The sequence below is a fragment of the Pollicipes pollicipes genome, unplaced genomic scaffold, assembly GCF_011947565.3.
Source record: "Pollicipes pollicipes isolate AB1234 unplaced genomic scaffold, Ppol_2.1 Scaffold_6138;HRSCAF=7277_pilon_pilon_pilon, whole genome shotgun sequence".
NCBI classification, from domain to species: Eukaryota; Metazoa; Arthropoda; class Thecostraca; order Pollicipedomorpha; family Pollicipedidae; genus Pollicipes; species Pollicipes pollicipes.
This window is the reverse complement of record NW_023596818.1, coordinates 36,941,705-37,004,074: the sequence shown is the minus strand read 5'-3', so window position 1 is coordinate 37,004,074 and position 62,370 is coordinate 36,941,705. Positions and strand designations below refer to the sequence as shown.

At 54.0% G+C, this 62,370-nt stretch overlaps 5 protein-coding genes and 1 long non-coding RNA gene across 6 annotated transcripts; 3 read left to right on the top strand and 3 right to left on the bottom strand.

The window, feature by feature from the left end:
• The first annotated feature begins 2,135 nt into the window (after positions 1–2,135).
• Positions 2,136–5,559, top strand: LOC119106005 (cyanocobalamin reductase / alkylcobalamin dealkylase-like). Its single transcript, XM_037229600.1, is given in 5 exon segments — positions 2,136–2,160; positions 3,357–3,996; positions 3,999–4,248; positions 4,250–4,273; positions 4,655–5,559. Coding segments are annotated over 4 exon segments (951 nt in total). The 5' UTR covers positions 2,136–2,160; positions 3,357–3,566; the 3' UTR covers positions 4,902–5,559.
• A 1,026-nt stretch (positions 5,560–6,585) lies between these two features.
• On the top strand, positions 6,586–7,915 carry LOC119105640 (tRNA-specific adenosine deaminase 1-like; the record flags this gene model as incomplete). The annotated part of the gene is made up of 1 exon (XM_037229099.1): positions 6,586–7,915. A coding segment is annotated over one exon (1,185 nt), but the record flags the coding sequence as incomplete, so codon positions are not given.
• Positions 7,916–12,452: 4,537 nt separating this feature from the next.
• On the bottom strand, positions 12,453–16,443 carry LOC119105639 (uncharacterized). Its single transcript, XM_037229098.1, has 7 exons — positions 16,321–16,443; positions 15,427–15,528; positions 14,527–14,633; positions 13,936–14,053; positions 13,519–13,588; positions 12,829–12,926; positions 12,453–12,509 (listed from the first exon to the last, which is right to left on the bottom strand). The coding sequence occupies exons 1-7, from the start codon at positions 16,441–16,443 to the stop codon at positions 12,453–12,455; spliced, it is 675 nt and encodes a 224-aa protein (XP_037084993.1).
• Positions 16,444–17,577: 1,134 nt separating this feature from the next.
• LOC119105713 (uncharacterized) lies at positions 17,578–19,139 on the bottom strand. Its single transcript, XR_005095061.1, has 3 exons — positions 19,088–19,139; positions 18,297–18,431; positions 17,578–17,625 (listed from the first exon to the last, which is right to left on the bottom strand). It is a non-coding gene; the product is annotated as an uncharacterized LOC119105713 (long non-coding RNA).
• A 145-nt stretch (positions 19,140–19,284) lies between these two features.
• LOC119105638 (protein fantom) lies at positions 19,285–27,620 on the bottom strand. Its single transcript, XM_037229097.1, has 12 exons — positions 27,453–27,620; positions 26,311–26,486; positions 25,688–25,823; positions 25,011–25,158; positions 24,424–24,542; positions 23,895–24,078; positions 23,329–23,416; positions 22,447–22,608; positions 20,708–20,832; positions 20,201–20,308; positions 19,720–19,796; positions 19,285–19,309 (listed from the first exon to the last, which is right to left on the bottom strand). Exons 2-12 carry the CDS (start codon positions 26,393–26,395, stop codon positions 19,285–19,287), a joined length of 1,257 nt encoding a protein of 418 aa, XP_037084992.1. The 5' UTR covers positions 26,396–26,486; positions 27,453–27,620.
• Positions 27,621–27,923: 303 nt separating this feature from the next.
• Positions 27,924–32,430, top strand: LOC119106381 (myosin regulatory light chain sqh). The gene is made up of 4 exons (XM_037230014.1): positions 27,924–28,026; positions 30,059–30,256; positions 31,042–31,271; positions 31,969–32,430. Exons 2-4 carry the CDS (start codon positions 30,067–30,069, stop codon positions 32,071–32,073), a joined length of 525 nt encoding a protein of 174 aa, XP_037085909.1. The 5' UTR covers positions 27,924–28,026; positions 30,059–30,066; the 3' UTR covers positions 32,074–32,430.
• Positions 32,431–62,370: the final 29,940 nt, after the last annotated feature.

The following is a 62,370-nucleotide window of genomic DNA, read 5'->3' as shown; positions in this document are numbered from 1 at the left end:
CCACAGGGTTGGACCCTGAATCCTAGATCTAACTAGATCTGACTAGATCCGATAGTAATCTGGTGGCGAATCCGTCACGCGTCACGGTCGGTAAGCCTCCACCACAGGGTTGGACCCTGAATCCTAGATCTAACTAGATCTGACTAGATCCGATAGTAATCTGGTGGCGAATCCGTCACGCGTCACGGTCGGTAAGCCTCCACCACAGGGTTGGACCCTGAATCCTAGATCTAACTAGATCTGACTAGATCCGATAGTAATCTGGTGGCGAATCCGTCACGCGTCACGGTCGGTAAGCCTCCGCCACAGGGTTGGACCCTGAATCCTAGATCTAACTAGATCTGACTAGATCCGATAGTAATCTGGTGGCGAATCCGTCACGCGTCACGGTCGGTAAGCCTCCACCACAGGGTTGGACCCTGAATCCTAGATCTAACTAGATCTGACTAGATCCGATAGTAATCTGGTGGCGAATCCGTCACGCGTCACGGTCGGTAAGCCTCCACCACAGGGTTGGACCCTGAATCCTAGATCTAACTAGATCTGACTAGATCCGATAGTAATCTGGTGGCGAATCCGTCACGCGTCACGGTCGGTAAGCCTCCGCCACAGGGTTGGACCCTGAATCCTAGATCTAACTAGATCTGACTAGATCCGATAGTAATCTGGTGGCGAATCTGTCACGCGTCACGATCGGTAAGCCTCCGGTACAGGGTTGTAGTTATGCGAAGGGGCTGGGAGGGGGGTAGCGGGGAAAGCCTATCACTGAATGCACTAAAAGCAGGCTTCTCTCTGAATTTGACTCACTTTCCTCTCCACAGTATGAAGTTTGAGTGCCCCAACTGACAAGGAAACTGGCCCTGCTCTTATACGTTATCTTGCTCTGTCTCGGTGGAATACGCTGCTAAGCATCATTACCATTTTGTTTGCCGTCGCCCGTCAAAACTACGTTTCGGTAATCGACGTAGGGTCGATGCTATTCGGCTTTGCACCTTGTTGGACGTGCACGGCTTCGGAATTAAAGAGCCAGTTGGTTAATGTGCGCAACAATCGAAGGCTTCCAAAGAAACCCCCGGCTGGAAGCCACAAGACGGGGTGCAGGCTGCAACGCAGCACTCGCGTTAGGCATGCTCCACATGGCTCATGTTGTTTCTTGGTCATTGTCGTATGATTACCACTATCGGTTTATTCGGCTGGTGTCGATCGGCAGGTTTTCGTATCTGTTCCATGGAATATTCATGTCGGAGTTGAAGTTGCGTTCCAAAGAACTTTTAAACAGCTCTTTGGAACGTAAAAGGCTAATAACTTGGTCACGTTTTTGGTTTTTACATTTGCCCGGGTTTGCTTTCATTTTCCAATATGACATGACAAAATGACGCAACTTGCTGCAGTCCGTAGAGTAGAACTTGAACCATGGAATGGTGACAAATGCTCAGAAATTGAAAAAAACTTGACCAGTATCAGCAAGACAAAATAATCACATACTCAAAAACGTGCAGCATGCGCGAAAGCAGAAGATGTCCAAATGAATACGGTACGACCACGGCACTTTAAACGTGTAGCTTTCCCAGTCAACTGCACTCAACTGAACATTGCATCGCAATTTCAATTTTCTTCGTCCCTTTTTCCTGGCAAACAATGGGTAGAAATGCACTATGCGATTAGCATGCTATTGAGCTCCCAGCCCTGGCGGACAAACCTACTGTTTGGGAGCCATATGAAACATTGGGGGCCAGTAGTTCACCCAAAAGAAAACAAATCAACATCTGTGAAATAGCCTAGAAGAGTCCACGAGCCTGCAGGTCCTAGACCCCCCCCCCCCCCATATACTTTCGGGAGGCAGTCTCCTGGCGATGTCTCTTTCACACAAACTCCAAATCATCATCAGTAGCTTTAGCTGCACCGGTCATAAATTATGCTCGTAACAAGAAAATCCCAAAGGTGACATAAACTTCAGCATATTTTACTGCCATCGGCGTGATCAACGTTGATTACAAACTGCTGCAAAAGGTGAACTTCAAGGAATTTTGACAGTAGTTCAATGTTGTATATTGCACGGATCCCAAAACGACGCAGCAGCGACATAAGAAGCGAGGGGACATTTGCAGGAGGGAGCAAGGGCTCCTCCTGTATCAGCGTATCAGGCGCGTGGTCGGGCAGGTATGCGGTTATCCGGAGGTGTGTTTGAGTGCTCAGATCGCTGTTGTGAACAAATGAAACGTGTTTTAATACAACCCAAACATGGTAGTTACATTGACTTGTGAAACTTGTCAAAAGCAAGTGGTGAGCCAGTCGGGCCGCACGGTTGCGTCTTCGGCCGCGCGTTCCGTCTCCCCTAGCTTCTGGTCGTCCAGTTTGTTCCTGCTCCCCACATGCGTTAAATATACTCTACCAATAAGCATCAGAGCCATTGCAGCTGTGCAAAATGGCTTCAATCAGAGTCTGATTTTAGACATTTTCTGATTGTTCATCTCCGATTCACAGATGAATAAACACCATGCATGTACACTGTTTGCTGCTAGTATATACATATATGCATACCATACAGGGTGCCAGTAGCATACCAGGCTCACTGCCAGTTTAGGGAACCAGAAGTACTGAGTCTGATTCAACCACATGATGCCTTCCGTCATTGGAAGGGTGGGAGGTATACATCAGCATGAAGTCTGAGCTTTTGAATATGTCATGACTCAATGTCATCATCATGGCTTGCAGGATATGATATTACACCATGGTTTACATGGTTCACATATGTGAACACATTCTGAATGCTTAAAATTATTTAGGCAGTGCTTATGCACTCTCTGCTTTTCATGCCCCTAGATTAGTGTATTGGACATGTGTGTTTTGCATGTAAATGAATATGTATTTAATATGAATATATATTTTTCATTTGTATGAATAAGTATACTGAAGCATTTATGTATCGTAGGTTATCTGCTGTGCACACTGCAAAAATACATGTTGTGCTGACCTGCTGTTCTGCAGAAAAGTGGCCATAACAGCACCAGTTTCAGTGCATGTATACTTTGAATCCAGCACTCAATGCTTGTGCAGTCACAACCAGCTTCAGTGCTTAGAGGGTTGATGTTTCAAGGAATTGTGATATTACCAAAGTAATATCAGGCAACTACATTCCATAGTGAGTTTTCACACTACAGAGACATGGAATTTCAGCACAGTTGGTCCTGGCTTGAGTGTAGGACACACAAGCACAAGGTTCAGCATACTGATGCTGGATGTGTGTCTGTCTGGTGCTTTTGATAGGCTTTTTCTGGTTGTACTGTTGTGGAACAGTCCTCAAATTCCAAAGAAAAATGAGCACTGGCCATAATCTGTATGTGATTGTTTTGCAGAATTTGTAAGCACATTGAGTGAAGTGCTGTGAACCAGCATGCTACAATCTTGTGATTCTTACAGCTAAGATTTGCACCCCAGCCTGCATCTAGTCAAAACACTTCTGTCATTAGTGAAAAATCCACTGCCAGCTGCTTTTTTGCAACAAAGTGATGTCCTTGAACTTGGAGCCATCCCCGAAGACCGAGCGCGCGAGAAATGAGACGAAGATGGCTTGTACGGATGATCAGTTTGTGCCGAACCACACACATACTTCGGCAACACGTTCTGAAGAAGAAGGTCGGCATACAGCTCCTTTGCCTCCGAGTAGCGTACCCGACTCGTGCGAAGCTGCCCAGCTGCCTGAAGCAGGTCCTGCTGCTTACACCCCCGCCACCGCGGACGGAACCCAGCTGACAGCAGCGCTGCGAGTGCTGCTGGAGCCTCTGGGCTTCGAGTGCCACCCGCTGCTGGTGGGCTGGTACAACGTACAGGTGTCAGCGCGCTTCTGGCTGCCGCAGCCGCCAGACACGCTGGCCGTGGTCGTTATGAGTGCACCGGCCATGTTCGAGCGCTGCTTCGTACCACACCTGCGGCGCGCCGGCCGGCAGCCCGGCGCGCGCCGCGACCCGCTCGACTCGTGCATGCGCGCCGTGCTGCGGCGGCGGCGCGGCGCGTGCATGCGGCGGCGCGCGTGCTGCACGACTTCGACATGGCGCCAGGCCGGCGGCCGCGCGTGCTGGTGCAGACGGCTGGCCACGTAAGTGGTGCCGTGCACTTGTACCGGCGCGCTGAGCTCGCCGACGACCCGTGGCCGGCCGAGACCAGCGTCTGCGGGTGCTGCTTGCACCCTCGTTATGGCGGCTGGTTCGCGCTGCGCGCGCTGGTGGTGATGGAGGGAGTGGAGGCGCCAGCACATGCCCCGCAAGACGCCGCCGTAAGTCCACTTCTGCGGGGCGGTTCGATGCGCTAAATCCGCGCCGTTTTTTCGCGCGTTTTGTTCGGCCGCGCTGGTTCTGCTGGACATGACTGGTGGCGTCTTCGGAAGCTACCAGATCATGTCGCCTCCTGACGCGCTGCCTAATCGCTTGTGACCACCTAGCATGCTTGCTGTCGTGCCAGGCCGACTGCGTGCCGACCTCGGGTCAGCGCCGTCAAGACGCTGGCTGCAGAGCTGTCTGTCCAGAAGGGAGATCCTGTACTGGCGGGCCTCCCTCATGTCCCGGCGTGACTGGAGACGCCTCTGCTGCGGGCAGGTCCCGGCCATCCGCGCCTCTTCCTTCAGGGAGATCCTGACCGTCCATGGCTCCTCCTTCAGGGAGATCCTGACGACGGACGCGCAGAAGCGCGAACTGCTCGAGCTCTTCAACTGGCATTGGCGCGACTGGCGCTACCGCGACGTGGGCGGCGCGGCGCGCGAGCGCTACTCGCCGCTGCAGCGCGAGTACTTCGGCACGCCGCCGGGACAGCGCGATGCTCTGGTGGAGCGCCTGCTGACCGATCCCCGCCCGCCGGCGGACGATGGCGGCGGGGACGCGGCGCTACTGGACCTGCTGGACGCCTAGCCGGCGGCGCTGAGCGGTCTGTCGTCCCGCTCGGATGCCCCGGCGGCGGACGGGCGCGGCGCTGTGTTCGCTGCTCCGTGGTTATGGGACCGTGCCCGCCATCGGTGGGCGGTATGTGTGCTGTGGCGGGCGAGGGCCGTCGGTTAGGCTGTCTGTGGCTCGCCAGCGGATGAGCTGGCGTCGTCTAGTCTGGGTGACGAGGTAGCTGACGGCCTGTTGACGGCGTGCTGTCGCGTTGCCATGGTGATAAGGCGTGTGTGCAGCTGCGTGTCGCCGATATATGAAGAACGGAATGTTCGTAAAGTGACGCGGGTAATAAGTGCAATAGTTTGGTAAGTCAGTCTCCTGTTCTTGTGTGGGAGCGATGCAGGTGTCCGATGTTTTTTTATAAAGCGTGTTTTCGTACAGGCTTATATTTTCAGCCCTGAACTCTACTCATATTTGCGCGCAGCGGGTGGTTCTGAGCCTTTTCAGTTCTTTGCGCTGATGTCTTTGGTGGGTCTTCAGCAGTGTACGATATGCAAAATGGTTCAGCAAAGTACTTACTCCCCAATAGCGCCCTATGCAATACTTCAACTGGTCATTTGCGGCTTTCCGTCTGCTATTTGGATGCCAAATGACCAGCGTTCGGCGTCCTCTGAGGGCTTGATCATCATCATCGTTTTGGGCTGCCTGTTTGGCAAGCCGCGTGTTTTGTGCTCTTACGTCGTGGGTGCCAGCATCAGTGACGTAGTCCTGTCTCCGTAGATTGCAGGTCGTGTGATAGTGATAGTCGCCTGTGATGATATTGAACCGAGGTGGTGGAAGCTGCACCGTACTGCGTGCTATCCACCATGCTCACGCCCGCACAGGCACTTCGTGCTGTGGCTGTGGTCCACGGAATGGAATACAAGACCCAGATACTCTACTTGTTTCCGTTTGGTTTTCGTCATGGACACTAGCAGACTGTTTAAGCATGGACGCGGCCGACGAAGGCACGCGCGCCCTCGTCCGCGCCGCCACCAGCGTAGGTAGAGGAGGCAGGTGGCGCTAGTAGCGGCTCAGTGTGCGACTGTTCCCGTTTTCAGAGCCGTCGCGGGGGTGCCGCCACGTTTGCTGCTGCGGCTGTTGGAGGCGGCACCTGCCCACTGAGCCGACGTCTGGCGACCGTCGGAGTCCGAGCCGGGTGCCAGAAGTCGCAGCAGGACGAGGAACGGCAGCGCCCAGCCGCCGGGCACGCCTGGACTGGACGCGAGGCGGGGCTTCGACCAGTGACGTCATGTCTCGGCCGGCCGTATCGCCCTGTGACGTCACGTCAGACCCGGCCTCGCCTCGCGACGTCACACTCGACCGGGCTCCGGGAGTCGGTGGCATGACACCCGATCCAGCCTCATCGTCCAGTGACGTCACACTCGACCCGGCCTCATCGTCCAGTGACGTTACACTCGACCCGGCCTCATCGTCCGGTGACGTCAGACTCGATCCAGCCGCATCTTCTTGTGACGTTGCACTCGACCCGGCCTCGTCTGCCGGTGACGTCACGGGGTCCGACCCGGCGCCGTTCGTGGCGCCAGAAAGCTTCGCCGACGCGCTGGCGGCCGCGTGTTACGCGCAGCTGGCGCGGCTGGGGCGGCGCGGCCGGCCGGCGCCGCGCCACTGGACGCCGCTGGCCGGCGTGGCGCTCTCCGAGCCGCCGCACCGCGCCTGCCGCGTGGTGGCGCTGGGCACCGGCAGCAAGTGCCTGGGTGGCGGCCAGCGCTGCGCCGCCGGTCGCACCGTCTCCGACTCTCACGCCGAAGCTGTGGCGCGCCGCGCCTTCCAGCGCTTCCTGTTGGCCGAGCTGCGTCGCCTGTACGCCGGCGAGGAGTGCTGCCTGCGCCGCGTCGTCGCCGGCGGCGGCGCCGAGCTACGGGCCGGTGTGCGCGTACACTTCTTCGCCAGCCACACGCCTTGCGGCGACTGCTCCATCTTCCCTCGTGCGCCAGACGCCGATGCCGGACCGCCAGCGAAGCGGGCCCGCGTGGACGGCGACGCGCCAGACGCCCACCGGAAGGGCGCGGAGCCGGCCGACGGTGACGCGCCTGACATCTACCGGACGGGCGCGAAGCCGGTGGCCGGCGAGCGGGCCGACCCGCGCAAGCCTGGCGCCGGCTACCACGTGACGGGCGTGCTGCGCACCAAGCCGGGCCGCGGCGAGCCGACGCTCTCGATGTCGTGCAGTGACAAGCTGGCCAAGTGGCTGCTGGTGGGCGTGCAGGGCGCGCTGCTCAGCTGCCTGCTGCCGTGGCCGGTGCCGCTCAGCTCGGTGGTGATCGGCCGGTGTCCGTACAGCGCGGCGGCCATGCGCCGCGCGCTGGTGGAGCGGACGGCGCTGCGACTGGCGCCGCTGATCGCGCAGAGCCGGCTCGAGTTTGAGTTCGGCAAGGCGGCCGTGATGCATCGCGCTGGCGAGGAAAGCACTGATCGCCCCCGGCGGGAGGGGGAGGACGCGAACCGGGGCGTGGAGGAGGAGGGCAGCGCTTCCAGGGTTGTACCATCGCCCTGCAGCGTGGCCTGGAGCCTGGGCTGTTCGCGCGAGCTCGAGGTGTTTGCGGATGGCGTACGGCAGGGCGTCACGAAGAAGGCCCGCGGGACGGCGGCGGCGCGTGTCGCCATCTGTCGACGCGACATGATGCAGGAGTTTGTTCAACTGTTGAAAGATGTCGGTCCCGAACAGCTGCCGACCGAGATGCGCCTGTCAGTTGATGGAGTGGAACGCTTGTCTTACAAGCAGATGAAGGGTCTGGCCAAGTGTTACGGAGAGCGATGGCGACGGGTGAAGGAGGATATCTTCCCAAACTGGGTGGAGAAGCCTGTGCATTTAACGGACTTTACCTTGGCTGACAGCTAACGTGAACATAGAATACAAAGATCGATAGAGTGCAGTCTCCGCCACCCGCTGTTCTTTCCTCCTTCTTGCTTCACCCTGAATCCTCGCGACATCCCATTCGTCCGGGAAAGGCCACACGCACCTCCCGTTAGTATGCCCACGTGTCGCGTGGTGAAGTCCCATCGGAACGGCAAGCACGAACCCCAAATGGGGGTCCCCGTGCGGGGTTATTTTCGGCGAGTGGACGTAGTTGACGTAGTTGAATAGACGTAGGTGCGTGTAGTTTTGCCACGCTGTTATCTTTTTACTCTTGTCCATCCCATAGCCCGAAACTGCATGACTACCGAAAGGAGCCTCATCCAAAGAGCCAATCAGCATCTGTTGACGCCTCAAATGCACGATCCAAACCATGCTGTTTAGTTGCGTTAGGTCACAACCGGCATAAAATCGCTTAATTTTTGGGAAGCAATATTTTTGCTCGAAAGTAACCTGTGTTTGGCGGAGGTTTGATGCACACTGAACTCGCGGGATTTGGGAGAAGCGGACACCGGCACAGTTTTCACTTTCAATTGCACAGCACTTGGCGGCAGCAACGTATGCCCCGTTCCGCCGTGACAGTCCTGGAACGCAGACGCATGCACCACCAAGCGCCAGTTTCACATCTGCCGGCCTCCCCACGGACACGGACGCACGAGTAACCACCCCAAAACGGCGTTACAACCGTGCGTTGGTCAGCGCCCGGAAACGCAATGAGGGTGCTCGCCATCCGTCTGCCGATCACCCTGACAGCTCCTCTGTGGCTGCAGCTGCCAGTGCTGTCCTTCACTGGCCACCCTGGCAGCTCCCCTGTGGCCGCAGCTGCCAGTGCCGTACTTCACTGTCCACCCCGGCAGCTCCTCTGTGCCTGCAGTTGCCAGTGCTGTCCTTCACTGGCCACCCTGGCAGCTCCTCTGTGGCTGCAGCTGCCAGCGCTGTCCTTCACTGGCCACCCTGGCAGGTCCTCTGCGTCTGGAGGGCCGGTCCCGCCCCGCGCGCCACATCGCGTGCGGCACACCGGCCGATCAGCCGGCGGGCAGTCGGCTGTTCCCGTCGCGTGCGATCGGGCGCCGTCGGGCTGGTCCGAGGCGCCGGCGGGCCCGGTCCCCCGCTGCAGCCCCGTCCTCCAGCACTTAAGGTTGCACAGACAGAGCCCCGCCGAGAGTTCACGTACCGGGCCGACCATTTGGGCGCGATGGCCTATGCCAGGTGCGAGAACTGCCCGAACAGAAGACACAGTCACCTCTCCTAGACCTGGCCTTCTTTGGTTCTATGGCTAGCAGCCCCAACGCGCGTGGAATATGCGTCGAAGAAAGGCATGATGACGGCATTCGTGAGATCAGAGTCCTCTCGCCTTCTGCCACACGAGACGCTCGAATACATCCCGTCGGACGGACGTTTATTCAGCGAGAGGACCACGTGACGGCGAGGCTGTGACGCAGGCGGGGGAGACGCCTGCTGACGCCGTCCCCCTGCCCCGGGCGCCTGGGGCGTCCCGGTACTTCCCACCCGGCCGGGCGCCAGCAGCGCACGCCAACAGCCGGCGAGCGCGCCGTCTCTGCAGGCGCCAGCGGGGCCACCGGCCGCGGCCCGAGCGCCAGTCCGCTCTCGCGACGGTACAAAAGTACAAACGAGGAGAGGACCACGCCACGGCGGCCGGCGTTTGTACTACAGGCTCGCCCGCATCCCAACAGGTGGCAGGGCCACGGCGGCCGCCGCCGCGACGAGCTTTAAACGACTAGCGACGGTAAGTAGAGATGTGCATACGGAGGCGCGCTTTTCACACACTTCTATGGCATGATCGAAATCGGTAAGCATTGCACGTATGTTTGTTCCGCGAATACTCTGAGCGCGCTCCAGCCTCGACCGCGCGTGTCGCCCGAACCGCCGGCACAACAGGCAGATGTTGAACACATCCTCTCAGCGCTGAACACGCTCAGTCACAGCGTATGGACGGCTTGCAAAATACCGCAGCCATAAGGCAGTGGTTGCAGGTGCTGCTGGCAGGCGTCTGAGATCCCCGAGCGGAGCGTGCGGCACCCCACGAGCCTCGCTAACTCCCCACTACGTGCAATCCAGCTGCCCTGACTGTGGGCTATTCCCGTCGGAGAACGTCTCTGGCTAGGTTTCAGCTGGACGGACCATGACTAGGATGACTAGAATGACTAGAATGCAATCGAGTGAGAACAGTAGCAATCTGAAGAGTCTGACCCCCGGGCGGCTCACTCACTATCACCAAATGCGCTCCATCATGGCGTCACATTCGCTCCGCTGTCCCTCCCAACCAGCACAGATCGGCAGCGCTTCCGTCTTTGGCGGCGAGCCTGCGCGCTCCTTCGCGTGACGTCATCGCCCACCCCCGCCGCATCACTGTTGACCGCAGGCAGGCACTGACAGCAGCCTGACCACGGCGCCTGGACCTGCTGCCGGCAGGCTGGCGCTGGCGCCCGCCTACTCCGCCTGGCCGGCGGCGGCTCGCAGCGCCTGCAGCGCCTGCACACTGACGGTCACGTGACCGGCCGGCTCCCCGGCCAGCGAGCTGAGCGGCAGCCGACTCTCCTTCAGGTCACGGCCCGAGGTCAGCAGCTCGGGCAGGCTCAGGTGGGCGTGCCTGCCGGCCATGGGTCAGGTCAGGTCACGGCCCGAGGTCAGCAGCTCGGGCAGGCTCAGGTGGGCGTGCCTGCCGGCCATGGGTCAGGTCAGGCACGGCCCGAGGTCAGCAGCTCGGGCAGGCTCAGGTGGGCGTATCTGCCGGCCATGGGTCAGGTCAGGCACGGCCCGAGGTCAGCAGCTCGGGCAGGCTCAGGTGGGCGTGCCTGCCGGCCATGGGTCAGGTCAGGTCACGGCCCAAGGTCAGCAGCTCGGGCAGGCTCAGGCGGGCGTGCCTGCCGGCCATGGGTCAGGTCAGGTCACGGCCCAAGGTCAGCAGCTCGGGTAGGCTCAGGTGGGCGTACCTCCCGGTCACAAGTCCGGTCGGGTCACGACCCCCGTCAGCGGGTCAGGTCGGCTGAGATGGGCGTACCTGTGGTCACGGGCCTCAGGGCCAGACCAGGCCAGGCACGGCAGGCTTGTCACCCATGTTACACATCACGCAGCTCAGGCAGCGGCACACGAACGTATACACACGATGGCACACCCGGCCACAGATGATGATGATGATTGGAGTTTTACGGCTGACCACACATGAAACCCGGCCTCCGCCGGACCTTGACGAACGCTCAGGTCACCACGGCCTTTCCCAGCAGCAGCACCGCCGGCGACGCCTGCCGGCTCGGGCCGACCCAGGCGACGCCGGGCGCCTCGGCAGCGCCGGTGGCCAGCCTCACCCGACGTCGGTACACTCGGCGGACTCGTCGGCCGAGTCGGGCGGCTCGGCCACCACGGTGAAGGTGACGAGGCCGCCGTGGTCGGCGCCACGCCGCAGCTGGCGTGCCAGCAGACGGCGCCGCTCCCGGTGCTCCAGACCGCCCACCGTGATTACTGCCGGTGAGCGCCGCCGCCCGTCACACCCGGCCCGCCGGTGACGGCCAGCGGGCCGCGCGCCGGCAGCGTGCGTCATTGGATACAGTCCGTCGGACAAGCACCACGCTGCCGACCGCGCCGACCGCGGGCCGTTTACCGGCACGTCCGGCCGGTGTCCTCTCACCACACGAGGCAACACGAGTGAGGCAGCGCCCGGTGACAGTCACGACGGGCGTGGCGCGAGCAAGCAGTCCTAGAGACCGGCACCAAGGCCACCTGCGCCGGCGCCGCACGCAGCCGGCCGGCCGGCTCACCCTTCCGGAAGTTGAAGTGCAGCGGCTGGCTGGGCTCCCCGAGCGGCAGCGAGACCGGCGTCTCCAGCTGCTCGGCCGGCACGTCCAGGAAGCGGTACTCGACGAAGAGGCGCGGCCGCTCGCCAGCCTTCGGCTCCGGCAGCTCGGCGTCCGGTCGCAGCGTCACCGAGTGCACCGTGATGGTGACCGTGTCGGCGGCCGCCGGCTGCCGACAGGGACGGCGACGGTCAGCGGACAGCCCGAGGCACGGAGGCGAGGCCGCGACGAGCCGGCCACACACTGACGGCACCAACGCGCGCCGCTCCTGTCGTCAGTACGCTTCCCATCAATGCCTCTCGAGTTGCTCCCCGCCGCATACTCACCCTCCCCTTTCCGCACCTCCGCTGCTTTGGATGCCTCAGTCGTTAAGCGCATGTTCCTCAAGTGCGTCCCGCCCGTTTTCTCTTGCTCACCGCCCCTGTCCGACCATCCCTGACGAGCCGCTGGCCAGGCCGCTGCTCACCTGTGCGGCGTGCGTCCGGTGCAGCACCACGCCGTCGCTGTCGGTGCCAGTGCCGGTGCTGGGCGAGCTCTGCGCCGACAGCCGGCGGTGAACGTCAGCCGCGATTCGCAGAGGGCGCGGCTCGGCCGCCGCCGCCGGCGCCGCCCGCTCAGACCCGGCGTCCGTGCCGCCGTCCGACAGGCCGTCGGAGCCGGCGCCGCCGCCCCAGGCCGGCGCGCTGTGCACCTCGGCCGGCAGGGGCGGCGAGCGGCCGGCGGTCAGCGGCGAACGGCACGCCGGCGCCGCCGCCTCGTCTGACGTCGAGCCGGGCCCCTCCTCGCTGAGCGAGGAGCCGCCCACTGCGGCGCGCACCGGCTGAGTGTCAGCACGCGGGGGCGAGACAGGGTAGCCTAGGCACGGCACGGCACCACCGGCAGAGGGAGTGACACGCCAGCGAACGGTCTGCACTGGAAATACGGGGGTCTACAACGTACGTGTACATCACTGATACTATCTGGATATTTGGCCACTGCTTCTGCGAGCCCATACATCGCGCATTCCCAGCCCAGTGCACCTCGGCGTTGGGAGGCCCAAACCAAGCTCAGCCAAAAACGCCAAAGGCAGCCGCACCTCCGTCTTGCACCGCTTGGTCCTTCCCTCCGCTGTCTCACTCCACCGCCCCAGCCACTCACCCTGCACCTGATAGCCTTTGACCGGCGGCGGCGGCCGGTCGCCACCCGACATGACCGTCTTCTCGGGGCCCGCCGCCGCCTCCTGCTCCTCCACGCTGCTGGCGTCGCTGGCTGACGACTCCGTGTACGTGGCGTAGCCGGAGTGGCGCGGTGGCGGCGGCGGCGCCGTCTCGCCGCTTCGCTCCTGCTTGGCTGTCGGCCGCGGCCCGGAACGCACCCGCGCCGGCTCCACCACCCGCGCCCGCGGCGCCGGCTTCACGCCCTCGCCGTCCCGGCGCGGCAGCGGCGCGGCGGCGGGGCTCCGCCCCGGCGCCGCCCGGCGGGACGGCTCGGGCACGGCCCTCGGTCCGCTGTCCCCCCGCCGTCGCGCCGGCCGGCCCGTGGGCGTGACGGCAGCGGCGGGGGAGGAGGGCACGGCGTCGCCGCGGCCGCCGCGGGCCGGCGGCTGGCTGCGCGCGGCGGGCCGTGGTGGCGCGCGGCCCACGTCTGCCTCGCTGCGTACCCGGCCAGCCGGCAGACGGCGCGCCGGCCGCCGCTGTGGGGTGCGCTCCTGACTCAGTCGGCTCCGAGTCGGAGACGGCGCCCGGCGGCGACGTGTCGGCCGACGGGCGGCGACCCGAGCTGCTCGTGCCGGTGCCGCCGCCGGCGGCAGCAGCAGCGGCAGCGGCGGCGGCGGCGGTGGTGGGAGCGGAGGCGGGGGGCGCGCGCGCCGCCAGCCGCCGCCGCACCGGTGTGGAGACGGCGGCCGGGCCTCGGCCGGCCTTAGCCGCCGGCGCCGGCTCACAGATATCCGGGGAGCCGGCCACGATCGTCTGATCACCGGCGCCGTCCCCGCCGCGGCCGGCGTCACCGTCCTGCCGAACAGCCAGGTCGGCTCAGCTGGCAGTGAATAAGCACATCAAATGCAATAAGTTTGTACGCTTTTGCTGTGTTTGGCTTAAACTATGGGCCCTTTATTGATAAATAACGTCTCCAGGTGTCAGTTATGACACAAGCTTGCTATATTTGCAACTATTTGGAACAACTCCATAAAAATGCACAACGGTCCGTTCGTTGCAGCAAGGTCTGCCCTATTCACAGATCCAATCGTATCCCTCCTCTCCCCCAGGCAGGCTGTGATAACCAAGCCCGCCCTCTCCCGGGAGCCCACCGCCGCCGCCGCAGAGCTCCGGGCCCCTCCGAGCCGCGCCGGTGAGCGTACCATGCGACGAGCGTCGTCAGCCGGCGGCGCCCGCTGCAGGAACTCCTGGAGCGGACCGTCGGCGCGGAACCAGTACACCAGCGTGCCCAGGCCGGCCAGCTCGGCCGTGCCGTGCAGCCTGCGGCCGGGGCGAGGGCGGGGGGAGGTCACGCGGGACTCCGCCGCCGCCGGCAGCTCGAGACCGCGGCGGCACCGCGTCCCTCACCGACCACGCGCGCGGATACAGACAAGCTGAACCAGTGTGCGGCCGGCAGACAGCGCCCAAAGATCCTGTGACCACCCCTACTGCTTAACGTCACTGCGTGTGTGCCCGACAGGCCTCTTTGGACACGTTCACCAAGCAGAGCAGCTGCTATCCTGGATGATGTTAATTCTCCGCGGCTTGGTGACGATCAGACGCGAACGGTGCTCATGACAAGCTTTGAGAGGCACTTTACATTGCGAGAACGCTGCTGATACCTACATTTGAGCATTCACCAGTCACACACAAAGACGCGTCATAAGTAAGGCAAAGCGCGTGTGGTATGTTACATAGGGCAACAATACATATCCCGGGGCAGCTGGGGGGCGGAAGGCGTGAGCGCCACCCACCTGTTGCTGGGGTACTGGAGGATCTCTCGGCAGCTGAGGGCGGCCGTGCCCAGCTGGCGGCAGTCGGCCTCGCCTTCCGTGCGGTGCACCTCCAGCGTCACGTGCTCCTGCAGCACGGCACAGTCTCAGCGGCCGCCGGCTGGCGACCGGCCGGTGGCGCGCACACCGCCGCTGACACGGGCGCCTCGGCCAGACAGGGCGCCCCGTCTGGAAACGGGCATCTCGGCCGGACACGGGCGCATCGGCCATACACAGGCGTGCCGGCCGGACACGGGCGCCTCGGCTAGACAGGGCGCCCCGTCTGGAAAGGGGCGCCTCGGCCGGACACGGGCGCCTCGACCAGACACGGGGTGTCCCGGCCGCACACGGGCCCCTCGGCCGGACACGAGCGCCTCGACCGGACACGGGGGTGTCCCGGCCGGTCACCGGCGCCTCGGCCGGACACGGGCACCTCGGCCGGACACGGGCGTCCCAGCCGGACATGGGTGTCCCGGTCGGACATGCACGCCGTGACCAGCATCTCGACACGCTGCCGCACCGCCACAAACCCAGACAGGCTGACAAACGGAGGCGGCGCTGCGCTGAATGCGCCGCCCGGCGCCGTCAGCCATCGCCACTGTCCAGTGCCGCCACACCATGTCGCTCTACAGATCAATTCGTGGGAGAGGGGCGGGGGCCCCGCGAGCGGGCGGTCCAGCTGAGAGAACTATGAATCCGCCCGGAGCTACAGCGCGCAGAAAAGAACGCGGCACATGGGGCTGCCTGGCTGGATCCGGTGCGGGGTTCCCGGACGGCATACAGGGGCGTTGACCGCCCAGCCTGGCAGCCACCACCAGGACCGCTGCCGCCGCCGGACGGGGACGGGGAAGGGGAGGGGGCGGCTGCACTCGGCACACTCACGTTGGCCAGATACTGGATCAGGGCACGGTCCACGAACAGCTTGTATAGCGAAGAACAGTCGAAGTTCAGGTCTCCTCTCATCACAGGTGTGTAATGAATGTCCTGCGAATATACAACTTACTTTCAACAGTGCATCACGTTTATCTAAGTTGTAAACATGTGTATATTCATAGTTTGATGCTACATCACCTAAACCATTCAATACACCACCACATTAACCACTTTAATACTTGATTACTGGACACTTAATATCAAATCACGTTAATAGGCAACGCTGGTCGGCTCTAACACACCACCCTGATGTGTACAGACGAACGGTATCGCCTGAATTTTGAATGTAAAAACTGACTTAACGACACACGGATCTCCGCAATCCCTCCATGTGCAAAGGGAGGGTCACAAGGCCCGATGGAACTGCGTCACAGCACGGAATCTCAAGGCACGTAGTGCTTAACGCGACTCCCTCCAACCAACGCCATCGAACCCCCGGCGAACATTGAACCCCACTTTGCCACGTCTACATACACCGATCCAACAGGTGGCCTTTTGAACGAGTGCACTTACTTCAAAGCCACTTCCGACGCAAGATCTAGACACAACCACCTATAGGTATAACCAATAGACGTAACCATCTAGGCCGTGGGCGTAGGACCCCCAACCCCATCCCCAGAATCCTCCTGCCATGCCGGCATCCCAGCCTGAGATCCATACCACAAGCCCCCGGGAACAACGCGCGCCACCCGATGCCAACCCTCCCTCAAGCCCCAAGCCAGTCGCCCAGCTGTGCGTCCAGCACATCTGCAGCTGCAGGCCCCCTCCCTCCCACACCCCATGGATCTCGTCGCTGAGCGCCCCCCCCCCCATCCCCCTCTCAGCCCTCTATATTGCGCGCACCTGGTTGTAGAACATCCAGGTGAGGAAGACGCCAGCTTCTCCGAGCTGACGGCGCGCCTCAGCCGTCAGCGTCAGCAGCTGTACGTGCAGCTCGAACAGGCAGCAGCCCGGCTCCAGCTGCATGGAGGCGTCGAGCGCGGCCGGCCGCGGCGCGCCGCCGCCCGGCGTCCGGTACGCCACCTCCCGCAGCTGCCAGCACAGGAGGCGCCGGTCGGATGGTGGTCGGGAGAGGCTCGGGCGGTGGTCTGGAGAGGCTCGGGCGGTGGTCGGGGGAGGCTCGGGCGGTGGTCGGGAGTGGCTCGGGCGGTGGTCGGGAGAGGCTCGGGCGGTTGTCGGGAGAGGCTCGGGCGGTGGTCGGGAGAGGCTCGGGCGGTGGTCTGGAGAGGCTCGGGCGGTGGTCGGGGGAGGCTCGGGCTGTGGTCGGGAGAGGCTCGGGCGGTGGTCGGGAGAGGCTCGGGCGGTGGTCGGGAAAGGCTCGGGCGGTGGTCGGGGGGGGGGGGGGGGGGCTCGGGCGGTGGTCGGGAGAGGCTCGGGCGGTGGTCGGGAGAGGCTCGGCGGCGGTCGGCGTGGCTCGGGAGGGCGGCAGACGCGCACCCCAGACACGGATCATGGACCATGACAATGGCGACCATCAAGGTGGCGGCTACCCCCCTCCCCCTCCCCCAGCGTTGCCCCCGGGGAGGGCAACGCTGGGCTGGACAAAGCCCACCCGCCAACACGGCGTCTTTGTGTAGAACAGCAGCCGAACAGATTCCAAGACTTACGGTTTACTGGTGGCACTCCCATCGCTGACCCCCGTCCCCTCATAGCACTTCACATCGTGCGCATCTGGTGGTTTCACAGCCACCTCAGATGTCTCTTTTGCGCATGCTGATGTCAGATGTCACATGTCTGCTTTGCGAATGCTAATACCGTAGCTCAATACAATATGGCAAACAGATGACTCACCGAGCGCCTTAAATTATCGCCATCCTCTGAGCCTACGAAAAATTGCTTATTACTTCTGAGCCATGAAACTTTACATCGTAATGCTCCATGCTGCTTGCCACACACCAGCCTATAGACCCTCAAACCCGCCCACCCTCCCCTCAAACAATGACGCATCTCCGAACTCCGTGCAGTCCCCCACCGTCCCTGCCCCGTCCTCGACGTCCGACCACGGCGGCCGGGAGCGTGCGGTGGCCGTACCTTGTTCTCGAGCTGCAGGAGACGGCCGGTGCGTGCCTCCAGCGCCGCTCGCAGCTCGGCCTCGGTTTTGTCGCGCGCCCGGCCCAGCTCGGTCAGCCGGCGCGACAGCAGAGACACCTGCCGGACGGCGGGGGAAGGTCGGCGGAGCCGGACCGGGCCGGAGCACCGCCGGTGACCGGCGACACAGCACGGACGCACAGGGGCAGCGCCTGCATGACGGCTTCATACGGAGACACGTCTACATCAGCCTTGCGTCCGTCCAAATAAATGCCGCAAAAATACGAATAGAACACAGTATTGGCAATCCGTCAGCATGGTTCGTGCATCACTCGTGCAGGCGTACAGGTCGCAACCTGATATTTAGTTTCACAAAGCAGATTTTGCATAAGTTGTTCAGTTCATTAGCGAGGAACATGATTCACATAGATAAAACAGTAGTAATCTCCAGGTCTCTGTCTTCAGGTCGACGGCACTCACCAGGCGCACTTACTGATGTAACGCTACTTAACGACTGCGTTGTAACGTTACTGTGGTCCGTCTCGCTCGATTAGAACCGCGCAGAAGGGCAAACTTTCAAATGAATGGAGTATTTACAGAAAAGCGAACAGGACCCTTGGGTAACTGATCCACAAGATCCAGGAGCGGCATAAAGACCGAGGTCAACTATGCACCGCACGTCGTCACCGCGCAAAACTCTGCCCGGCGTCTGACCTGCTGCTGCTCGACTGTGCTGGCCTGCTTCCGAATCGACCTGCTGCTGGGCGGTGTTGACCTGTTTCTACACTGACCTCCTGCTGCTGGGCGGTGTTGACCTGTTTCTGCACGTCCAGCAGGGTGCGTGTCTTCTCCAGCTCCTGGACCGTCTCCACGTACTGGCAGTGGAGTGCCGCCAGCTGTTTGGCCACCGACTCGCCGGTGTCGATCTACGGTCAGAGCGGCCCGGCACGGGTCACAGGTCGACCGATGCTGACCGCCCTCTGCCCCCTCTCCCCTCCCCTCCCCTCTCACACAACCAGCCGAACCGACCGTCCTCATCCTCCACATGCCTCCCAAGCACCAGCAGTTTTTACCACTCCTCGAAAGCCACGCGTCGCTCCCAGGCCCCACACTTCACACGGCACACAGCACCGCCACCTGACCCGCGATCCTGCGCCCTCGCTGGCTCGGTGCGCGTCGCCCCCAGGCCCCACACTTCACACGGCACACAACACCGCCACCTGACCCGCGATCCTGCGCCCTCGCTGGCTCGGTGCGCGTCGCTCCCAGGCCCCACACTTCACACGACACACAACACCGCCGCCTGACCTGCGGTCTCGCGCCCTCGCTGGCTCGGTGCGCACCGCTCCCAGACCCCGCGCTTCACACGACACACAACACCGCCGCCTGACCCGCGGTCTCGCGCCCTCGCTGGCCCGGTGCGCGTCGCTCCCAGACCCCGCGCTTCACACGACACACAACAGCGCCACCTGACCCGCGGTCTCGCGCCCTCGCTGGCCCGGTGCGCGTCGCAGCCCAGGCCGCAACGCTCAGCCCGGCGTCTGCTGCTGCAGGGGACAGAAGCCGTCGGCCGGCCACTGACCTTGCTCAGCAGCTCGGAGGTGGGCGTGTCGGGCGGGCGGCGCGGCGTCGGCGGGCCGCCCTCGGCCGGCGCGGCCGGCTCCGGCAGCGGCGAGGTGCAGACCGCCTGCGGGCACACGGGCCGGTCACCGCCGGCGCTCGCTCGCCGCCGGCCAGCGCCCGTCCACGGCCTACAGCCGGCGGCGCGCCGGACAACACTCACAGCCGACACGGAAACAGCCGTCTTGAGCCGGAGACATGAAGCAGTGGTAAGCTTGTGACCAACGAACATCAGCGGCCAGCGCCTATGAAAAGTATCACACAATGAGCACTGAAGTCTTCGACTATGAAACGCCTTTGTCACCTTATTCGTCCTAATGTTCACCCTATCAAGATCATCGTCTAATCACCCTCCGTACACAGAGTACCCTCGGCTGCACACGCGACCGCTCGCCGCCGGACCGAGACGGGAGCCCGGTGGCGGCGGCAGCGCCACCCGCCCTGACCTTCTCCTGAGTGCGAGGCTTGGGGCGAGGCCGCTCCACCACCACAGCCGGCGGCGGCGGCGGCGGCGGCGCCACCAGCGCCACCTGCCGCAGCGCCAGCTGGCTCTGCAGGTCACGAGCTTCGGCCTGCAGCCGCCAGGATCGCTGCTGCTCGGCCGTCAGCTGGTCGGCCAGCTGGCGGCCGCGAGCCTGCTCGCCGCGCAGGCTGGACTCGACGCTGGCCAGCTGACGACGGAGGGCGCAGCGGTCAGGTCAGGTCAAGTCAGGTCAGGCCAGATCAGATCAGGTCAGGCCAGATCAGGTCGATGGCCGGCCGCTGCACCAGGGCTGATGGACGAACCGACGGGATAAACGGAGGGAGAAAAGCATGGGGACAGTGACCCATGAGGAGGACTAACAGACGCATACTGGCTGCGGGGTTGATGGCAGGATTCAGTGGAGCAATAGACACTCACCTAGCAACGGCCTGCTTTTGCTTGATGGGAAACAGAAGCTAGTAAGTCTCACAGGAAAGACTTGAAGCTAGTGCAGTGACGACAAATCGCTTCCTCGACCCGCAACAAGAACACAGGTTACACAAGCTCGGACACACGGCCACCTGAGCCCGCAGCCAGACCAAAAACAGTCACCTGAGCCCGCAGTGATGACAGCGTGGCCTGCTGCTCCCGCTGCCACTCCTGGTCGCTGCCGATCTCGGACAGCTTCTCATTCGCCGAGCGCAGCAGCTCGTTCTCACGCTGCGTCGGCGCCGCGGAGACGGGGGGGGGGGGGGGGGGGGGACGAGGGTCAATTAGCCACCCCAGCCGAGACAAGCCCCGTGTATGACGACCGCGGGCCGCAGTTGCCATGGACCCGGATCATCCGGCCCGCTGACAGGCGACACCGAATGGAGCCGTCACCGCACCGCAGCGGCCCGCAACGAACGTGGGCAGCGCTGGCGGCGTCAGGGATGCCACGACAGCCTCGCCGCGTCGATAACGCCGGCACCGCGATCAGCGCGCCGACACACCGCCTGACACCGGCGGCAGCACAAGCCCGACGCCAGCCGACGCCAGCCGCCGCCTCGGTGAACTCTCAGCGGCCGGACTCTGAACGGGCCGACTCTGAGCAGTTGGACCGCTAGCTGGCGGTGTTACCTGAGCGTCGCGCAGGGACGCCTCGAGCTCGTCCGCACGCTGGCGCGCCTGGCCGGCGGCGGCCGCCTCCTTCTGCAGCTGCTCGCTTCGCCTTTGCTCCTCCTCGTGCAGCCGGGTCAGCTCAGCTGCACGGCCAGGTCAGGTCAGGTCAGGTCAGCTGGGGTCGAGTTAAGTGAGGTCTGCTTAGGTCAAGTATGGTCCAATTACCTCGGCGGTGTCTTTTCAGACCAGGTCAGGTCAGCAGACCAGGTCGACATGTGGGATCAAGTCGGGTCAGGTCAGTGGTCAAGTTGAGTCATATCAGGTCGGCTCAGATCAGGTTAGGTTGCGTTACAGACCGGCTCCAGCAGAATCAAATTCGGTTCGGTAAGACTGAACCATTTGAGATCAGACGGCGCTGAATTCGATCACGTGATGCCAGTTCAGCACAGGTGATGCTGGGTCCGGACGCCACAGGCCAGGGGTCAGGGCTTAGGCAGGCCGGGCCGGCTCGGATCAGGTCAGGTCAGGTTCAGCCAGAGGTCACTGGTCCGCCTCAGACTGGGCCTGTGAGAGTTCTATGGGGCCATAACTCACAGCACGCCGGCATAGGACGGCGAACCCGGGTCCCCCACTATGGCCACTGGCTGGTGGGCTTCAGAAACGGTACCACCAGCCGTTTCGCTGCTAGATCTGCTAGGATCGGCATTTAAATCGGTATTGGTTTAAAAATGCATGCAATACAAGGGACGACACGTTCGCTACGGGGATCAAAGTTTCCAAACACCCTAGCAGCCATGCACCACACGTATACCCGTCCAGATACGACACCAGCTGGGGGTCTGCATAGAATCCAAAGAATTCACAGCATGTGGTTCTTCTGGACCAGATCAGAAATACAGCCAGGTCCAAAACCGGATGGCAGTCCCAAAAATGCCTCAGGGCATAAAAGTCAGCAACCGGGCCGAGATGGTTTTCACCTGCTTTATCCCCCCTTCCCCTTCCCCCCCCCCCCCCCCCCCCCAGAACTCATATCGTTTGTCACGCTACGGCACCGAGCTCCGAGGCTGAGACCACAGCGCTAAGATGTCGCTTGGAGATCGTGGTATTCGCTTCCTCGCGACACATCTTTGCTTCATTATATACTTGTTTTATTCACACTATATAAAATATACTATGTATTTAATGTATCAACGATACCTTGCGTATACTATTGATATGCGTTTTTGCTACCGCAATGCAACAATCAATTATGCCGGCGAAAGCGATACAATCTGTTACCTTCTCGACAACCACACGAAATTGGACGTCACGCCTGTGCCACGGCTCAACACACCAGAAAACGCATCGGCAGCCCCTCCGCGTGCCGTCGCGGCTTGTAGGTGGGCCTCTCACCGGCCTCAGCACCACGACTTACCGATCTCACGGGCGGCAGGCCTCTCACCAGCCTCAGCACCGCGACTCACCGATCTCCCGGGCGGCGGGCCTCTCACCGGCCTCAGCATCGCGACTCACCGATCTCACGGGCGGCAGGCCTCTCACCGGCCTCAGCACCGCGACTCGCCGATCTCCCGGACGGCGGGCATCTCGCAGGCCTCAGCGTCGCGACTCACCGATCTCCCGGACGGCGGGCCTCTCACCGGCCTCAGCGTCGCGACTCACCGATCTCCTGGGCGGCAGACCTCTCATCGGCCTCAGCACCGCGACTCACCGATCTCCCGGGCGGCAGGCCTCTCACCGGCCTCAGCACCGCGACTCACCGATCTCTCGGGCGGCGCGCTCGTAGGCGGGCCTCTCGGTGCGCAGCGTCTCCTCCAGCGACTGTGTGTGCGCCTGCAAGGCCGTCAGCCGACTGGCCGTCTGCTTCAGCTCCCGCTGCAGCTTGATCATCTCCACGTTCTCGGCCAGCTTGGAGCGGTTGGCTGTGGGGCAGGGCGGGCGTGGCGGAAGCGCGCGGAATACAAACGGGACGGGGCGCGCCAGCTGGGTGTGGCTCGTGGGATGCAGCCGAGGAGTGGATGTGTGAGGTACATATCACATCAGCAGGGTGAGCCGCAGCAACCGAAGAGGGAATGTGTGGGGTACAGACCACACCAGCGGGGCGGGCCGCAGCAGCCGAGGAGTGGATGTGTGAGGTACAGATCACACCAGCGGGGCGGGCCGCAGCAGCCGAGGATTGGATGTGTGGGGTACAGACCACACTAGCGGGGCAGGCCGCAGCAGCCGAGGAGTGGATGTGTGAGGTACAGATCACACCAGCGGGGCGGGCCGCAGCAGCCGAGGAGGGAATGTATGAGGTACAGACCACACCAGCGGGGCGGGCCGCAGCAGCCGAGGAGTGGATGTGTGAGGTACAGACCACACCAGCGGGGCGGGCCGCAGCAGCCGAGGAGTGGATGTGTGGGGTACAGACCACACTAGCGGGACAGGCCGCAGCAGCCAGGCGGCTGAGGTGAGTCGTAACAGCAGCACAACCATGTCACGGTCGCTGCTCCCTAACGCTCATCCGGTGCATGACGCATCAGAGTCGGCTCGCTCCGACGACGTCAATGATTTTTACTGCGCTAAACGCGTGTCAACAGATGATGTGGAGCCGAAATGCAACCGAAGTGGCTCGGTGTGCTCGTGCATTCCTCACTAACCGTGGTTGGCCTGGTTCCTCAGCACCTCCACCTCCTCCTCATGCTCCAGCTCCTTCACGCGACTCTGCTCCTTCAGCATCTCCAGCTCCTGAGCAGCACAAGAGCGTACTGAGCCCCGGCCCTCCGCGCCCAGCCAACCGGCAAATCCAGCCAGCAAAACACTGCTGGCGTACGTGAGCTGTGTTATCGCCATACCCCTGCTTAGATGATTGACCTGAAGACATAATGTACATAGCATGGAAAGTTGGCTACCTTGTTGCCTCATTATAGGCTTACCTTGCCTCGTAGCATTCGGTCCCCTCCCATGCTTAAGGAGACCCCTTGTGGTGCTGTTAACTCAGTAGACTGGATGAAATCAACAGCACCTCCATACAGACACACACGCTTCCACTCGCCTCAGAGAGCGTGCGCATCCAACGTCATCCACACGGAGACGGCCGCGTAGAACTTCCCCGGCTGCCACCGACGACTGCGACGTCGGGCCCGCCGATCGAGCTGACATCTGTCGGCGTCTGGGCGCACTCGAAGTCTCGGCAGCCGCCGTGGCGGCCGCGCCCGCCACCCACCTGCTCGTACATGTTGCACTGCTCGCGGAGCGTGGAGAACGTCTCGTCAAGCTGTCGGTTGCGGTCGGCGAGCGCGGCGGACTGCTGCTGCAGGTGCGCGGCCGTCTGGCGCGCCTCCACCAGCAGCTGCTCGGCGTACGGCGGCAGCTGCGGCTCAGCAGCGGTTGGCTGCCGCTTCTGCGAGCTGCCGGCCGGCCGGAGAGTCAGCGGTCACAGCCGAGGCAAGGATCACCGTCCACTCGCCATCAGGCCGACGGGCTCCCCCGTCTGCAATCATCTGACTAACGAGCATGCAATCATCTGCGGCAGTGTCATGCACAATGCAAGGTGGGGATCTGATGTTTTGCATCCCTTACCCTCTCCCCCACCCCTCCAAAAAAAAAAATGGAATACTGGACCAATAACACAGTCATCTAAAGAACACTTTACACATGAAGTAGGTAAGCCCAGATGGTTCTGATCAAGACAGACTAGACCCAGCAAGCCGCGTAGATCCGTTGGTTGGCTGAACGGGCCCGGCGGCGCTCACCTGGTCTTGGAGCTGGGCCGGGAGGAGGGCCGTCGCGGCGGCTCCGGTTTGGCCGAGAGGCCACGGCCCGGCCGGCCCTGGCTGGTGTTCACCTGCTGGCGCGCCACCAGCAGCTTGTCCTGCGGCCGCGTCAGACGTACGCCACGTCACGAACGGCGCGTGACACCGCCGCAGCTGCGTCACACACTCGTCATGCCACGGACACGGTGACGCATCGCCGCGCGCACGTCACGTCACACGGGTGTGTGACGTGACGTCACAGTGGCACAGCACAAACGTCACAGCGACATCAGCTGCGTGTTGTCGGTAAAATCCAGACGTCTCGCTGCGGGAACAATACGGAAAACAAACAGTAATGGGCAAGCGGAACACGACAAACAGCAACAGGCGAGCGGGTCTGGCCCCTTCACATCTCCGTCACACGCACGAGCCGTACATGCCGAACCGGAAGGGAACCGGGTCGACCCAGATGCTGGGAGAAAGCTTGAGCTGCGCTCCCGAGATCCGTGACCTGACCTTTAGCCGCTTCCCCTCCCCAGGATCCGTGGCCTGACCCTGAGCGGCGCCACGGCCATCCGTGACCTGACCTTGAGCTGAGCCACCTGGCGCTCCATCTGGCTGATCTGGTCCTGCTGCGACTGGATCAGCTCGGCCGTCTCCGGGTCTCGCTGGCGGGCCGGCGCCTCGCCCCGCTTCTTGCGGTCCTGCACCAGACGCAGCAGCTTGGTGGCCAGCCTGGTGCACGCAGCGACGAGGTTAGACACGCACGCGCGCACCGAGCTGCGGGTCGGTCGGCTCGTCGTGACATGTGACGTCAGGCGGGCAGTGATGACGTCACATGCGAGCCATCACGCCAGTCTTACATCAGGTGGGATAGTGGTAATGGTGGATGCAGGCATCGCATGTTCACATTAGGGCGGTCTGCTCCATGCAGGTGGGCAAATTTCGCCGACCAGCCATTAAAAACGACTAAAAAAATGAATCAGCCCAAGTCCCACACACGATTTTCTCATGGCCAGGAAAGCAGAATATTGTGGCCTGGTTCCATACATAAAACAATAATGTCTGTGACCTCACAAAAAATGTGGCGATGTTGCTTGGCAGAAGGTGCGTGACAAAATACCCTATCTTAGCACTGAAGGCAAGACAAAAAATTAATTAATAAAGGACAGTGCCTAAAAATAACAAAACACTAGCAAAAAAGCCTCATTATCAATCACATCTCATTCATAGAAAACAATCCAAAAGGATGGTTGGGGCTTTCCTTTTGATCTTGTCCTCCTGTTTGTGGCAATGCTTCTTGAGGATGTGGTTCTCCTCCAGGAGGCGGAGGTGTCTGTCCTCTAGCTCCTCACGGGACAGCTTGTTGATCCCCGCCCGCTCCTGCACCAGCAGCGACTCTGGCGGCCGACGTACACCAGTACACTGACCATGGCATAACACAACTAATACCCTTCTTGCCCTCCAGAGCTCAGGCTAGCAAAACCTAACAAATTGTTGTGTGGATGAGGAGCCCCTAATGTGCTTTTGTACTCATGTGTGCCATACTAATACCCATAAGTGCCATTTATGCTAGAGCCTATCTGATGAAGCTTTCCAGGAGCTGTGAACCATTTTCTGCATTATTGTTGCACTCAGAGTTTTGGGGATAGCAGGAGAGGTCTATACAGGGCTCATTTAACACCATCTGTTTTGGGTCACTGCATGGCATGGTCTCATATGTATGAGCTTGTTAAGTGGTTGCAAACAATCTAAGGTCATTTTTTGCCAACTTAAATTTTTGTCTTAGTTCAGAAATGATGGGGCAGCATAGCCCTATCCCCACAGTCAGTCTGTGTTATGGAGAATAGTAAATAGGGGTGAGGGTTAAGAGGTTAAACTTCTTACCTTTTTCATGGAACATGCTTCTGCTGTGTTTCTCTTTTTCATTCATGTCTTTCACTGGTATCATATCACTCTCATCACCATCCATGACAAAGCAATTTATTTGCTTAGGACATGAACACTGCTGGTTCCTCAGTCAATGTGAGATCCATTTCATCTCAGATTTATTATGCAAATCCCTGTGAAATAGAGGATTGCATTAGATTCAATTAAGAACAACAGTCATACCAAACAGCAACATTTATTCTACTTTTGCACACAAGGCCTATCAGTTCTTTCTTAGCATAACAAAGCTATGTTGTCCCCGAATGTGCTCATAACTGTTTTTATCAATAGCTATTATTCAATTTCTGTTGCTTGCTGCTTATCTTATTAAATTCAACAAGAGGTGTGAGGTAAAAGCACAAGATTTGCCATGCTTCTCTTCCATTTCCAGGGTTAGTTTACAAATTAGCCCCCTGTGGTGCAATGTAAAAATGAGCCAAAGCTACTTTTTAAAGCTTTGCCAAAAAGGCAAATATTTCTCTTTGGTTCATTTCACCTTCCTGACTTCACTTTTTTATGGCATGAACATGGATGTCGTAGGAGGCACCAGAGCTAGGGGCAATGCAGAATTTTGCAATGTAGGGGCTGGTGGCAATGGAAATGTCAATGAAGTGGAACAATAAGCATGATTTTTTTGTGGCCCTTTTCATGCGACACCAAAATAAAGGTAATTTTGAATGCTTTCTTGATTGGAGGGCTACCCCCACCCTTTCCTTACCTTATCTGCCATCCATCAATGGTGTAACTCAAATTTGTCATTAATGTTACCACACCACAGAAGCACATGCTTTATTGTATGAAGTATTACAACATAACACATTTCAGTCTATTTGATTTGTTTAACTGGCATTTCAATCCAAACATGTGAGTACCAAAATGCATGGCACATTAAGTACGTTAGAATTCCCAAAAGACTGAGAAAAGATGACAACATTGTAATCATATTCAAGGATAGAGTAAACAATGTTGTCATAATCTCCAAGGATCACTCCTGTATGTGCTCCCAGTGCCCATCTTCTTTAACATCTTATACAGAGGTCACAATGAAGCTCATATCCAGTCAAAGATGATGTGTCTAGGCCTGAACCCTGGTGCCTCACCTTGGCAGTAAGCCTGGGATCTTTTCCTTTGCCCTTATTTCCGCACACATTTTCCATGGACTATGAGGCACTTGCACACTAGCCAATGATACGTTGCAGACCATCATGCGCCTGCATCAAAAAGTACTACAATACTCCGCTATTTACGCAAATGAGGACCCCTCACAATGCGGCCGGCCGACAAACCCATCGCGGATCACAGCAGGAACAAACCAAAACAAATATTTTAGGGATGGACAAGAAGGTTAGCTGGTCTTGTAATAAATAGAGTATCATGGCTTGATGTTTATAACCTTCATCAGTTTTGTTCGTCAGTGCGCTAAATGAGCCGTAGATTATTTTCCACACGAAAATGAATCCGTCACTCTTTGTTCTTGCAACTAATATAATGCTACAACATAGGTTTACATATCGATAAACCGATAGCTTGATCAAAAGAGAAGCTCTATTACGAAATCGGCGCAGAGTTCTCACACCTGACGCGTTACCAAACAGCGGCAGGCGTTGGCTGTGTCGTGGGGCTGAGGTGTATCGGACGGTGAATTATTACTCTGCAGTCCATTCAACCTGAAAGGTCTGTACAACGGTTTGATTCGTGGGTTTGATTGCGTACACTTATTTTCTTTTTTGGCCATAGATGATTTGAAAGATACGTCTTAGCTTTGCCCAACTTGACCTCTAGGACATAGGTTGGTCGCTTGTTAAAATGTGTTGGGAGCGGTGGTTGAATGGTTAGAGCATTCGACTCTGGACACGCCGGTCTTGGGCTCGAGCCCCTACCACACGCTACTGTATTCCATATTGCACCTGGTAAAGATAACTGTTTTGAGATGGCCTGTGCAGTTGAGGAAATGAAGCCCAGTTATGAAAATGTTGATTAAAAATGTGTTGTGTGATAGGAATTCAATTTCGTTTAAAACTTTTGGATGGAAGATGATGCATAACCTTCATTGCTAACTTAATAGGTTTATTTTTCCATGAGCATAAGTTATGTGGCTGGCTTCCACAAAGTGTTATTGAGGTTGTTTATGTTTATTTTAATGTGGTCTGCACTCCCTCTTTTCATTGGTAGGTTTGCACTTCAAAATTTGGTTCTTAGATGCATCAATTTCACTGCTTAACAAAATTCAGTATCACATGTCCAAGTTGGTAATGATAATTGATAGTCATTGTTGTCATCATAGCATCATGCTGCCCACATGGCTAGAATCACTGTCAGTAATAACCCAGCTTACTGTTTCTTTAAAAGAAAAGAGCTAAAAACATAACTGGGAATTTGTCAAGACCAGCTCTTGATTACACTGCTAAAGGGTCAAGTCCACAATTGCTTGACCCAGAGGTACAGGGTTTGGTACCCTTTGGTGCCCACCTATCCTGCTAGGGTGAGAGGCAGTACATATTATATATGGAAAGATCAAAGTGTGCATTTCAAAAGCCAATTAGGAATATGGTTTTATGTGTTCTAACACCCACAAGAGCTTCACAAGCATCTGGTGCAGTTCATTGGGAGTAATATGTTACTAAAATATTTACATTCTTACATGCCTTGGCCACAGTTGATAACATCTTCATGCATTCTCATCATGTTCCAGTAATAATTAACAATAGATTAAGTCATTATATGTGGGTTTTGGGGATTGAAATTATGAGGTCTTGCCTTGCTTGATGTGAGATGTTGCCATCAGTGATTAAGTGTTTCCAGAGTGGTGGCCAATTGCTGTGTACATTAGAATGTGCTGCAATGGCACCATATGCCGAGAATAACCCTCAAAGCAAAAGCTGTTAAACCATTTTGATCATGCCAGGGGCAGGGGGCAGATGGATAATGGCATTCTCCTTAAAGGACACTGAGGGTAGACACAACTTACACTTAGAACTTTGTGTAGTGATCCCAGCATTCATTTTCCATCTGCTCTCACCCAGAACTATCAAAAAAGCATGCCAGTACATTCCCACCCTAAGCTGACACCATTAGGATGTACCTGACCCATGCCTTTGACTATTTTCTGACCCATAGGCTATCAGAGCCAATGTTGATGCTGGAACTTGAAAATTTGAAGCATCAGGCAAGGTTTATGTAAAACAACAGATGTCATTTAGATGGAGAGTAGGCTTCACAACTACATGAGTGTGTAGTAAAAAAAGACCTTCTCTATTCTCTAAGCCATTTCATTAGTTTTTGTAGTTTTTTAGACTTAAACATATGCTGTCAGCCACTGTTCCCAACATTTTGCATATTTATGGTAGCTGCTGCTTCCATGTTAGCTATGTGTCACTTGGGTGAAGTGTCCAAGGATGAATGTGACAATATGTATTCCAGTCCCAGGCAATGTTGCATTGCTTCTTGCTCTGCAGACTGGTTTCAGTGATTATTCTGCTGTCACCCAGCTTGTGCACAGGCTTAACTCCACATCTCAGTTCCATCCCTCTGGTGGCATTCAGCAGCAGCTTGTGTCACTTCAGTCTGGCTGGGGCCTCAGACTCCTGCTGAGCCCACAGGCCAGCCGGCCGGAGCCTCAGACTCGTGCTGAGCCCGCGGAGCGGCCGGTCGGCGCCCTCCCCTCCAGCAGCGAGGACGGTGTGCTGACGGTTGACGCTGTCCGCAGCCGGCACCATGTCGTCGCGCCGTGCCGCTACCCGGCGGGGGGTCACCAAGAAGCGCGCCCAGCGCGCCACCTCCAACGTGTTCGCCATGTTCGGCCAGGCGCAAATCCAAGAGTTCAAAGAGGCCTTCAACATGATCGACCAGAACAGGGACGGCTTCATTGACAAAGAGGACCTGCACGATATGCTGGCCTCGCTCGGTACGTGGGCTCACTCGGAAGCGCGCCTCGGCCCAAACAGGCGGGCCCCTGGGATGTGATCGGCGAGGGCCCAGTTTGATTCAGGATGTGTCACACTTGTCGGTTTTTTCCCCACGTGTTTTCATTACGGAGTGCAGTGTGTTTGGTCGGTGATGATGTTCTCAGTTTTGTCAGACATATAGCGGACAGAGTGGTGGCTACTCACGCTGGAAGCTGACAACCATCCGTACAGATTGTCATGCCAGACGAGTTAACACTCTCTACGCTTTGAAGTCCTCTGGGTTCCTAAAATCAACGTTATCCGTAATGCAACACCACATAATGTTCGCGCCTGGTTACATCAGGATTTTAGGTAATTTTTTAAGGAAAAGATTCTTATCAGACATATTTGTGTTAGGATATTCCAGCACTTTCGTGTTACGGGCGATCTCTCTGTCACGCGACATTTTTCAATATGACCTTTGTCACGCATAATCTTTATCCCTGGGGGTATTTTGTCGCACGATATTTATCCCTTTTTACTTGCCGCTCAAGCTATCATTGACTACTGCCACATTTGTCCCACACGATGATTGTCTCGCGCGATATTTGCCGTACGAACCTCAGCCTGGCACGCCACCTTGCGCCCGGCGTCCGGGTGCGTCGGGATCGCGGTGCCGGTGTTGGCCTTCTCAGTGACCTGGGAGCGGCGCTCCATCCGCGGATCGGGGCTGAAGCTGTGCCGCACGCTGTCTCCGCGAGGCCCGCTCAGGCAGCGCGTGACCCTGCCGTCCCCGCTCCGGCAGGCAAGGACCCGACCGACGACTACCTGGAGGGCATGATGGGCGAGGCGCCCGGTCCCATCAACTTCACCATGTTCCTCACGCTGTTCGGCGAGCGGCTGCAGGGCACCGACCCCGAGGAGGTCATCAAGAACGCCTTCGGCTGCTTCGACGAGGACAACGCCGGCGTCATCTCGGAGGACCGGCTGCGCGAGCTGCTGACCACCATGGGCGACCGCTTCACCGACGATGAGGTCAGCTAGCCGGCCGGCCGCGCCTGTGGACGGGGCGGGAGGGCGCCAGCATGGTGGCTGTGGTGGGGCTGTACGTGCGGGTGTGTGTGATGTGTGTTGAGTTGGGGAGACTGCGTGGCAATGGGCGGGGGTCACTCACCGGCGCGTGCAGCTGGGATTAGTCCCTGCCGCAGACAGTCCCTGATGATACACGTGGCGTCATTGGTCGGAGCAATCCAAGCAGCGTGAAAACCCTGGTGCAGGAATTCAGTGAGGCGTTCTTGATTGGCAGATGCGCCAGCCAGGACGGCGCATCTGCCAATGAAAGATTGGCATCATTGCATCAGATGCGATCTTTGCACCAGATTGCATCGTGCTGATACAAGATCTTGCATTAAATACAAGATTAAAACCTTGTTGTCAACACAAGGTTTCGCGATCGCCGTCACATTCGGCGTCGCATGTGCGCAATGCAGCATCGAGTGGTCGTTTTGGTCTTAATCACGAAAACTGACCTTGTGCTTTCCATGTGGGAAAACTACAAGCATCGATGTATGAAAAAGCAAACTGGGGCTGACAGCAAAGCGAAGGTCCCCGTGTGCTGAAGGCCCACCAATTCATACTGGACCACGCACGTTAAAACGGTGGCGGGCTTTTCACAGAACTGTCTCCCATTGAACGTCCGTGCTGTGTCTCCAACGTCTTGTCCGTCCGACAGGTGGAGGACATGTACAAGGAGGCGCCGATCAAGGGCGGCATGTTCGACTACGTCGAGTTCACGCGCATCCTCAAGCACGGCGCCAAGGACAAGGATGAACAGTGATGGTGCTCGGCGGCGACAATCCCACCATTGCGCTGGGTCGTGCCGATACGATCGGCGCGTCAACCCCGGCCAAATCGGAAACGGGACTTCTCGGCGAGAGGATGGTCATGCGATCATAGCACTTTGTGCCAGCTATTTTTCCACGCGTTTTCGCCAGTTCGTGCGGTGTCTGATGCCTAAGTGATTGTTAGCAGCGTGCGGACTCCTTTTTTTGAGTCGACTTCGCGGTGGTAAGATCACATTCCTCTAATAGTGTATCACCAAATGCATACACCGTAATACGCCGTGCTTAATTTATCCAACGCAAGATGTGATAGTTGTAAGATGGCATCGTATTTAATACAAGGTTTTTCAACATGTCGGATTTGATAGCAAGCATGCAGTTACGAGCTGGAGGCAGGGAATTCGTCTCCATTCCAAACGGTGAAAAACGCCGTAGCACAACCTCTGCGCTTCAATCACGGATCTGGAAAGTACCAGGGGCCACGCATTTCTGGCAGAGCTTGCTCCTAAGAATGTGGGCCGCGACTGGGGAAGGTGGCCAATTACTTCGTAGAATACCCAAAATACCCCGATGTCAATCGAAGGCACATCTGCTGCGCTCTTCACGCCAAAGATGGCCCTACAAGGCCACTGGCGTGCGGAGGTCCATCAGACCTAAAGACGGACATCGGCGGAGCGTCAGCGTGAACCACGCTGTGCCAGGAGGCTGCAGCAGGCATGCGCTCCGTCAGCGCTGACGCGGCTCCGCCTGCAGCGGCGGCCGCGCGCCGGCCCGGCCTTATTTGACACAGCCGCACCCCCGGCGGCCCGACTCTCAGATATCCTTATATGGTAGTGCGTTCGGGGCTGGCGAGGAGGTCGCGGTTCTTACACACCGTACAGCCTCACGACGACGTACAGTCTCCAGTGTGCTATCGATATATAGTGCTGTCCCATGGAAGGCGGGAAAATTATATTGGTAAAGACAACCAAAAAATCTTCTCAGGGTTAATCAGGCCAAATGCATTGTGAGGAAATTATTTTTAACATTGTTCAGCGTTAAAATTAACGGGGTATGCTACAACTTTCTTAAATGGTAGCCCAGCTAGTGTTAAATGTTGATACAAGTACTTGGTTAACGTCCATCTCTACATACTGGCAGACAGAAACGGCGCTGTGATTTCAAAATAACCGCGCAGCAGAAAGCCTCCCGGACATCCTCTGTAGTCCAACTCCCATTCCTCGACCCTTTTGGGGCGGCCCTATACCTAATATAATCTTTCTGTCGACAAATATGGGGGAATATGGGGGATGTCATCGCTCTTCATTCATATGCCATGGCTGTTGTGCTAGATATGCACCTAGAGGCTGTTTCCCACTGGTGCATAATCTTGCCTTTTCGACTCATGGATGTCATTCGGCAAATAACGCTTTCCAGCTCCCCAAGATTATTCGTTCATTTCAACATTGTGTTCCCTGGGGAGGCGAAAGTTCACGGGCGCGTAGTTATGTTGGGTCATTGAAGAGGCGTCTTCCCCCACACGGTAATCCCAAAATACGGCCTGGACATAGGCTGGTGAGAATTTTGAAAGTGAATCGAAGGCTCACAATGTGACAGATTTTTCATGCACCTTGACTTCGCTGGTTGTCTTTCAGGAGATAAGGACTTGTCGCAGCATTTTGGGCAGAAACAAATTCGGAAGCTTGAAACCGCTCAAAACAATGTGACAAAAGCGATACAACTAGAGATTCTCCTCTAAAAACCAGGCCACAAAATGCAAGCCCTTCTGTCATATATTCCTTGTCTGGGCCCTGTTCCGGTCCGCTGTCGGCGGCCAATGCCTTGGCCCGGATGTCCGTGAAGTTAGCGGTTTTGTAAAGCATATGTTGGACACCTGCAACAGTATTTTTTTCCGAATTATCTTCCCTTACACCACACCACACCACACCACACCAGAAAAAAACCTCCGGGAAGCTGCCCGCCGTAGGTAAGAATTGGCCCAACGGACATTTAATTCCCCATCATTCAACGTAGGCGATTTTATCTGTTTTTTGTGTAAGCAGGGGTGTAGCCAGAGCCTTGCTATGAGGGAACACAGGGTTGACAAAAGTCCCTCTTATGATACCTACCCCGTCCCCCAAAAAATCCCTGGATATAGCTTACTTGTTAACAAGGGATACGGTTTTCAATTCTGCTTGTACTTTGCAGCCAATAAACTGCAGAAATCAGGCCTTGAACGACCGCATGGAATAAGTCACCAGTGCCCTTATCTACAATGGCTTAAGGGACTCTTTATGAACCGAGTTCAGAAGCTTTGCAAGAATGTGTCATCTGGTTTCTACAGACATTAAGGACACCGCGAAGCTAAATTGTAGATCGATTAGTTTGATCGAATTTGAAGATGAAAATTTGATTGCAGATCGAGTGGTCAACGTTTTGTGTTAACATGGCCAAGCCATGTTTGTCTGGAAATGTTTTTTGACATTCAGTGAGAATCGATAAGTGATGCAAGTTGTGTAACGCGGCTTTTTAACATGGGTGCTCGCAAACCTTAGTGACAAAAACCCAGGCAACAGGCTTTGCAGTCTCGATAGTCCGCTGAGCCTAAGCCTAATGGCTAATTTTTTCACCGTGGCCCACCGCTCGACGAAAATTACGACACTTCTGAAATAATGCCTTTAAACACGTAAATCGATTAGTAATACAAGCTAAAAAACGTAATTTTGAGCATGCGCACTCGAAAATCTTAGTAACAAAAACGTCAACTCCAGACGTTGCAGTTTCCGTAGGCCGCGCAGCGTAGGCCCAGCTGCTAGCACTGCGTCGTGGTCAACGGGTGGGCGAAAACGATGACGCTTTTGAAAAAAGTACCTTTGGACGCTTCAGGACACCAAACCTTACATTTAGTAGGTAGCCTGGGTGCATATTTCACATGTGCCGTTTTTTAGACTGATGATAAGAACGGGTTGGCCGTTAAATCAACGTGAAGTGGTGTTGGAATCAGGCGGTGGAACTGGAAGAGAGAAGGCAGAATCTCGGAAGACGGATTAACACGGCGCCCGCTGTCTGGTGGCACTTGCAGAGGCCGAGGTTGTTCGGTTTTACGGAAGCTGCAACCCAGGCCATCGCTGTCCTTACTCTCGAGGTTGCGGGCGGGCATGTCCAAACCTTTTGATAACACTTTCAGTAATCCATTGCAAAAAATGAACGTCCTCAGGCAAGTATGGAATGGCCTTTTTTGTTTTTAATTCATTTCGACCCACTATGTTCAACAATAATGAAATCCCACTCTTCTCAACAGTAATGAGACCCCTTATTTCCTTTTGGGCGAGGGGCCCCCTCAGCAGAACACCAGGCGCACATTACTGGCTCCTTTACTGGTTCGCACATTACTGTTCAAGGGCTGAATGGCCACACCGTCCAATCGCAAAGCGTCTTCTGGCTGTCATTCTGGCGACACGGGGTGGGATCTCCTGGTCGATCCGGAGGCCATTAGAGTATATATCATATCACAGTGTTCTCCTCTCTGACACGGGAGGCCTTCCGACCCGCACGATTGACCCCGGATCAGCACAGAAACCCTCATTGACGCGACAACATCCCTGATCGCCGCAGGTGGTCCAATAATTGCCGCATATACTCCAGTTCCATGCTTTTCTGTGTTTTTCTGAGATTTTGAGGACTCCCGAAACGTAGATCATAGATGAAATGGGGTCCAAATTTATTTTAACATAGCTAATCCGTGTTCTTCTTAAAAGGTTAAAGATTTAGTACCCGTCATGTGGAACTATACACAACAGCGCAAACCGTGTTCCGACACGTTGCGTCACGAAAAGCAATCGGCGTGGCGGGAGTTCGCTTTGACGTGCAGCCGCTCTATGTCTTTAAGTAGAACTTGGGAACAGTAGTAGAACTTGGGAACATGTAGAACTTTAGAAGTTTTAGAACTTAAGAAGTTCTTTTAGTAGAACTTGGGAACATGTTCATTCGTTCGCCTCTTGCCGGGGTTATTTATTGTTTTCATTTGCTCGTAGTGTCATGCTTACTAGCATGTCTGCTGATATGTATTCTGCAACATTTAAGGACTCTGAACATCGGCATAATGATATGCACTAAAGAAGCACAATAATTTTCATATGATCCAAAGCTTAGTTCGTCAAGAATTGTCCCCATCTATTCGCTGAGGTTTTCAGATGGTTGGTACTGGCCGCTCGCCTCCTTGTTGCTTACATCTCTACGGAGACCTCCAGCAGCGCTCTCAAGAACCTCGTCCAGCACGCGATTGGCCACTGTGTGCCGGTGTGGTTTGCCTTCCGGCAGAACAGCAGCTGCGACTTAGGCTCACGCAACTTCTTCCGGAGCATCGTGCTGCTCCGTGAGCTGCCGCGGCGCACACAGGCCAACGTATAACCATTCCTCCAGCGCAACGGGTACTGCCCCCCTCCCCCCCTCCCCCCCCCCGGAACAGCTGCTACTGAACATGGTAGGGGACGAGAACCGTGTGGCCCGCGGACAGGCGGTTTAGGTTATCGCGCCGCGCGTGAGCAGCAGACCGAGGGTTTTCTTCAGCCCAGGGTCTTCGCCATCCCAGTGGTAAACTGTGAGGCCGTGAGGGCACCGTACTGATCTCCTGGCGCAGACCAGTCACACGGCCTCCACTGCGAGACCTCAGCGACGGCGAGCTGCGGGACAAGGTGCAGGCTCCGCTGGCCATCCTGCTCTGTCCAGCTCACACCGCAGTGCGCACCGTCACCGGGGCGTGTTCGGCGCAGATGGGGCAGAGGCGCGATATGGCCTCACCATGGCCAAGTTCGGGCAGCGCCAGATTTTACCAAGCGTCAGCTCTGAGAAAGATCTGCTGAAGGTGAGCTGGAAAATGTTAACTAATCATATCCGTTTCGACTTCCGTTTCTACGTCAATCTATCATACAATCGTTGGAATCTTTATCTATCTTGATTTCTAAGTTGATCAATGCGCAAATTGAAAATGCATGCGTCATTTTGGAACGCACTGTGTCTTCTTTCGGCAATCACAGGATTTTTGTGCTGCTATCACATCCCGTTTAAATGCGTCTGGCGCAGGTGGTTGTAGGGGCAGGTCACGGTAAGGCAGCCGCCGCTGCCGCCGCCGCCGCACCACGCAGTCCGGCCGCTGTCCGAATGCAGAACGGTCCTCTGAAAGGGGGAGACCGGAGAGCGGACCGCTTGACCAGCACTCGGCGCTCCCCCAGGCAGCGCATGCTATGTATCTGCCCTCTGGTTCAGCAGCACTGTGGCAGGAAAGTTCGAGACGTGTAGCCCACAGAATGGGGAAGGCAGCGCCGCGTGTCCACAAGCATGACAGCGGCTAGTGCAGCAGTGCCCGGATACGCGCCGCGGAGCAGAGTGAGACCAGCGCCACACTGCCAAGGACGTCTGGGGCTGGGGCTGCAGCTTCGACAACAGAACAATTCAGCTGCGACGGTACTTCTGCTATTGTGTGATCTCCGCAAACACGCGTTTCGGGTTTCCGGTCTCTGAGCAGCTGTTGTTTGGCTGGTGCATCGAACACGCAGGCTCGGCCAGGAGCAAGATGTGCATGGGGTCACCCTATACCTCCTCCATGCCCGTGGTGCAGACTACAGACCTTGTTCTATGTCCTAATTGTACATCGTTTGTTGTACATCAGTTGTACATCAGGCAACATATTCTGAGTCATATGCTATGCATGGTTTTGCTTGCAGCACGTGCGTGATCTTAGAGAAGAGCAAATCAAAAACAATACTGACAAACGTACTCGCACGACCAGTCCATAATCAACAACACCTAAAGTTTCTGCTACATGACAACCAATCGGCCAATGCCTGATCCGCATATTTGACCTTAGATTGGAACATTTTCGTACCACGGCTTAAGAAGCGCTCAGTAACACCGTTTCCACACGCGAAGCTATTTTGTATCGCTTACCGCCTGCGGATGGGTGTTACCTGTAGAGGCTGACGCCGCCCAGCACACGGTGACTGCAACGCCGCGCGTCGGTTTAAGGCGATATTTCGATCGCCTCGCGCGTCGGTTTAAGGCGATATTTCGATCGCCTCGCGCGTCGGTTTAAGGCGATATTTCGATCGCCTCGTGCGTCGGCTTAAGGCGATATTTCGATCGCCTCGCGCGTCACGAATTCAAGTTTTTGGGAAGAACTTTTGCTGTACCGTGTACTTTTCGGCTCCAGTGCCGAGGAAAATCTTTGTCTCACTTGGTTTTGTTCGTGATGACTCACCCTAATGGTCATCAAACGTCCACCACAGGGGTGTAGTTTAGCAAAACAGAATTGCGGTTCTGTTCGGAGAAAACAGCTAAAACTACCGCTAAAACACACTAAACACATATTTTTACCCGGCTTTGACCCACCTTTTTCTTGAAGTTTGGGAGCAGGAGTCTCATCTAGCTGTATACGAAATTTTTCAGACACGTCTCCCCACTCTAGCTCAACGTGAGATATTATCGCCGGGAATGATAATACTGTTGTTGGACCTCAATAAACGAGACTAGGCTTCACCAACCGACGTATGGCCGAAATTATATGGTTTTAGACGCTGTTGGACGCGATTGGTCCGAGAATTAATCGTCTGAGGTGACGTGCGCGACTATCAAAGGCTGCCGAGGAAAACCTCGGCAGAACCCCGGCAAGTAGCCGCAGGGCTGCAGTGCAGCACTCACATTGGACATGTTCAAAACGCTTAGCGTTGTTTTGCTCGTTATTGTCGGGCAATTACTTCACTACATAGTCACACCGAAGTGAGGGTCGGCACTGTTTAAGGGCTTTTTCCAAACGTAGCAGTTAGTAAATTTGCCACGTTTTTGGGGTGTTAATTTTCGATCGGTTTTGGTATAACACGCGCTTGGGTGGCCGGTTGAATGCCCTTCGCTTGGGTGGCGAGAGTGTCGATTTGATCCCCTGAAATATAAAAAACTAAGAGAACCAGAGGCACCAAATATCCTGCCTGTGAACTCAGTTGTGTCAAAATATGAAGGTCTTACTCTTCGACTTTTGGGTCAAATAATGTTAAACAAGGCCAAACTCAAGATTGGTGTCTGAAGTGTCAAGGGTCCTTATGTAACCGCTGTATACTATACAACAGATTAAAATCCAATTCGCGACGTTTCCCCGATACACTGCGGCGTTCGTCGATGAATTTCATGTTATATTGTACACGAAAAATGCACGAAATCGTAAAGCTGATGCCATCAACACACGCGGAGTGCGGAGAACTTCAAGTACTTGGTAAGAGGAAATTGACGGAATCTAAATTAACATATTAAGGCCGTAGAGGAACCCCTATGATCTATGCGCAAGTGGTTTACAAACAATGGGATGAAGAGATTCACGGAATCTGAATTAACACATAAAGGTCATGGAGGAAGCTCTTTAATTTATGCGCAAGTGGTTTACAAACGACGAGATGAAGGAAGGCCTATCAGAGACTCAGGTAATGACTAGTTCTTGCAAACGTCGGTGCACAAGGCCTTAGTTGTTGTGAACACGCCCAGCCGGCCCGGCGGCACAGCATGCCGTCCCTGCCGTGTCGCGGCGCGGCGTCGGCCGCGCGATGGAACGCGACCCACCGCCGCGGGCGCTGACCGCCGTCCCGTGGCGGACCGTACGGGACGCGTGATACGTGCATGTGTGCAAGCTGACTTATGAATGGTAGTTCACCCGAACTAAATGTTATGTCGTGCCTGCCTGAGATAGCAGGGGCAGGACGCCACTGGACTCGGTCCAATACAGACCGCCGCGTCGCTACACGTCTCTCTCTGACCGAGCTGAGCTGAACCGCTGGACGAAGACATCACATAAGTGTCGTCAATATAGTCATGCACGGGAGGCCCGTTTTGCTGGTTGATCACACCGAAGCAGGTGCAACAACGTGATTGCTATTTTGTGAAACCTGGTCTTGAACATCACAACTTCATGCAACTGTGCAGAAATGCAAGGGATTTTAGTTGTCCTATTACGCCATCATCATCTGAAGTCGAAGAACCTCACCCATAAAACAATTCAATCGCCGGTACTGCCAACTTTTCTCTACTGTATCCCTGTTTTAGGCGCAACGGGTTTTGCACAGGTGCTGCGTTTGGAAAAAAATCAGCTTGAGTGATAGCAAAGCCTCTAAAGCAGCGTCGCCGACATTGTCGTCCGAAGAAAGTTAAGCCGGCTGAGCGTGGGTGATCTCATTAAACGATCAGTATGCGTACAGAAGTATTATTACATGCTCACTGAGCAGCCACCTCAACAAACAATGCTGTTACGACCAACATGTGTTGTGCATGACATTGAAATGACGGGTGCCTCGTTTGCTGCACCTTCGAACTGAAGCGTGTGAGGATCGTTACCCGTTCAGAGGCACAACAGCTTGAAACAGTGTACCCCGGAACTACAGCAGGCTCGCAATATGTGTTCGCTGAAACGAACGGGGAAAAACATCCTCAACGGAAGGGCATCTGCGTAAGCAGATTTGGGGAAATGTTGAGAGCCGTTCTCTTGAATGGTACGTGGAAGAGTGCTTTCATTTTGATATACATGAACGGAAATATTTTGTTGATGGAATTGCGGTGTGCCGAGAATGTATGTGCAAACTGGATGCCACACATGTTGTGTGCACTCCATTCTTGTGAATAAATGTATAAATACATAGGCAAATTCTTGTCCGTACAACGCAAATGGGACTAGAAAATAGAGCACAAATCTACAGCCACATCTTACATGTTTCCTTAAACCTTTGGTCTGTCCCAGAAGGACGGGGGGGGGGGGGGAGAGTGCACCACATGAAGCTTTTCACACCGCGCTCGCGTGATAGCTGCGCTAGGTTCATCAAACTTGGTAGCTTTTTAAGTGCTCATTGCGGGTCTGATGATGTATGTTTTACGTGTTTTTGTGTGTAAACGACTCTATGACTTTTGTCGTGTAGAGGACATACTTTGGTGTCTTCTATAAACTTGTGCCCAGTTGTTTTAAACGTGCTTTTGACCTAAGTAAGGTATTGTGTTTGATAATATAGACACTCCAGTAACTGCTTTTAACATTACATCACTGCCTAGTTGGCCTTTTCCGTTATCACTATCACCACATCACTACCTAGCTGGTCATTTGCAAATCGTAGCTTTGTTATCTACATTTCCTCTTTATTTATAGCTATGGAGTGATCCGGCTTAGATTATGGAGACTGAAGAGGTAGACATGAAAAAGTGACGGAGATGCGTGAAGGCCATGTGGCTCACGTCCCAGAAGACACGCCTGACCCATCGCCGATGCCACATAGATACCTGTTCTAAACAAAAAGTCACTGACGTTCATTTAAGTTTAGTAACCTTGTTTAACATTTAGGTCAAGGTGACCAAAATCATGCAAGATTGTTTTGATTTTTGCATTTTAATCATCATCAGGGATTACTTTAGCGGTATGTGCTTGAAAACGGGTGGTTCGAAGTAAGTCACCTACTCTGACATTGAAGGAGAGCATTCAACGTTTGTACAGGGCTTCGAACTGAAAAAGCCATCTTGAAGATCATTCAGTGCTGTTCACAGCCCGGTCTTTCTCATGACCTAAACCCTTTTAGTTTCTGAACTACACGCCCGCGAAGAAGTGCAGACTATTTTGAGGAATTATTTCCACGTCATTCAGACATCCATGATGTCATAATAACATCTTTCATACTCCGCAATTTTATTAGCCATGCGGAGATCAAAATTAATAACGATATGATCATCGAGTCTTTCGTATCTGCCACCTGTGAGGACGATTTCCAAATAGAACGGCCGTCACTTGGCTCTCAATCACTATTGTACAAGGTACGATGACGTGATCACACAATGAAGTATTGAAGAGCTTATCTACTGAACAGAGATATTGTGCTGTGTAGAGCAGTCTTCCCCGTTGAGAAGTAAACCAATAAATGTATCAGTGAGCTTATTGTATCATGCCTGATTTTAGCTTCAATGTCTTCATATGTGGAGCATTCCCTTTAAGAAATCCCTGAAAGATGTCTCTTGCGGCCCTGTTATCAATATATTTGAAATAGGAACCACAAACTTCTTTATAGAACAAGAACAAGTTATAGAACAAGCTATTATAGAACAAGTTATCGAGTAAAAAAGGGTTAATTTTGACTTCAGTCTGAGCATCATGACTGACCTAAGCCCAATACAAAAATGGTCTGCTAAATTTAATTGATCAATTGTCTAAGAAGCTATTTTAGAGATGTAAGGCTTCGTCCAACACTCCGTTGTAGCATCCGATTAAACAAATCCCTTGAAGTTGCCTTTGCTGCCGGCCACGGCCTGACCTTGACCAGCCCCTGGTCAATGACCTTACAACCTACATACATTTTTATGCGAATAATCCACTATTCGTTTGCACACAGGTATGCAAAGTTTGGCGCGGCTACGTAGGGCCGTTCGGGAATAATTTCGTAAAACAATATTTTGGAAGTCAACGGGACCCATACCCGAGCCGGTGGTAATTCTCCAATAACACGTCGTGGCGGGATTTCGCCGTGACCGCAGCTTGTCGCAGTTTTAAAAACTTGAAACATCACGGAACAACGCCAAATCACTCAGGCAATAGCCAAGAACGATAACCAAGATCAACGAGACGTGCGCATTGTGCAATTTAAATATGTAGAGTGTAGTCAAAGCAGAATATGCTACAGCACACACAGTTTAACGAACTCTGTCTGACTGAGCTGCACTCAGTCGAAACTGGCGCTGCAGTTCGCACTTTCTTTGTTCCTTTCTCCCGTGACAAACTGATTAGAAACCTTAAGAATTCGTGAAATTTTTGGTTCTTGCTTGTAATGTTCTGCTTGTGCATAGGTTCCAGGAAGTTGGAGTGGGACAGCTTACTGTTCGGGGCCAAATTAGGCTTGGGTGGGTGGGGGGAGGGTGGTGACCCACTCAAAAGAATACAATTCGACACCCGTGTCGTCACGTTTTTGCAACTGTTTCATGGAATATTCACATCAAAGTGAAGGTCGAAACATTTCAATATTTCCCCCGGATGTAGACGGCTAATAACTAGGCTACGTCTTTGGGCGTAAATATCGCGACGCTTTGTCTTTATCTTGTGATAAGACACAGCACAGTAACGCGAATCGCTGAGCTCTGTTTCATTGAAACATCGCTGAATAAGGCCAAAACACTCCCACAATAGCGAAAACTAGACCAGAGTCAGCGAGAGATATAAGTCGTATAATAAAAACATGCAGCATGCAGAAACAGAACGGGGCATGTAGAACAGAGTGAAACCCGAGTAAGCACGGTACGATCCCGAAGCATTAAAAGTGTGACTAACTCAGTAAGGTGCACTAAAGTGAACACGATATCGTTGTTTTCATTTCCTTCGGCCTTTTATGTGTGACACAAATAGTAAAAGTCTTCTTTTGTTTAATACAATTTCAAGCTCGCGTTTGTAATGTTCCACATGTACTTGGGCTCCAAAATGCTGGGGGGGGGGGGGGGGGGTCAAACTCGCCATTTGGGGTGCCGAATGGACGTTTGGGGGAGGGGGGTGGCCCACCGAAAAGAATACAAATGGACAGCCGTCACGGTGACCTGGTCTTACCGAATCCATGCGGGGGAATAAAAATGGTCGGAATGGACTTGCCACAGTCTTGGCACTCATGTCCGTGCCCTCATATCCGCCTTGACGTGTTAGCACAGGTTTTAACTGCATCTTGTGGAAAAAACGCTTTTCGGCATATCGTGACCTCTGGTGACTTCCCATTTGACCAAAGGTTAAAATATTGGCGTGCATTCCTCATGATCTGGCGAGACCTTTAAAACGATAGCGTTGTTTTTCTCATGCGGCGTCTGGAAGTTGGAGATCCTAGGCGGGGGAGGCAGCTGCCCCCGGCCGGACGCGGTTGTCTCAGACCCATAGCCGGGTGCGAGGTAAGCATTTTTAAGGAACGATTTCTGACATCCTCCATAAGACGCGGTTAGAAGAAAGTCCAATGTTATTTCCAGGAATTTGTGTGGCTTTTCAAATGAGATAGGAAGCCAACAAATTTATGGAAAGTCGGCAAGAGACGGTACGGGACCTCGTTCGAAAATGGGCGTGGCGAACTTAGCAGCGGAGAGAACAAACCCCCCATTTTGAGCCCCGATTCACACAATGATCAACTGCTTATTGTAAAGCTGGGAAAGACTCTTGACATCTCCTGTGTGAGCTCCATGTAGCAAGGTGGTCCTCAAACAGCGCACATCGGATGCATCCTAGGGCGCTGGGGAGTGTGGCATTCATGACGATAAGAAACAGCGATGCAGGAAGTGCACTACCTTCGCGAGGTAGCACCATGATCCATTCAGCGTAAGTCAGATGCTGTATATTGGCAGCGTATATTGAAGGAACGGATCTGTAAGATGATTGCGAAGAAAATGTGCTGAGTGTCTACTGAGGCCAAGAGCGTGCGACCTCCAGATCACGATGTCGCGATGGACTTTGCTAAAGAAAGTGTTTTTTTAAATAAAAATGTTATTTGTCCAAGTAAATGTTTAAGGGAAATATAAAAATGTTGTTAAAAGAAATCCGGCTTCTCAGCGGCACACCACTGACCGGAGGGGGTGGATTTGCCCACTGCCTTTGTTAAGAACGGCTGGGTTGAATTAAAAATTCTAATTGCAATCGACGGCGCCGTGGCGTGCAGTCTCAGATCGCCAGCAAACTTAAGCTTAAGTGTGTATTAAGGCCACATATCAAGGTCAAATTCTAAAAATGTTGCTTTGGAACATCTGACCGTTCCCGCAGCGCATTTCACCTGCAAGGGTATCTTATGATATGAAATCATTGCGCCCTGATTAAACATGCTGCATAGGAAGGTATTAAATGTTACCTAGGCCGCACCAGGCCTAGATCCAAGTCACCTGCCGTGCAAGTGAGAGCTGAAACCTCGCTGTGTATGTCCATTTTGGCCTATTTATTCCCGTTACGTTTGAGCGATCTACACGCAAAATGGAAGAGTTGAGCCGCAATTAGGTGTATCAGACGTGTGAGCAGGAGCGGCTTCTTGTCCACCAGCCGTCTAAGGCCAAGTTCAACTGGGTAACCTCGGTGGTGAATAAGCGATTGCATCGATTTTCGTGTTGTTTTCGGCTGTTCAGTCCGGCAGTGCAGCCTGATACCAGTGAACAGCTACGCCAGTGCAGCCTGATACCAGTGAACAGCTACGCTAGTGCAGCCTGATACCAGTGAACAGCTACGCCAGTGCAGCCTGATACCAGTGAACAGCTACGACAGGCACGTGGTCGTTGGTCTGAGTGTGAAACGGAGAAACGGCTTCCGTCGCCCCGTAACCGCACTGCTGTGGTAGACCCGAGCCCTGCTTTTTCTGCCGTACCACGGTTGCTTCAGAGTCCACATTGGAAGGCGTGTGATAGCTTATTTGTATCGAACAACCATCGCTGACGTGCCCTGCCATTTATTCCACGACCTTACATGGTCAAGGTGTGGGCGATATTGGACGATGTCAGTTCGCGGACAGCCTATTCTTGCCGAGCTTCACGGCTGGAATAGCCGTGCCTTGAAACTATTCGTCTGGAAAAGTATGATTGGTGCAGAGATTGTGGATTGCAACAAGAAACGTTAACAAGTTTAACGTAAATAGACTGGTAACACATCGCAAGGTAGCTCATCTGGGCCAATCGAGGTTTCGTCGCCGCATTTGATTGGGGACAGTCCGAATTCACGCATCATAAAAGGAGTATCAAAGACTTCATCGTGATCAGAGGCAAACTGAAGCCCAAGACACCGTCGGCGGCATTCTGCGGCAGAATGAGAGTGCGTCGCGTGCTTGGCTATGCACCTTCTTTAAGAATGCGAGCTACCTCTGCAGACATCATGAAGTCTTTGACAGCCGCACATCCCGAAACGCCATCTTCTCTCTTCCTCAGCCACCTATCCGGCAGTCGTGTGAGACTATCAGCCATGGAGTTCATATTCATCAGCGATAGACGTGATGGTCTGAAGACGACGCCGAATCCGAATTTCATTGGCCGCCTTCGTCTTGAGCCGCGCCTTCCGCGACGGCGCGTCGGATAGCCAGTGGAACACCGCACGTGACTCCGTTATCAGGCAAATCGCTGTCACGTCCCACGCCACAGCTAGGCTCACACCCTTCAGGACTGCCTACAGCTCTGCCAAGTTGATGGGACCGCAGTCTTCACGTCGCAGTCAGCTGGCGTCCTCGATGACGTCATTTTCAACTTCCAAAACCGCACCGAGAGCCACTTCTTCAGGATATCAGGCGCTGCATTCAGTCCAAAAACGAGCGGGCTTACCACTGACAGCTACTCATCTATTACGTCCACAATGCTCTGTGAACATGAAGTTGTTGACACTTTGTGCTGGTCACGGAGCGCGCCCCTTTTGTCTCTCCGCCGCCACTCACGTAGCTTATCTGCACACATACCGGTATCCGCAGTGTGGGCCGCTACATGCGAGCTCAGCTCTCGAAAGTCCGTCACAACCCGCACCTTGTCCTTGTTGGGCTGCGTGATCGCCATCAGCGGAGCGGTTCCTCGCACCGCCCCGTGCTCCTTCCCGTTGAGGGCGTTAGCAAGCCATTGGCCACCCCCTTCTCCACTTCTTCTCCGTACTCGTCTCGAGCAGCCGGTGCAATTTGGTACTCTGCGACCGTGTCCGCCAATTCCTTCGGCCCCTTTCTCATCATGTCACTTCCAGGCCACGGCCCATTTGTGATCTTCCTCTTCATACCCAACAGCGAAATGTGACTCGTTGCTCTTCACCGCTGGCACGACAGCACTCACCTCTTCGGCACCAACCGAGTCTGGGTCGCCGACACCACTGCCACGCTGCCGAGAGGCTCAGTGCCATCCTCTTGCAGAATCAAATCAAGGCGAATGGTTTTTCCCAAACGACGAACACGCTCAGAATAGACTTTGTGCCATTTTGTAATCGAACGCAGACTTGCCCCACTCCGTCGTACTTGGTTCGCTCGCCACTCACAGTGTAGACGCTCTCACGCTGCCTTCTCCAGTCGCGGCAGGCTTAGCATGTACGATGCTTCGGGAGCATCCAGCGTCGATTAGCACCATACGTTCGTAGCCGTTGACTGACAAACGCCAGAGCGGTGGGGATCCACCAATACGCGGCCACAAGTGAGGCTGGCGCAGATGGTTTCTCGTCTTCTTTGTTTTCCGCACGTCTGGCAGCGAGGAGGACAGGGCGCCTGCAGTTGTAACGGGCACCTCGGCTCCTCCCTGCCGAGAACTGTCCAGTGAGGTGGCCAGGGCCCCTGCAGTTGAAACAAATGGTCTGTTCTTTCCGCCTTGAACCACCGTACGAATTACGAATCACGTTGTTCACGGTATCTTTGCGCCGCCGCAGCCACCGCCCAACCGACCATCGTCGGGGCACGGACTCACGCAAGAATCTGAGGCAGCTCCAGTGAATCCCCTCAGAAACCCGACCTCAGCGTGTGCCGCATCTCGCCAGGTAAACGTGCTACAAAGGCACACGCAAGAACCGACTCGCTCATTCTTCCAGCCAGCCATGGCAGGCGACGCACATCGGCCTAAAACACACCCGCTGACTCATTCGGCCTGAGCCTGCGAGCTAATAGCTGCTCGTACGCCATAAACTTATCTGCTGCAAAGGCCGCTATCAAAACTTCTTTCATCCTGTTCACATCCTTCTCTCAGTCTTCATTCACCTGCTGATATACGCTGAAAGCGACTCCCGTCAGGCACAATGGAGTAACGTTGGCATGGCTCTCGACTCCAACTTTTCTACCTCTCAGCGACGTCCTGGAAAGCTCCATGAAATCCAGGCACTAAGCGCAAATCCATATGGCCACCCACAGCACCGCTCCACGTTGCCATTGCAAGAGACGAAATAGCTTGTTCTCGACTCTCAAACCCATTGAGCAAATGCGTCTCGGATTAAAAAAGAGAAAACAGTAAGCACATACTCCGCGCTCGTCCTAACTCGTCGTTCCGCGCCCACCCTTCCCGTGTGTCATTGGGGCTTTACGACGCACTCAGCTGCTGAGGCTATATGGCGTCGCCTGCCTCTCACAGGAGGGGCGGGCACCGCGGGAATCGAACCCCGTACCTCTGGTTTCCCAGACGCGCAGTGGTTAACGCAGACGCGTTAACCAACGCGTTAACCACTACACTACCGGCACCCCCTACCCTTCCCGTCCTGACCAGTCAGCGCACTACATGACAATTCAATAAAATGATCCTGATGATGTAGCTGCAGTGTCCTGAAATTGTTTTTTACTTAGGTGAAGGGCTGATGCCTCTATCTATAAGGCAGTAAAAAAATGCAATTTTCGACACTCCTAAAGCCACAAAAGTGGGTCGCAGCATGCCATATTTTATTGCCCTCTAATTGCCCTCTATTTCTTCCTCTTTTTCTGGCCCCAGTCACTGTCCTGCTGATCTGATATCCTGCCCCAGCACAGGTTATTTCCTAATTATAGACTTTCACACTATCTGCTGTCCACTGCACACCATGTGTTCATAGTGTAATAGTTTTTCGTGATCGTTAGCAAACTTTTGCTTTATTTGAATTGATAAACAATAAAAGCAAATGGCAAGTGACTTTGACAAGCTTCTCTCAGCTTAGCTGTAAAGAGTGCACAACGCACCGACGAAAGCACAGTGCCACGATCTCAACTCAGCAGACGTTGATGGCGCCAATGTGTCACAGCGGGGTATGTAATTCTAGGGGAATGGGTCTTTTAACAAGCTTTCTTATTCAAGATACCTAGAATGAGCAAGGTGAATTCAATAGACGCCTCCCTTCCCCCTCCCAACAAATCCTGAGCTAATTTATTTATTGTTATACGGATTTGTTAACATACGGATTTACACGCTCATCTGCACGGGACTATGCTTTGTCGCGACACGAAAGGTGTGTTTATCGACTAATTCTTAGTACAGTGGTATGCCATTTTATGTGTTTTGAGCATGCGGGTATGATGTAGGGCCCCGTCGATGTGACAGTGTCGACCAGGCGATGAAGTCCGTGGACCCGTCGGTTGCCGGTGTTCATCACAGTGCAGTGCTCCGAACAAAACCGTCGCTTCCCATAGACGGGAAATGCTATGGGCACGATTTTGGTGTCAAAACATGTGCAATAGATGTCCAGACGTCATCATAAATTGAGGCAAGATAGCATAACAAGCCAGAGAGGTACCTACAAAAATATAAGGAAAACTATCCTCTAAAAGAGCGAGGGTATGAGCATTACATCGTAAAACGTTCACTAAAAACTCTACACGATAGCCAATTATTTTCACCAAGCATAGACGTGAATTCTTCGGGCAGACGTGTGATGAACGCCGTATGGTGATCATGGTTGATAACAACTTCTCGGGCAGGGGGGGGGGGGGGGTGCATCAAGGGTGCTGCTTCACATTCTGCAATGAGGATTAGATCACCCTCAAACAGTTTGTAATTCAGACCTCAAACCTGTAGAACGAATGCACAATAGGCCAAGCTAGGCCCTTCAAATAGCTCGGCAATTCTGCTGTAAAAATCAGCCGAACGATCGCTAAGTTTGCATACACATTTATATTGAAGATGGTGTCATGTGATGTGTTTTTAAGTGTCCTGGGTATATTACATCATTGGAAGGTGTAACAATATAAATTGTACTTGACCTATATTCCCCCCCCCCTCAGTGCCCCATATAGAACAAGTACAGATGCAGATTGACCAACACACCCATGACCATACATGTAACCACTGAGAGGAGGATATGTTCCCCACTGACAGGAAATGGAATTTTGCTTGCCCTAAGGAAATTACGTAACTTCTAAGTTTCCCCACTAAAGTTATTTTTCTGTCAGGCTGCGCCGCTCAGATTCAAGATGACATTTCTAACCCTGATTCCTCGTCCTCTCCTATCGTACAAACGCGGCTACAACCATGCCCAAGACTTCACCAAACGGCACAAAAAGCGTTGCTAATGGTCATGGCGGTTATTCAACATCTACTGATTGGTTATGCATAGCTCGGCATCAACATACACATAGGCGAAACCCAGGTATGGCATAGTAAACCTTCCCGTCTTCCACAGGCTCTCAGTTTTGCTGCCACAGAAATGTCGGTTGCGACTACAAACACACGAACATAAACGACCATTGGGCACTTGTCTAGGTGTCACCTCCACGCGCTGCCACTCACGTGTCAGACAATCAGACAGTGGGTCAAGGTGACTAGAGTTGACACACAAACAATAAGCATGAACTTTCATCCGCCTCCAGCAGCTACCCTTATGACCAATCAAGGCCATTGTTGTAACAGTTGATTAAATTTGTAACGCAGATGATTTTTAGCATCGGCAGATTCAGATGCCAAAATGGGGATGTCAAAATCAAACAATGCTCAACATAAGAGCCAGCAAATAATTGTTTCTTGAACGGACAAACCAATATTTTGGATCCAAAATTCTCCGCAGGCATGTCGCAGTCTCGTATTCAATTTTTAAACAACAAATGGTGCAAAAAGTATTTTTTGATTATGGTGGGCATCGGCATTAGTTGAAGAAGCTGTGCTCACTTTTCGGTTGTTCTTGCAAGATATGCTTGAAAAAGAAAAGAATGTTACCAGAGATTGCTTCTAAGGCAGTTTGAAATCGCTAAAGTTAAGATTATGGTCTTCAAGTAAGCCCCGGAGAACAAAAATTTGGAAGGGAAGTAACTGAGATCATTTGCTTACTTGGAACAGTCCTGCTTGAAGTGATGACAAAGATTTTAACACCATAGAAGAATATTGGATTTTTGAACCACTTCACGACAAAAAAACAAAAGGGCCTGAAATGTGAGAACAAGGCATCAAACTTTCCGAAAGCACTGATGCAATACACAAGCCATGTTTTGAAAATGAGAAAGCCTGAAGGTGGATTTTAGTGGGCCTTTTGCGACGCCATTTTTCTTCTCGTTTCTTTGGGAGAACACGATATTCCGTTGATCTAGCAGCAATATATCATCATCATTTTGTTAGCGCCACATTTGCTTTGCACTTAATACAAAGAGACTGACTGTTCACAACCTGCCAAATGTAGGATTATATCCAGGTCTTTGCCACCTTGTTCAGGTCCGGGAAGGCCGGGATGTGGGTATGTACCGCACGATTGTTGGGGTGTTCATCGTTTCCACATTTGTTGTTTGGGCTTTTATGCCTGCCCCGTACCAGGATATGGCTAATTGCGATGCAATGTAGGAAACCAGCAAAAGCCCTGAATACAAGCATTTGATATAAACATTGGAGTGATGTTAAAAAAGGAGGTGGCTAGGGTATGGATTTGCACCCAGTTTGGTTTCCATGACACTCCGTGGCCATGGCAACTCAATATTTCTGGCACACATTCAATTATACGTCCAAATACCCTGCACATATGGCTTGATGTTTTACTCGAGTCAATGAGCTTCATGGTGTGCGAAAAAGGGAAGATGCAACAATGATAAAAACACAAATAATAATAAGAACACGCAAGAGCAAACACTGTCCTTCGTGCCATCTAAATCAAGTCTATGCATGAACACAACACGGCTCCTGGAGGCCATAACGGCCGGCGGCAGGCGGTTCCAGGGTGAGGCCATACAATACCTCAACGTCTTTGCGATAGTCTAGCAGTCTTTCACGCAGTCTTTCCTTCTGTCTAAGCCGGAGAGCGGGTAGCTCCCCAACAGCCGCCACCACCGACTTCGTGACGCCCTGACTAGCAGTGGTGTGATGGGTGGGCAGCGACTGGACCGCCACCGGGGTGCCGGTAGTATAGTGTTTAACGCGACTTGTGTCAACCACTGCGCCATAGGTACGGGGTTTGATTCCCTGCGGTTCCCACCCTTCCTGCCAGGGCGAGAGGCGGGCGACACCATATAGCCTCAGCAGCTGGGTTCGTCATAACACCCCAATGACGAAGACGTCGACTGGACCGCCACCTGGGCGCGGGGGACCTTTGGGCCTCTGAAGAGGCTGACGAGGTCACGGCGCGTAAAATGTTCAGTAACGCCGTATCACACAAGCGGCTCCAAGACCCATGAAGTGTAAGCCCATCCCCGAGACACGGGACAACACAGGTCGCGAAATTCACCTTTGGCACTCGGCTGAGCTAGCAGGCAGTGGCCACGCTCTAAACTGAGAAGCAGTTCAAGGTGAGGAGGAAAACATCGACTTACGTAAGGGATTAGCGGGTGTGAATTGGTGATGCATCTGATATCAATATGGACAAAGCGTGATGGAATTACACCCTTTTACTCAGACGGATGTGCTTCGCCCGGAAGAGGACACGGTGGAAGGAAACTAGCAGCATTTCCACGAACGGCAGGCGGTAATATAAGTTTGAGTTGGTAGACTGAAAGGGTGATATTTTTGCTGCCCTGGGCCTCCCGGTCGACGGTGGCCGGCTTCTTGAAGCCGTCCGCTTTCTGACTACCCATGGCACGCAGGGCGTTTCCACATTGGGAGACCTCGTCCTGGAACCACATGCCGCCAGCCGTTGTGGCTCCCCGGAGCCGTGCTGCGTTCATGTCGGAACTTGTCCAACGTGACACCAGGGATAGCTTTTGCTTTCGTACGCTCTTCTCACGGTCTTGGGGTGTTTTCATCATGACTGCATCGTCGCTTTTATCGCGCAATGCTCAGCCCATTGACTCGAACCCCCAACATTAGGCGATGCACACATAAAACGATGGGTGGCAAATGCATGATGATGGTCACAATCATGATGGTGTACACCACGATCAGAGCCCTGCCGCGGCTCATTGCCATCACGTGGTGTGATTTGACAACGTCTTAACCGATGGTAGCGGTATTGGAAGGCATTTCACGTGGAAAGTCTTCGAATAGTCGCTCGTGCGTAACGAGCCACAACTGATGCCAAACTGGTGCCAGCATTTGGCAGCAATCGGCACTGTGACGCTAGTGATCGACTGGCCTCCGTCGCCATGGAAACACCGGTTCTCACGAGCACGAAAACACGTTTCGTCCCCACATCTAGCGGCCTGCGGCATTGGCACCAGTGACGCCACCTCCGTGTGAGCTGATGAAAACCCGACTTGTGGCGAACACCATGCCCGGCATACCCTGATCAGCATCATTTGCGTTATGATCGCAGCCCGTCCCATGTTCCAGATGACCTCCAGTCTAGCAGCAGATTGACATCTGATTGTCATTGGATATTGCGCGGCGTCTCAATGGCCTCCAAATTTGACGTGCGGGACATTCTCGATACGCTGAGTCCAAAAGTCATGGGTTTGTGGCTAAGATCTTGTGTTACTTCCGGGCTACAGGACTCGTAAATTGCAAGCTTGATTTTGCACTGTGTCTCGATCATCCCTAAATTTGGGGTGTGGTGTCTTCTCGGCCTGCTGAATCCAAAAACCATGGATTTTTGGGGTGGGATTTTGCAACACCACGCATCATCAAACTGGCGGTGCTACGAGTCTTGTAAATTAAAAGCTACACCGAAGCTAAATCCTTAATCTGTGATTTTCGGATTCAGCGCATTGGGGAGACCCCGCGCACCAAATCTGAAGGTAATGAAAACGCGCCGCAATATTTTATTGAAAACCAATCAGCCGCTAGATTGACGGCCCTTTCTTAAAACAATCTCGACGGAAAATTGTCGCCCGTTGCCTGGTGCGTCCGAAGCAGGATACTTAAAAGCGACTGATGTAGAAATTATGTGGCTGAAAACTTCATATTCGGTATTCTGTTATCAGTTTGTTATTTCCAACATACTAACATTTACATATCTCACTGAAAAAATGTTATGCCAGCTCTGGAGGACACATGAACATCATCACATATCATCATTACATGACGTGTATCATGTAAACATATCATGCAGTTTACCAGTCCCAGCTGTCAGTATAATAACTTGAGCTGATCGCACGCCCTCTCCCCCTCTGCACAGCTATAGCTCACCTGAGGTGAAGTGAGATGATGATTATTTCTGTTCAGGGCCCTTAACACACATCCTGTCGGTCTGGTGCGTTCCCGCGGTCTTTTCTAGCCTTTTTCAATAGAACACACAGACACACACACACACACACGCACACACACACACACACACACACACACACACACACACACACACACACACACACACACACACCACACACACATACACATACACATACACATACACACACACACACACACACAAATACACACACACACAAACTTGCATTCATTATCATTGCCGTATTCAACAACAACGCCCTGATTACTGTTTCCATCGCGCTTCACAGTAACATGAACTCCTCGGATCTCCGTCCCACTCCACAGTAACCTGGACTCCTCGGATCTAAGTCGCGCTCCAGAGTAACACGAACTCCTCGGATCTCCGTCGCGCTCCAGAGTAACACGAACTCCTCGGATCTCCGTCGCGCTCCACAGTAACATGGACTCCTAGGATCTTCCCTTCATTGCATAAACACACGCTTCCATTATTTGGAAGTCCCTTGAATGCATCATAAGCAGTCGGACAGTTCAATTACATGCACGTTTACTTTGTTTTCAAATGAACGACTTGTCCAGCAACAAAATCAGGATGATATCAATATGCCAATATCAGGCTATATTGATATATTGATATTGTAATATCAGGTTGTCATCGACAGTGGACAGAAAAAACTTCGAGATATCTGTATTTTCTCCAATATTTTGGTTTCTGGAACGAACACAAAGCTGTCACCAAGCGAAGTAAGCATACGGAGCCACAATGCAAATACATCTAGATGTGATAGCAAACCAATCAGCATATATCACTTCACATACCGGATACTAAATTATCACAATGCATTTCGAACCAGACGAACCATACTAACAGCGCATACGTCTAAGTACTTTAACGATGTTCTTAGCTTGTCTGACTTGTCCTGACCTGACCTGGCTCAGCATGAATTCCACAACTTTGATGCCACGAATGTTGCCTTCTGGCGACAGCAAAGTTCGGAAAGAAGGAAATGTACCTGCCTTAACAAAGTTGCGTTCATTGTCGTCGTTGAAATCGACGGCTTCCGGCGGCGCACGTCAAACCTCGCGCCACCCGCAACGTCATCTGCCCAGAGCAAAAGGGTTCAATGAGCGGCCGCGCAGCGAGGCGTGCGAGGTGACTCCAACTTTATAACGTTGGGAAAAATGTCGGACAAATTTGGGGTAAAACTGTTGTTTAATGTATTTATGGGTAGGTTTCCCCTCTCAGCCGCTCAGGGCCGCGTTCGATCTGTCGCAAACACGTTTGTCAGCGGGAATGCGTGACGTCATGCGTGCTGACGGAGCGTTCGATGTGTGGCCTTACGGGGAGATTTTAACTTAACTTTCCCTTCTTCCTTTGCCTTTCAGTTCAGACTACACACTAATTTTGGCTTACCGCCGACCATGGCACACTACTTATAGAGTGTTGTCTGGAAATGTGGCCCCCTGTTCCGGTATTGCTATCATCCATCGCATCCGTATGTTGAGTGCCTCTTCCCATTTCCAATTCCTTTCAGTTTCTTTCCTCTCACTTCAAATGTACCCATAACACTATTACTTTACTGGGGAACACAACTACACACCACACCAATCACGGTCACTTACCTTTTCATGGCTACTCTTGGCATTTCAATTCCCTACACATGTATGCTATGTCACATTGCGTCCAAAATTAAAGACAAGTGCTCCTACTCCACCTAACGTACTTGTCAATGCAAGAGCTACCAAATCAGACTCCCGCTTCTCTGTCAGGGATTTTTCATCTGGTGGCGCTTTCTCTCTATGCTGACGGGCTGAAAAATCCTGGCAACGTTGGCCGGCGCGTGATATCACAGGCCACGTGACTTTGTGTTCACGTGACATGACGTAGGGCGAATACTGGGCGGTGATTGGAGCTGACCAACGTGCTGACGACAGATCAAACCCAGCCCAGGCCTATTTTGCGAAATTACATCCCTGTGGTGGAGGCGGATTCGCCACCAGAATATTCCAGCTCTGGTCTGGGACACAGGCCTATTTTCCACGCAGAGATGGGGTTGGGCCAGCGATTCACGCCGGCCGGGACCCTGCGTCAATGGGGGCCCCATATCGGTCTTGGGATTCAGTGCTTGAAGAGGGTCTTGTATTGGCAAGGGGCCAAAATCGGTCAAAAATTGTTTTCGTGGGGTCCCGCGAATTCTGCAGGTCACATTAATGACCGCGTCCCGCGGGGCCGAGCCCTCAAATATCAGTCGGAGGGCCTCTTGCACCGATGTGGATACCCTGCGATAATGCGTGCCTCCGTATCGGTCGGAGCACCAACACCGATCAATCGACTTCGTGCCGGTCTGAGCCCTGAGGGCACATTTCCCAAGCAAAGACAACGCTGGGACCTGCAATTTGCTATGGTTGGGACCCTTGGAGCAATGTGTGTTCCTGTGTCGGTCAGACCCACAAAGAGCCTAACAGTGGGCTCTATGTCAGCATAGGGTCTTGAGTCGGCCGGGGTAACGTCTGCTGAAGAGGGGTAGGGACGGAACCCCGATGCTAGAGAGCCTCCTGTGTTGGTCGGGGTCCTCTAACAACGAAAGTGGATATGATTGTTTACGGAGAGAACCTAAAAGAAGCAATGGAAGGCCCAGTGACAGTCAGCGGATCCAGTTCAGAACGGGGAGCTCGCCCTCCCATTTCAACCAGGGCTCGTTTTGCTGAACTGGAGTACCTGCACCAGTTATTGAACACCTGCGGCGGTAAGGAATCTTTGTGCGTCAAGGAGAGCCTCTGCGTCTGTTCAGGACCAAATACTCGGTTCAGGGGGCTCCGGCGTCAGGCAGGCGACCAATGTATAACTAACTCTTCTGAGCGCATCCGTATCGACCTGGAAACTCCGCCCCCCCCCCCCCCCTCCGAGGCGCAAGCGTGGCAGCCGTCAGGCACCCTGCGCTATAACGAAATTAACCCTTTGCTCAACCTCTGACCGGGAAACCCTGGTGTCCTACCCACTGGGCTCTTACCTGGAATGGATGAGGTTTTTGGGGGGTTTCAAAAGGGTTGATCAAAACGAGGCCAAAGATGAAAAAGGTCGACCCAAATGAGTACGTCCATCCTCATCCGAGTCCACATGTGATCCAAATTACGCAAACAGAGCCTGCGTAGTCGCAGTTTCAGCGATGGCCGGGGTTACAGTTTCCATCAAACCGAGCGGAGTCGGGTGCTGCAGCTGCCATCAGCCGGCGGGCTCCTGGCGCGCGGGAACAGCCATCGCAAACTAATGTTTCCGAAAGTCTTTCTAAATCAATCGGTACCGTTCAACTATTGAGTTTAGGCGTATATTTCGCCTGCATAATTTTGGGATGTTCTCTGAGTGGATTAACAGCGGCAGCAACCCGAATATAGGATTCAACCATGGCTTGTCTCGGTCAATGGCCAAATTCCAACACCTGTCTGATGTGGTGTGAATGCTAATGCGCTGCTATTCTAAGTCTAAAAATTGTTTAGGTGAAACATACTCGCAGGTTACTTTGTACACGCACAAACTGACATCCTCAAGCGTCCATTTAGCACTGACATTGTGCAGTAATTGGCAATATGACGCTAGTGATAGATTGGCCTCCATCACCATGGAGACGTCGGTTCTCTTGCGCACGAAAACACGCAGGCTGTGTCCGCTGCATAATTGGCTGGAGGAGTGCAGTGAATGCGCGTAGACGGGTAGTGGTGGGGAGTCATGCCGCGCTCCAGGGTTCAAGAGGTTTACTCGGTGTTACCAAGTCGGCCGAAGAGCTGGGCAACATCGGCTGGAGAGCGTGAGGATGTTGACCGAAAAGTGGGAAAACGTCGTCGGAACAGCCCGAAGATGTCGGCTAGTATGCGCACTCGTATAGCGTACAAATTTCAAACTGAGCCCTTTTGTTCTCCGCACTGCACGAAGTACGCGGGTGTTCGTACTTGTGTTGCTGAAATGCCGCGGAACGAAATGCCGCGCAATGCTTCGTCCCGGCTCTAGCGGCCCGCGGCGCGTTAAAGTCTTGACACCAGTTACGTCAGCGCCCTGTACAGAGCCAATGAAGACCCAACTTAAGGTGAAGCCCGCTCGCGGCATGCCTTGATCAGCAGCAGTTCACGTGCGCAGGATATTCACGATCTAAGTGGGGTTACAGATTTGTTTTGATATGCCCGGCCCGGTGTGTCAGGGAGTCTACAGCCTTTTTCCAGAACCCAGTTGTGAAAAAACATCGTATGCTTTTAACCATGTGCGCTCGCAAGGCTTAGCACGCGGCCGGGTGGCCGGCTAGATACCCTTCACTCAGGTGTGAGGGGGGGGGAGCAATTTGAGCCCCCTGAGATCTCGGGAACTGGGAAAACTAGACACCAAGTTTACAGGGTGCCTTGATCTGTGCGTGAATTCACTTAGTGCAATGTTTAGGGTTTCTAGGCCGTGCCCTTCAGGTCAAATAAGATAAAACAAGGTCAATCTCCAGGTCAGTTTCCAAAGTGCCCCCAGAACCTAGTTAGCTGTTTGTATGCAAAAAATTCACATGCTCATTCAAAGTCAGTGACCTTGTTTGGCCTCTTTAAGGTTATGGTGAGCAAAATCATACAAGATTGCTCCGAGTTTTGCATTTGAATAAGCGACAAAGATAGCGCTAGGCAGCATGTTCTTAAAACAAAATGTTGACCTAGGTCATTTTTGGTCAACGACATATTCTGACCTCTAAGAAGTTCTTAGAGCATGTGTAATGCGGTTTCTGCTATCAATGAATTCGAAATGAACACCAGAAACTTTCCCATACAGCAAGCCCAAGGAATAAAACAGGTTGTTTTTGACCTTGGTCTGACCTTGTTACCTGACCTTTGGTCAACTTGATTTGCTCATTCAATATTCGTGCTGCCTAAGAAAGCATCTCAGAGATGTATGGCTTCATCTAGCACTCTGTGGTTGCATCAGATTGAACGATTCCCTAGAAATTGACTTCGCTGAGACAATGGCCTGAATTTGACCTGCCAAAGGTCAGCGGCCTTACAAAGTACATCTAATTTTTATGTGGAACGATCCGCTATTCAATTTTCTACAACTGCGCAAAATTTGGCGTGGCTACGCCGCACCGTTCGAAAACCATGCTGGAAAAGTTTTCGGGAGTCCCCACCCGAGCGCGTGTTACGCCCAACACGCTGATGCCCCGCGTTGCAGTCTCTGAAGGCCGCGCGGCGTCTGTCACGTGGCCAATACTTGGCGGAAACCAGTGGGCGTACAAAAACGATGTTGTTTCCGAAATAGTACCAGTCGATCACAAGCGTCATATTGCCAATTATTGCCAAATGCTGGAAAGATTTTTGCACCAGCTGACGTCATTGTGACTCGTTACCTACGAGCGACTACGTGATCAAGGTTCTTGGATGCATATACATACAATACAACCAGTGTCGTCTCAGCGCCAAGGGCTCATGAGAAGACACTGGTTATATGGCATCAGATAGGCTTACAATTTATGCTGGTCCATACGAGCCCACTCTCGGATCACTGACGCGTACATCCTGCGCACGTGTCCCTGGAAGGTATTGACGAGAGAGCTGCCTTCCGGTTGTTCACGATGCAGGTGGGTTGGCGCGTGGCGCATCCACGTGACCAGGTCCCATTAGTTTGCATCCACGTGCAGCGCATCCATGTTGCGCAATCGCCAGTCATGATGAAAACACCCCAAGACCGTGAGAAGAGCGTACGAAAGCAAACGCTATCCTTGGTGTCACATTGGACAAGTTCCAACATGAACACAGCACGGCTCCGGGGAGCCACAACGGCCAGCGGCAGGCGGTTCCAGGACGAGGTCTCACGATGTGGAAACGCCCTGCGTACCATGGGTAGTCAGAGAGCGGACGGCTTCAAGAAGCCGGCCACCGTCGATTGGGAGCCCCAGGGCAGCAAAAATATCACCCTTTCAGTCTACCAACTCAAACTCCATTTCACCCCGTGTCGTCCGTGAAGATGCTGCCAGTTTCCTTCCACCGTGTCCCCTTCTGGGAGAAGCACATCCGTCTGAGTAAAAAAGGTGTAATTCCATCACGCCTTGTCTATATTGATATCAGATGCATCACCAATTCACGCCCGCTAATCCTTTACGCAAGTCGATGTTTTCCTCCTCACTTTGTGCTGCCTCTCAGTTTAGGGCGTGGCCACTGCCTGCTAGCTCAGCCGAGTGCCAAAGGTGGATTTCGCGACCTGTGTCGTCCCGTGTCGCGGGGCTGGGTTTACACTTCATAGGTCTTGGAGCCGCTTGTGTGATGTGGCGTTACTGAACTTGTTACGCGCCGTGACCTCGTCAGCCTCTTCAGAGCCCCAAAGATCCCCCGCGCCCAGGTGGCGGTCCAGTCTACGTCGTCGTCATTGGGGTGTTACGACGAACCCAGCTGCTGAGGCTATATAGTGTCGCCCGCCTCTCGCCCTTGGCGGGAAGGGTGGGAACCGCAGGGAATCGAACCCCGTACCTATGGCGCAGTGGTTGACATAAGTCGCGTTAAACACTACACTACCGGCACCCGGTGGCGGTCCAGTCGCTGCCCACCCATCACACCACTGCTAGTCAGGGCGTCACGAAGTCGGTGGTGGCGGCCGTTGGGGAGCTACCCGCTCTCCGGCTTAGACAGAAGGAAAGACTGCGTGAAAGACTGCTAGACTATCGCAAAGACATTATCGTATTATACGGCCTCGCCCTGGAACTGCCTGCCGCCGGCCGTTATGGCCTCCTGGGGCCGTGCTGTGTTCATGCCGAGACTTGAATAAGGTGAAGTGGATAATGGTGTTTGCCCATGTGCGTGTTTGCGATAATGGTGTTTTCCTATTGTTGTGCTCTTATCATTGTTGCATCTTCCCTCTTTCGCACACCATGAAGCTCATTGCCTCGAGTAAAACATCAAGCCATATGTGCAGGGTATTTGAGCGTATAAATGAATGTGTGCCAGAAATGTTGAGTTGCCATGGCCACGGAGTGTTATGGAAACCAAAATTTTGGTGAAAATCCACACCTTAGCCATTTCCTTTTTTGAACCTCACTCAAGTGTTTATATTAAATGCTTGTCTTCAGGGTTTTTGCTGGTTTTCTATATTGCATCACAATTAGCCATATTCCGGCACGGGGTAGGCATCAAAGCCCAAACAACGAATGTGGAAACGATGAACAGCCCAACAATCGTGCGGTATATACCCACATTCCGATCTTCCCCGACCTGAACAGGGCAGTAGAGACCTAGATATAATCCTACATTTGGCAGTTTATGAACGGTCAGTCTATTTGTATTAAGTGCATAGCAAATGTGGCGCTAACAAAATGATGATGATATACTGCTGCTGGATTAACGGAAATATCGTATTCTCGCAAAGAAATGAGGAGAAAAATTACGTCGCAAAAGGTCCACTCAAATCCACCTTAAGGTTTCCCATTTTCAAAACATGGCTTGTGTTTTGCATCAGTGCTTTCGGAAACTTAAATGCCTTGCCCTCGCATTTCAGGCACTTTTGTTTTTTGCCGTGAAAGGGTTCAAAAATACAATATTCTTCTATGGTGTTAAAATCTTTGCCATCACTTAAAGCAGGGCTTTTCCAAGTAAGCAAATGATCTCAATTACTTCCCTTCCAAATTTTTGTTCTCCAGGGCTTACATGAGGACCATGTTAGCTTTCGCGATGTCGAAATACCAAGTAATATAATAATAATATAAGAACCAATCAATAAAAAAGTACTTAATAGCAATCTCTGGTAACATTCTTTTCTTTTTCAAGCATATCTTGCAAGAACAACCGAAAGGTGAGTACGGCTTCTTCAACTAATGCCGATGCTCACTTAAATCAAAAAGACTGTGTGGACTATAATTTGATTAGAAATTGAATACGAGACTACGACATGCCTGCGCAGCATTTTGGATCCAAAATATCGGTTTGTCCGTTCAAGAAACAATTATTTGTTAACTCTTATGTTGAGCATTGTTTGATTTTGACATCCCCATTTTGGCATCTGAATCTGCCGATGCTAAAAAAACATCCACGTTACAAATTTCATGAACTGCTACAACAATGGCCGTGATTGGTCATGAGGGTAGCTGTGGAGGCGGATGAAAGCTCATGCTTATTGCTTGTGTGTCAAATCTAGTCACCTTGACCCACTGTCTGATTGTCTGACACGTGAGTGGCAGCGCGTGGAGGTGACATCTAGACAAGTGCCCAATGGGCGTTTATGTTCGTGTGTCGAGGTCTTTGAAAGAAAAAAACTGTCCATAATTTTGCTAGGCTTTGTCCAAATTTGGGGTATTAAAACCATGTTTTTATTGCATTTTGGGCATTTTACGACCAGATAT

Coding starts and splice junctions, on each gene's coding strand:
- LOC119105639 (XM_037229098.1), bottom strand. CDS start 16,443: ATGCAGCTGGAGCCGGGCTGCTGCCTGTTCGAGCTGCACGTACAGCTG. Junction 15,529..16,320: donor CCTGGATGTTCTACAACCAG/GTGCGCGCAATA, acceptor GTATATTCGCAG/GACATTCATTACACACCTGT. Junction 14,054..14,526: donor CTCCAGTACCCCAGCAACAG/GTGGGTGGCGCT, acceptor CCCCGGCCGCAG/GCTGCACGGCACGGCCGAGC.
- LOC119105638 (XM_037229097.1), bottom strand. CDS start 26,395: ATGGATGGTGATGAGAGTGATATGATACCAGTGAAAGACATGAATGAA. Junction 23,417..23,894: donor AGTGCAACATGTACGAGCAG/GTGGGTGGCGGG, acceptor TGTGCTGCTCAG/GAGCTGGAGATGCTGAAGGA. Junction 22,609..23,328: donor GAGGAACCAGGCCAACCACG/GTTAGTGAGGAA, acceptor CCTGCCCCACAG/CCAACCGCTCCAAGCTGGCC.
- LOC119106381 (XM_037230014.1), top strand. CDS start 30,067: ATGTCGTCGCGCCGTGCCGCTACCCGGCGGGGGGTCACCAAGAAGCGC. Junction 30,257..31,041: donor CGATATGCTGGCCTCGCTCG/GTACGTGGGCTC, acceptor CCGCTCCGGCAG/GCAAGGACCCGACCGACGAC. Junction 31,272..31,968: donor ACCGCTTCACCGACGATGAG/GTCAGCTAGCCG, acceptor TCCGTCCGACAG/GTGGAGGACATGTACAAGGA.